The 72,089-nt window shown below is 33.7% G+C and overlaps 1 pseudogene; it reads right to left on the bottom strand.

Annotated features, from left to right (window-relative positions):
* Window positions 1-14,948: 14,948 nt before the first annotated feature.
* LOC110217966 (large ribosomal subunit protein eL6 pseudogene) lies at window positions 14,949-30,939 on the bottom strand (annotated as a pseudogene).
* Window positions 30,940-72,089: the final 41,150 nt, after the last annotated feature.

The raw sequence follows: 72,089 nt of genomic DNA, 5'->3' as shown, positions 1-72,089 counted from the left end.
TTTTAATATCTATCTACAAAAAAAAAAGCCTAAGTTCTGGCATTCTTTGCTATAAATCAATTGATCAGTTAGTTAACATTTATCCAGTGCTTAATATCTGCCAGACACTAGCATGCTTCAAGTGTGTTTCCAGTTACAAATTCCATCTGTGGACCAACTTAATTAAAAGATGGTGAGTTGTTTCAACAGAATGAATGATGCTAAGTGCTGAACTGTTCGGCAATGGCAAAATAATGAAAAAAAAGTAAAATAAAATAACCTTCATTTTTGTGTGTATCCAAATTCCTTTTGACATGAATGAGTTGAATGTCAGAAATGGGGATAAAATGTGGTGTGAAATATATGTGTACATACACATATATAGGCCTGTGAATATACATATGCATATGTGTATATATACAATGCATGTGTGTATATATGTATAAATACATATGTGTGTATATATGTGTGTATATCTGCATTAATCTATACATAAGCATTACCTTAACTACTAGTACTTTAAATATATGATCCCAATAAATAAAATAAATTAAAAAATCAACTCTTTGATATACTATTGGAAGAAAAGATCTACATCAGTATTGATTTCATAATAATAATAACAAAACAAAACAAATCAGAAGACCACAGAATTTAAGCTTGCATAGAAGAACAGCTGCCAGACTGTTCTTATAGAAGCAAAAAAAGAAAAAAGAAAAAAAGAAAGATTGATTTTATATCCTAGTTCACCAAATAAATCCCTGAAATACACTCCCCCATAGTCATACCAAGTCAGGAATCATATATCTTCCCCTCTCCTATCTTTAATGACTTTTTCTCCTAACTTTAGGAATAGCCATCTGTCAACCAATCAATCAATTGATACTTATTAAGCATGTTTCAAGCATTCAATTAAGTCCTGGGCATACAGAAAAAGCCAAGTCATACTCCCTGCCCTGAAGGAGTTTACAATATAAGGAGGAGATAACATGCAAACAAATATATGCAAAGCAAGCTATGTGCAGGATAAATAGAAAATAATTAACAAAGGGAAGTTGGTACTTAAAGGATGCCAGGGAATTCAGTAAACAGATTTGAGGAGGAAGGGTATTCCAGAGATGGAGCAAAACCAGAGAAAATTCCTGAAGCCAGGAGTTACTGGATCAAAGGGTACATAATGGGGGAGATGTAAAAGGACAAAAAGACAGGAGGTGGCAAGGTTTTGAAGGTCTTTGTACGTGACAGAAAACATTTGCTATTTGATCCTGGAGGCAATAGGTGACATTGGAATTTATTGAGTGGGGTTACTGGTGGTGAAGACATGATTGGACTAGTGCTTTAGGGAATTCATTTTGGTGGCTAAAAGGAGAAGGAATCGGAGTAGACAATATGCCAGGCAGGAGCTAATAAGGGTTCCATTAGAATTATGACACTGTTAGGAAGAAAAGGAAAATATACAAGAGACATTTTGAAGGTGAAATCAACAAGCCTTGAAAACAGATTGTACATGGGGTTGGGGGGACTAAGAGATACTGAAGAGTCAAGGATTACTTCTATGTTGTGAGCCTGAGAAACTGGGAGCATGGTATTTCTCTCTGCAGTAAAAGGAAAGGGGGAGAGCTTAATAGGAAAAAAAATGAGTTCCGTTTTGGGTGTGTTTAATTTATCTACTTGATATCTAGAGCAATCTATTTGTGTATGTATATGCACACACACACACAGGCAATCTGTATAATAAATTGACAGCTGTCATTTAGATTATCATTGTTCTTCCATATAACCACAGTTCACCTTGACTTGACAGTTTCTGAAAAACTAAATAATCAACTTCATTGGAATTATATGTTAAACAAGAATCAGAAAGGTTCTAAGACTTAAAGAGTAAAATGTATGATCAATAGGTTTTAATGCAAAATTTTGGTAACTATGATTTTGAGTACAATGAGGCATTTGAATCTCTTGGTTACCTCCTGTTTCAGATTTAATTTTATTTACTTCCAGAGTCAAAACATATACATGCGTACCTACATGAATGTGTGTGTATGAATGCACATGCAAGCTTGGATATACATACACTTGAATATGAGTCAAATTGTACTTTGACCATTTAAAGTATTAAATTGCATCCCTCAGAATATAAACTTTATATGTCAAAAAATAATTTTACTTATTTCTTCACTTATATAATAATTTCTCTAGCACAGCATTGAAATTAATTTCCACTGCATATAGGGCAACAATTTTTGTTTACTATATTACACAGGTTGGCTGTCCACATTGCTCAAAACAACAGGACAAATATACACCTCTCATAGTATCATCCTTCCTTATACAAACACACAGACACACATGTATCCCAATACACACACACACACACACACACACACACATAAATTAATCTTTTTTCTGTGAGTGAACTAAAAATGTCCCTTCCTGCATCAGCAACTACAGGACCAGATGAAACTGACCAGCATTTTTCCTGTTTTTGATTACTAATGACAAGATACCTGGGACCAGACACTGTCTTGAATAGTGGGACTGTTCTTATCTTGGTATTCTATGGATATATGTTGCGTAGGGGAAACAGATATCCTGGGACTGTAATTCCAATTGACACTTTGTTACTTATCTTGTCTTATTGTATTTGAAACCTATTGAACTAAGAAACTTCCTTTGTCATGTTATGTGTTAAAAACACATGGAGGCTATACATACATACATACATACATACATACATACATACATACATACATACATACACACACATAAATATCCATATATGCTTATGTAAATATATGTGTGTATATGTGTGTATTTGTGTATGTATGTGTATGTATGTGTGTGTGTGTGTGTATATGTGTGTGTGTGTGTGTGTGTGTGTGTGTGTGTGTGTGTGTACACACACACACACATAACATAGACATCGTGAGTGAGAGTTTAAATGTCTTCCTGAAATTGCTCGAGTCAGTTAGAGTTGAAGCTCTGGCTCCATGTACATGTTGCTGACTTAAGGGAATAAATAATATGAATTTACTTATCACCTAGTTTGTTGCTTCTTTAACCAACTTTCAGGTCAATAATACATATATATATATATATATATATATATATATATATATAATATGTTTGCCAATTGCATTCAATAATATAAAAAGTTTTGTTTGGAGGTTTTAAGAAAGATAGAAAAGTAATTATCTTTCCTCAAGGAATCTGACATTTTATGGGGCAGATCTAGCAAAGAAAAATGAATCTTTTAAAAAAAAGTACATTCTGAGGCTGAAGCCAAGATGGCAGAATGAAGGAAGTACTATAGCCAAGGTCTACCTATGTTCTACCTTAAACTACTTTAAAATAATACCTCAGTTTGAATTTTGGAGGGCCAGAGGCAACAAAGTGAGACTTTTTTTTGTTTGTTTTTAGTCCAAGACAAATTAAGAAGTTAAAAGAGAGGTCTGTGACACTGCAGTGGTCACTATCTAAGAATTCATATAACAACTATACCAGAAGCCTTAGAGGTGGCAATATGAACAGCATTTTGGGAGCTCTCAAGTCAGAGATGGCATGAGGATTGGGCAACTGATTAGAAAAAGATTGCAGGAGCTGCCTGTGCTTATACTAGGCACAGGATCAGGCACTATTTGGCAACTTTATTGCCTATACCCACTTTTAGGTCACAATTCCTAGCTGAAAAGGAGTGCTTGCCATCTCAAAAGATTAGAAGCCCTGAGGAGCAACAGCACTTGCAGGTGCAATAGATCTGAGCTCTTTCTTGGAGAAGGACCAGACACAGACAAGGTGAGTAGTGACCAAACCTCTCCCCAGATTATGTGAACCTAGGACCTCTGAAAACTCCAAATCCCAGAACTAATTCTGAAAACAGGACTATGAAAAAGCCTGATGTTTGGGAAAGTGCCTCACCTCACACTTGAAAACAAAGCTGAACTTTAACATACAATTCAAAGTTAAGAAATTGTCTGGATAAATGAGTAAACAACAACAAAAAAAAAAAAGAAACTGACTATAAAAAGTTACTATGGTGTTATGGAAGACCAAGGCACAAAATCAGAAGAAGATAGTATCTTAAAAATTATCTAGAAAGAAAACCTAGGTGGTGCAGTGGATAGAGCACCAGCCCTGAAGTCAGGAGGACTTGAGTTCAAATACAGCCTAAGACCAAAATACTTGACACTAACTAACTGTGTGACCCTGGGCAAATCACTTAACCCCAATTGCCTTAAAAAATATAAAAATGTAAAATTTTTTTAAAAAAGTAAAAAAAAGAAAACCTCAAATGAAAAAAAATGTGAATTGGACACAAGCCTCACAAGAATTCTTGAAAGACTTCCTAATGTGTCAATACATTCCTAATGGTGCAAGCAGGTACTGTAGGCAGAAGAGTAAGTCCAGAACACTGATATGGGGGCCCCCAGGGAGAAAGGGTAGGAGAGAGATAAGCAGAGTAGTGGCAGGATGGTGAAAGTCAGCCTCATGTCAGATGATCACCATGCTGCCTTGCTCCTCTGCACACTTAGCTTGTTCCCAGAGGAAGCCTTCTTCTCTGTGGCCCCCCTCGTGCTAGACGGCAAGGAGAACACAGGGCAGAAGAATATTCTGGTACCTACCTCCCTCTAAATACAGTAAGCCTGACCATCTTTGTCAGAGGCTCTCTTTAATAGTTCTCAGGCTGGACTGATGGAAGGATGGGGCAGCCCAAGGGAGGCCATGGACTCCCCTGAGCTAAACTATCCCAGCCCCAAACTGTCTACTTGGAATTTATCCATGGATATCACTGACCCCCTCCCACCCCCTGCACTCATTTTTTTACCTTAGGGGCCACAAGGACTTAAGAGGAGTGACCCCTACCCCAGCTCTTAGGAGAAGGAAAGAAGGGGAGAATGGGGTATCCTATTTAAAATTAATATACAAACTACTTCCTGAAGAGCTAGTAAAAGGAAATTTGCTGGGGATTATTTTGTCTAGTTTGTAACTGTGGGTGTTTACAAGAAGTTGGCCCCAACAATGCTTTTTCCCCCCTCCCTTTCCCAAGCTCTTGCTTTATGGAGATATACTAAAAGTAAGAGCTAATGAAATAGAAAATACTTTTTTTTCTGCATTCACTTACAGTCCCCAGGAGCCATTACACTCTGGTGTCTAAATAAACATCTTAAAACTCTTCCTTAAAACAAAGCTTAACCTTATTTACCAGAACAACAAAACTGGCAAATTAAAGGTAGATAAAATGAATCACTTTTTCTTCCTTATTATATATTTTTTGCATTTCCTGTACTTACTGGGTTATTTTTACAAAATAAAATGCTGAAAATAGTATTTAGGAATAGAAATTGACAAATAAATTAGTTAAATATTACTTAATAGATGGAAATTTTCATGTTATAATAAAACCAGAAAACAAAATTGTGTCCTATCTTTATTGTACTGTCCTACCACTATAGCTATGTGGTTACTTTTATAATCTTTAAAATGGCATTTGTTTGTTTTGTTTTCCTTGACTGGAATCAACATATGTAAATAATGTTAACTAATTGGGACTTCACTTGAGTGTTTGAATAAGTATATAATCTATAAACAGGTGAATACCATAACACAGGGTTGGAAAAGTAGGGCAATAGTAGGGGTGTTTTTTTAAGACCTTGAAGGCCAAGAAACTCGATTTTGCAGAAATGAAAGCTTCCTGAAGATAGATAATCAAGAAACCAAAAATACAAATTTCAGATTTGAATCATTAAGATCCATTGAACTTGATATCTGTTATTGCCTGATATTAAGGTACGAACCAATGTATTTTTGATGCATTATTGTTGTCCTTTACTAAATGATGAAAGATGTTTTTACTTTTCTGACACTAGAAAGAACTAAATACTGGCCAGAAATACTTTAGTACAATTCTTGTACCATTCTATCTGGTTGATGTAAAGTATTTCTCACGTATAATGATAATTTTCCAATTTGTTGGACCAGCAACTCTTCACTAAATCTTCTATATTCACAGCATCATTAATCTGGAGGAAAAATGGAACTTAATCACCACCTAGTCAAAACCCTCAGTTTACAGAGGTGAAATTCACTAAGATCCAGAAAAGGACAAGAAATAGTAACTAGATTCAAACTCATTATCTGCTTCCAAAATCAGGGTCCCTTTGACTCTCTCATGTTGGTGTCTTAGTTAATACTTATAACATTCAGTCAATAGTTGTTGGGCTTTTTGTTTGTTTGTTTTAAACACATATTTCATCAGTATTTTTAGGTCTGCAATGAAACATCTTATCAGTATCAGCTTGGCCTCAATGATAGAATGTTCAAATATTCCAGAGAGTTTTTTTCCAAATCATCTTATAATTTAAAGCTACTGACACTTTAGTTAAAGCACTATCTTATCAGACACTTTAAATGACAAAATATATAGCTTCTTGGACATTTTATGGTTGTAAGAAACTAAGTATATAATTTTAAATAATTAAAGAATTTTAAGCTCTTTAAAACAAATGACAAATGCCTTATAGTTAGTACCATTTATGTCCCCAAAGTTGGTATAGCTGTGTTATTTTTTTCTCTCTTGAATAAGGATTGTAGTATCATGTTTTTCTCAGAGACTCACAAATAGCTTAACTTCACCTTTCAACTTGGGCTAGTTTTCATCACTATCACAATCTATCCAGGCCTCTTACTGATAAAGGCAACAAAGAGTTATCTTCAGTAGCACTGCTATTCAACAATTTCTATATATGTCAGAATTTCTCATAGCATCTAGTGGAATGGATTAATAGTACTGTAAGCTAAGCTGCCATACAGGACAATATAGGATAAGAAACCATAAGCTGAAAGGGACCTTAGAGATATTATAGTTACATAAGATATCACCTAACCACAAATCCAGACTTGGAAGGGAAGTCAGGGGCCATTTAATTCAACCTCCTCTTTTTGCAGATGAAGAAACCGAGGCCCAAAGTGTTTTGGTAACTTACCAAGGGCCACATAGTAAATCAAAGAATACAGATTCAAACCTGAGTCCTCTGACCTCATTTCATGTGATCTTTGCCTTGGCTCCCTACATCAGGATCCTTTTTCTTCCCATTAAACTCTCATGTAGAAAAGTTTCCAAGACTAGAATTGTGAAAATGGGGCAACTTGATGATATAGTGGATAGAGACCTAGTTTGGGAGTTTGGAAAACCAGAGTGCAAATCTAGCCTTAGGTAGTCACTCACTGTGTGAATCTGGGCCTCTATTTGTATCAGTTCCCTCACTTGTAAAAATGGAGACAATAATCGCACCTATATTCCAGATTTTTTTGTGATGATCAAATGAGATAATAATTGTAAAGTACTTAGTACAATGCCTGACATATAGCAGGCACAATATAAATTTTAGCTATTATTAATTTTTATTATGATATCTGAATTTTCTTGTAACATTTTTCTTCCCTCATAATGTGTTCTTTAAACTTGCCCTGGAAGAAAACCAAACTGAAAAATAAAAAATGATTAAATTTAACTAGAAAAAATTATTAGTATAAGAATTCATTTCTGTGGTATTTCTGTTTTTGTGATTTGGGCTAGTATATGAACAAAGCTTTAAAATGTGAATTACAATATGGCAATATAATGTTTTGCCACCTAAATAGTGTATTTGGTAAACTTAGGAAATATAGCATACTAGTTTCACTATAAACACACATGTGTGTGTATGTATAAACTATATATATGTATGTGTGTATACACCATATATGTGTGTGTCTATATGTATATATGTATGTACATGTGTATACACACATGCTATTGTTTTTCAATCATTTCAGTCATGTTAGAAACTTCATGAATCCATTTGGGGTTTTCTTGGCAAAGGTTCTGAAATGATTTGCTATTTCCCTCTCCAGCTCACTTCGCAGATGAGAAAACTAAGGCAGAAAGGGTTACATAACTTGCCCAGGGTCACACAGGTAGTAAATGTCAGAAACCAGGTCTTCCTTACTCTAAGCCCAGCATTTTATGCCCTGAACCACCTATAGTTGTCCCCATATACATAATACACACACACACACACACACACACACACACATATATATATGTGTGTGTGTGTGTGTGTGTGTGTGTGTGTTATATATATATATGCAAATATATGAACATATACATACATACATACACATAATACTCAAGATGGAAGGATACTTTTTTCCTTCCAAGATAATGAAGATTTTCAATTTTCAAAGTAAAACACTCAGAAGAGCACTAAAAAATTAAATTAAACAGGAGTGGTATAGGAAAAATTTGCAAAAGAAATGAGAGCAAGGTAAAGAAATTATGAAAATACAATTAACAGCTTGGAAAAGGTGACATAAAAATACTGAAGAAAATAACACCTTTAAAAACAGAATTTGCCTAATGGAAAAAGTACAAAAGCTCACTGAAGAAAATAATTTCTTTTAAGTTAGAATTGGATGAGTGGAAGTTAATGACCCCAATGGGACATAAACATATGATAATAAAACAAAGTCAGAAAAATGAAAAATAGAATAAAATGTAAAATATCTCATTGGAAAAAAACTGAAATTGAAATGACTTTGAGAGATTATTTAAAATTATTGGATTACATGAAATTCATCATCAAATTAACAACTTAGGCATCATATTTTAAGAAATTATAAAAGAAAACTTTCCCAATATTATATACCAGAAGGTAAAATAGAAACTGAAAATATCTGACTTCCAGGGTGAGGGCTAAGATGGCAGAATAGAAAAAAACACTGAAATGAGCTCTCCCAACATTTCCCCCAGAACAATTTTAAAATAATATCTTACATCAAAATCTGGAGTGGCAGAGCCAACACAAACTCAAAATGAGAGATTCTTCCAGTATAAGACAACTTAGGAAAAAGAGATCTGTGACGTCTTTGTGAAGACTAACCAAAAGCTCATGTGGATGAAACACCAGTGGTGGGACCAGATAGTGCTAGGCTAAAGGAAGCAGCAGATTGACCTTTCAAGCAAGAGATAGTAAGTGGATCTGGCAATGGCCAAAAAGAGATTACAGGGAACTACTTTGCTATAACTTGATGCAGGACCAAATGTTGTTTGGCAATTCTATCATTTATGCTCATTTCTGGGTCATACTTCAAGTGCAGAAACGAGTACTTTTGGTTGAGAGGGAGTGGGAGCTTTGAGGGAAAAATGATTGGATACTGCCTATGCCAACATTTGAGTCATAGTTCAAGGGTGCAGAGGAATACATTCAGTTAAGAGGAGTTCCAGAACCCTGCCGGGCAATATTACTTTTGAACATAAGGGATCAGGGACATGCAGAAAAGTATCACTTCTGTCCCAAAGGTGCAAGAGCCCTTTATTTCCATTTCTGTTCTAAGAAATCAGGGGCTTTTTCTAGATAAGGACCAGAGTTCAGACAGGAGAGCTGTGACCAAACCTCTCCTTAGATCCCACGATCTTGGAAGCAATAAAAACGTTCAAACCTCCATAACTACCTCTGGGAACATCAGTGAAAAAAGGCTGAAAGCTTGTGAGAATAACCATTACTCCCCCCTCCTACACACACACACACACACACACACACACACACACACACACACACACACACATACACCCCACAAACAGAGCCCAAATTATCAAGGAAAACTGCCCCTGTATCCTAGAACAAAAGGGTAAAAAATAAATTAAAAGAATCTACCAATCATCAACTCAATGAGGTCCCAAAATGAAAATTCCAGGAATATTATGGCCAAATCCCAGAGCTCCTAAATCAAAGTGAAAATATGTCAAGGAGAAAGAAACTATTCAAATACCATGGAGTCACAGTTAAAATCCCTCAAGATTCAGCACCTACTACCTTAAAGAAGTGGAAGGCTTGGAATATGAGACTCTAGAAGGCAAAACAGCTGGGATTGCAACCAGAACTAAACTACCCAGAAAAAGTGAATATTATCTTTCAAGGGAAAAAAGATATTTAATGAAATACAAGACTTTCAAGCAATATGGATGAAAAGGCCATGGACATAGAAATTATTGGTTGAAGAAGAATCTATTATACCTCAGCTGAAGTAAAAAAGGAAGAGGTAGCAATCATCATCTCAGATGAAACAAAAGCAAAAATAGACTTAATTAAAAGAGATAAGCAGGGATACTACATATTGCTAAAAGGAATTATAGATAATATTGGAATATTAATACTAAACATATATGCAGCAAAAGGCATAACATCCAGTTTCTCAAAGTTAAAGTCACATGAGTTACAGGAGGAAATAGACAGTAAAACTATATAAGTGGGGACCTTAACTTTCCCCTCTCAACTAGATAAATATAACCAGAAGTTAAATAAATTAAAAGTTAAAAAGGCGGGTAGAACTTTGGAAAAGTTAGATATAATAGACTATTGCAAACAAGTGAATGAGAATAGCAAGGATTGTATCTTTTGCTTATCCATAGATGGCACCTTCAAAAAGAATGACAAAATTAAGGCATAAAAACTTCACAACTAAATGCTGAAAAGTATAATTATTAAATGCACCCTTTTCATAGCATAATATAAAATATTACATTCTGTAAAGGATCATGGAAGCATAGATCAAAAAATGATTGGAAAATAATTAATTATAAAAATGAGCAGGTAAAAAATCATATTAACAATAAATAATTTCATTAAAGAGAATAATGAGATGACATTTAAAAAGCTGTTAGATGTAGCCAAAGAATTACTTAAGGTAAAATGTAGGTCTCTAAAACTTACATGAGTGAAAGAAAGAGAAGATAAATTAATTGAGCATCCAACTAAAAAGTGTAGAAAAAGAATGAATTAAAAATCCTTAATTAAATACCAAAATGTGAATCCTGAAAATCAAAGGAGAAATTAATAAAATTGAAAAAAAAATTGAGTTAATATATTAAACTAGGTGCTTGTTTTTTTTTTTGGGGGGGAAATACTATACTACAGATAAACTAATGGTTAATTTGATTATGAAGAGAAAGAAGACCAAATTACTAACACAAAAATAGAAATGATGAATACACCACTAATGAAAATGAAATCAATGCAATTATTAGGCCCAAATATATGCCCTCCAAAGTGACAATCTATGTGAAATTGATGAATACTTATAAAAATTTGGATTGACCACATTAAAAGAAGACATGGAATATTTGAATAACCTTAAAATAGAACAAATAAATTGAAGAAGCTACAAATGAGTTCTCTAGCTAAAAAAAAAATCCTTTGGAACAGATGGATTTAAGAGTGAATTTTGCCAAACACTTAAGGAAAAAATTCATTTCAATATTATACAAAATATATTTTTTAATATGGAAATAAAAAGTCCTAGCAAATTGCTTTTATGACACAAATATGTTTTTGAAACCTAAACCAGGTAGAACAAAAATACAGAAAGAAAATTATGGGCCAATTTTCCTAATGTATATATATATATATATATATATATATATTCAGAAATATGTATTTCCTTACTGTTTTTAATGTGGCTAATATGGAAATACATTTTACATGACTTCACATATATAATTCATTTCAATGTCTGTGCCTTTCTAATGCATTGGGGAGGAGCAGGAGGGAGAAAGAGATTTTACAACTCAAAATTTAAAGAAAAAAGAATGTTAAAATGAATGAATTAAAAATTATGGGAAAAAAGAAGCAGACATGGTGTGATACAATTATAAAATGCCCAATATAAAATACACATGTCAAGATAATTATTAAAATGATTAGAGTGATTGAGGCAGCAGTACTATGTAGCAATATACTTCCATACATCTAGCATGAGATTCACTGCAGGCTCTACCCTTTATAAGTTATGTTGCCTTGGTAATGTCAATCACATTTCTGCTCTTATTGTCCTTAAAATGAATGATTCATCTAACAGCAAAAGATTTCTAACCTTGTTTTATTTTTAGTCAATCACAAGCTATTCAATGCTTCCTATGTCCCAGGTACTGTCCTAGGCCTGGTGATCAAAAGAAAAAGCAAAGACAGCCCTTGCTCTCAAGGAATTTACATTTTTTTTAATTAAAAGAAATAATAATATTTTATTTTTCCCACTTACATGTAAAAATAATTTTCAGTGTTAATTTTTGTAAGATTTTGAGTTCCAAAATTTTCTCTGTCCTCTTCCCTGACCCTCCTTAAGACAATAAGCAATCAAAATTTGTAATCAAATTTGTAATTTGCAATTTCTTTGTAATTTGTAATCAAAATTATCCATTTTGCCTTTCATAATGTTCTCTGTCTCTTGTTTGATGGTAAATTCTTTGTCTCCACAGATTTCACAGGTAAGCTATTCCTTGCTTTCTTAATTTCCTTATGGTATCACTCTTTATGCATAAATCATGTACCCATTTTAATCTTATCTTGATGTGCAGTGTGAGATGTTGGTCTATGCCTAATTCCTGCCATGCTATTTTTCGTATTTCCTAGCAGTTTTTGTCAAATAGTGAGTTCTTATCCCAGAATGTGGAGTCTTTAGGTTTATTGAATAGTAGATTACTATAATCCTTTAGTACTGGGTCTCCTGTGCATAATCTATTCCATTGATCCACCACTCTGTTTCTTAATCAGTACAGAGTTTTGATGATTGCCACCTCACAATGTAGTTTTAGATTTGGTATGGCTAGGCCACCTTCCTTTACAATTTTTTTTTCATCAATTCCCTTGACATTCTGGGACTTTTGTTCTTCTGGATGAATTTTTTTAACTTTTTTTCTAGCTCTATAAAATAATTTTTGGTACTTTGATTAGTATGGCACTGAATATGTGAATTTAAGTAGAATTGTCATTTTTATTATTTTAGCTTGGCCTACTAATGAACAACTGATATTTTTCCAATAGTTTAGATCTCACTTTAATTGTGTGAAAAGGGTTTAGTAATTGTGTTCATATAGTTCATGGGTTTGTCTTGGCAGGTAGATTACCACATATTTTATACTGTCTAGAGTTATTTTAAATGGAAATTCTCTATCTCTTGCTCCTGTGCATTGTTGGTAAGCTATAGAATGTTGTTGATTTATGTGGTTTATTTTATATCATGCAGCTTTGCTAAAGTTGTTATTTTTTTTTGAGTTTTTTAGTTGATTCCCTAAGATTCTCTAAGTATACCATCATAACTTTTGCAAGGAGTGATAGCTTTGTTCCACCACTGCCTATTCTAGTTTCTTCAATTTCTTTTTCTTCTCTTATTGCTACAGCTAACATTTCTAATACAATATTGAATAATTGTGGTGATAATAGACAACATTGTTTCACTCCTGACCTTATTAGTAGTGTTTCTATCTTATCCTCATTACGTATTATGCTTGCTGATAGTTTTAAATAGATGCTGTTTATCATTTTGAGGGAGACTGCATTTATTCCTATACTCTCTAGTGTTTTTAAAAGGAATGAGTGCTGTGTTTTGTCAAAAGCTTTTTTTCTTCATCTATTGAGATAATCATATGATTTCTGTTGATTTTGTTATTTACACTGTCAATTATGCTAATAATCTCCCTAATATCAAAACAGCCCTGCATTCCTGCTATAAATCTCACGTTGTCATAATGTATTATTCTCATGATAAATTGTTGTAATCTCCTTGATAATATTTTATTTAAAACTTTTGCATCAATATTCACTAGTTAAATTGGCCTACAATTTTCTTTCTCTGTTTTGGCTCTTCCTAGTTTAGGTATCAACATCCTTTTTTTGTGCCATAAAAGGAATTTATGCCATAGGACTCCTTCTTCAACCATTTTTCAATACAGTCTAACCTTCTTTTTTGTTTCTTATTCTATATTAATCTTTCATGGAGGATATGCTGCTTAATGAAGTTTTGTTGTTTCTTTTTTTTCTTTTTTTCAAAGTTGAGGTCCCTGGGCAAAGAAATGAAAAAAAAAAAAAGTAGGAGATAGTATAAACACAAACTTCAAACAGGAAGAACATTTTCAAGTCAAGAGCAAGAATCAGACAAATGGAAGAGAGGGTATTTCAGTGTAGGAGAACTAATTGAAGAGTCCTGAAATTTAGATATTTTATTTGGATATTGATGGAATGGAAAAAAGCACATACACCTGAAGTCTAGTTATTAGTTGTTTATTGATGAAAAATAAAATACCTCAAAATACTGTATCATTTGGCAAAGAAAAATGTTTTGTACCTTTTGTAACTATTTAATATCTCTCTTTGAAATTCTGAAAACTAATAAAAAAATATACGTTGGCGCTTGTACAAAGTTGCCAAATTTATTCCTTGATCATGTCATCTAACAAAGGTTGAGTGTTTGCCACATACAAGGTTTTGTACAGAAAATATGATGTATGTAAAGATAGACAAATTAGACAAATCCTAATTCCTATTTTTCTTGAGTGAATAGTATAGTGGATAAAACCATATATGCTACTACAGGTTTAATTGGAAAAAATAAATGTGTTTCCCCAGATTAATATGACCACTAAAAAGAAAAAAGAAAGCATTGTCAAAAGAATATAAACAAAGATACTGAATCAATCCATCATGTAATGGAGTGAAGACAAACATTCCAGCACATTACAGGACATATGCACAGTAAATCAAAGCTTTGTTTTTGCTACCTGTATTTGTTAAAATATAAGGCTGCTAACTTTTTAAACAATGCCTATATATTTAGAAATATGACTTCACTGCCAAGTTCCTATTGCTTAAAGAAATAAACTTCTGCATTTCATGTTTGAAAATATACTTCTTATTACTTTAGCTTTATAGAAATAACCCAATATATTGATGGCTTTTATTTCCCATTGGTACAGTATAAATAGCTTTCATATATATCTTGCTTATATTCATAGCAATATATTAGAAATATATGCAATGCATTTGCATAATTTTCTTGAGTTTCAAATGTTAGGAATTTGTTACTGTAGTGGTAAATATAACTTACTGAAAATATTTAACTACAAAACATTGTAAGAAATAATATCTGTTAAAGCAAAATTAAAAACCATCAGTTTTTATCCTAAAAAGAAAAATAATACAGCAAAAACATTAATACAGCTAATGCATTACTTCTAAAATTCTTATTATGTATATATAATATATTTGTATCTAAAAGTCATTTGTTCAAAATAATGTAATAAAATAATATTTCCACAATACTGTACTCTTCTAGTACACATACTAAGGTACAGAATAAATTCCAATATATGGCTTGCACTGAAATTAAATCAGTCCTTTGGAGTAGAATTTAAGGTGCAATTGGACCACAGGAAACGCATATATAGCATGGAAGGGCCCCACAAAGAGATGGAACAAATAAGTAGCTAAAAATTAAGATGAGAAAGAAAGAATAAACCAAGAATTTTCAGGCAAAAATCATCAAAGTGCAACTCATTTCTCATTACTAATAAATGGGGGAAAAAAAATCTGTGTTTGGAGGTAGAAATCTAACTTATCAGTTTCTCTTCCAATAATCCCTCTTGAGGACTTATTAGCTCCCATGGTTTCAGTTACTATCTATATGTAGATAATTTCTAAACCAGAGCCCTCTTCTCATTTCTAAACTCCAGTTTTGCGTAAACAACCATCTGTTGGACATCTCTGCTTGAATATGTCAAACTCAATACATCTCAAACTGACATCATTATGTACCCTTAGCAAATAATTCCTCTTTTTAATAATCATAACAGTTTCTCTATTTCTATTAAGGGCATCATCATCACTCTAGTCTAGGAAAAGAAACAAGCTAATTTTTGTCATTTTCCCTCACAATGTTATTTCAAGTTATCATCCTAGAAGGATTTCATATTATTCCAGACAATCTCACCTGTTGATTCTCACAATTATACATCATTTCACTCCCTCACTATCTGCCTTTGACTTTTTCCTTACCTGGAATCTGTCCCTTTAGTACCTCTGTCTCTTTGAAACATCAGTTACCTTCAAATCTAAGGTCAAGTATCATCTTTTGTACTAGATCTCAGCTAATCTCATTTATTGTTAATCTTGTAGCTCAATTAATTTTTATTTACTTTTAATATAGAAACAAATGAGAATAGCCTCCTTGGAATGACAGCACTCAGCATTAAAAAATGAAGAATAAGGGGCAGCTAGGTGCACAGTGGACAGAGCACCAGCCCAGAAGTCAGGAGGACCTGAGTTCAAATCTGGCATCAGACCAAACACTAGACACTTGATAGCTGTGTGACCCTGGGCAAGTCACTTAATCCCAATTGCCTAAAAATTAAAAAAATGAAGAACAGAGGAAACTAACACTAGTAACTAGCATAGATGAAAGGGTTCACCACCAGGCATCTAGGTGGGTCCAGTCCTGTTGTTCCAGAAATAACTTGGAGCAAAGAGTGAAACTGTGCAAAGTGAATTCTCCAACATGGCAAGTATTTGGGAAAGCTTTGAGTCCTAGTTCCCAGGAAAACTCTACTAAAGGGATACTCCCCAAAAAAGAAAAACTTGGAAAGACTTACATGGGCTGATGCAAAATAAAACGTACTGTGCAAAAAATAACACCAGTACTGTAAGATGATCAGCTGTGAATGACTTAGCTATTCTCAGCAATACAAAGATTCAAAACAACTCTGAAGGGCTTATAATGAAAAATGCTATCTATACCCAGAGAAGAAACTGATGGTGTTTGAATACAGATTGAAGCATATTTTTAAAACTTTCTTTATTTTTCTTCATTTTTTGTCTATATTTTCTTTTACAACATGATTATTACAGATACGCCTTTGACAACTATCCATGTATAACCTATATCAAATTGCTTACCATCTCAATGAGGAGTGTTGGGGAGGGAGAAAGGGAGATAATTTGGAACTCAAAGTTTTAAAAAGGAATGTTAAAATTTATTTTTACATGTAAGTGGGAAAAAAATAAAATACTAAATAAAAGCTAAATAAAAAGGAAAAAAAAAACTCCATCAAAGGAGGAATTAGAAAGTGAGTGATAAGGAAATATGGGGGCAACCCACTAAAGTCATCACGTGTCTTAGAGGGAAATAATCTCAGTTTTTAAAAAATGGAACATGAGGAGATAGGTGAAAAAAGGAAAATATGAAAGCAGAAATGAAGACGGTTAACAAGACATCTAAATGAATGTAAAGTCTTTCAATTAATATTGCGAGACAACAGAAATTGAATCAATACCTGACAAAACAGACTAACCTGTAGAGGGCCAGCTTTGGGAAGTTGGAGGTCTTACCTGTAGCTTGTACTAAGCCTGACAGCTGTGAAACTCAGGATGTTGGCTCACCACTCCCCTGTTCCATCCCTTGAGAACAGGATGCAGGAAGGGAGGAAACGGATGGGGTACAGGACAGGATGCAGGAAGAATGTAACAGACAAGGTACAAGGAAGTAAGGAAATCACCTAATTAGATTTGTACTTTTCATGAATAACAATGTTACTATTGCTTGATCCAGTACTATATAAGCCTGAGCCCTCAGATCAATAAACAGAGTCTGTTCTTCACTGCTCTCACCTGACCTGTGATTCTTTCTCTCTTCACACTCTGCTGGCAACAGACCACAGCCGGGGACGCAGGCGCTCCTGGCAGTAACCTATGGTTTCCCAAGAGATACTGAAACCAATGAAAAGCTTCCCTAAATGTCGAAATGAAAAAGTAAAAAAAAAAAGTAGAAATTAAAAGAGGAACAGTGCAGTTTATGGCCTGCCTCAGAAAATGATTAGCAGAAGAGAAAAACAAAACAATGGCAAGTTCTTCTAAACCAGCAAAGAAAGAACAAAACTGATTGGGAACACAAATATAAAAATTATAATTGCATCTAAATATCTAACAATACCTAGCATTTATGTAGTACATTAAGGTTTGCAAAGGACCTTACAGCAGTATTTATTTTTATCCTGATAACAACACTGGGAGTTATGTGCTAGTGTTTTCTGATTTTCCAGATGGTAAACTGAGACGGACAGAGGTTGGTTGCTTCTGACTCCAGATTCAAGATTCTATACACTGACCCATCCAAAACCCATACACATAAATCTTGTGGACAGGATACGTATAAACAACTTAAGGATCATAGAACTCCCAGAAGAGGAGTATAAGTTAAAGAAACTGCTAATACAAGAAAAAAAAAAGAATCGATAGAAAGGGGAAAAAATCATAATTGCCTTCAAAAAGAGAAAAAAAAATTGTATATAATTTTAATAATCAATTATTTCTCTGAATACATATAACAACTTCCTTCACAGGTACTTTGTAGTTACTTTTTGTATTTATAATAGTCAAAAAGTCACTCAAGGTTGTTTTTAAAATACTATTGCTTTTCCTGCATACAATGTTGTCTTTGTTCTGCTTGTTTTACTCTTCATTATTTTGTACAACTTTATCAATATTTTTCTAAAATCATGTGCTCATCATATTTTTTTATAAATAATAGTATCCCATCACAATCATATGCCACAAGTTGTTCAGCCATTTCCCAATTGATTTTCATCCCTGTAATTTTCAGTTCTTTGACATAGCAAAGAGAGCTCTATAAATATTTTATAATGTAAAGTCTTTCATTTTTCCCCAATCATCTTTAGAAATAGACCTATTAGTAGTATTTCTGTGTGAAAGGGTATAGGTAGTTTAATAACAATTTGGGAAAAAATACTGATTGTTCTCCAAAATGGTTAGATCAGTTTACAATTCTGTCAATAGTGAATTAGTGTCCCAATTCTTCCACACTCCCTCCAACATTTGTCACTTGCCCCTTTATTCATTTTAGCCAATCTGCTAAGTGTAAAATGATACCTCAAGTTTGCTTTGATTTACATTTCTCTAATCAACAATGATTTAGATAATTTTTTAATATGCTTATAAATTAGTTTGATTTCTTTATCTAGAAACTGCTGTTCTTATGCTTTGAAAAATTTTGAATTGAGTAGTGACTTGTATTATTACAGATTTGACAAAGTTCTATATATATTTGAGATGTGAGACCTTTGTCTGATAAACTGTCTATAAATAATTTCTCCAATTTTTTGCTTTCCTTCTGATCTTGGCTACTTTTTTACTTCTACAAAACCTTTTCAATTTAAGGTAATCAAAAGTATCTATTTTATGCCTCACTCTACTCTCTATCTTTTGTTTATTCATAAGTGATAAGAAATATGTTCCATGTTCTTCAAATTTTCTCATAATATCTCTCTTTATATCTAATTCATGTATTCATTTTTATATTATCTTGGTAAATGGTGTAAGATATCAGTCTATGTTCAATTTCTGCTATACTGCTGTCTACTTTTCTCAATAATTTTTGCCAATAATAAATTCTTATTTCAAAAAAACTTAAATCTTTGCACTTGTCAATTACAAAGTTACTATATTCATTTGCTGTCATAAATTATATGTCTACTCTATTCCACTAATCTACCTTTCTATTCCTTAGGTAGCATCAGATGGTTTTGATAATTACTGCCTTATAATATAGTTGAAGATTTGGTATTGTTAAGCCTCCTTCCTTTACACTTTTTTCTTTGGTTTCTTTGATATTTTTGACTTTCTGTTCTTCCAAATTAATTTATTATCATTTTTTTCTAATTCAACCCTGCCTACTCATGAACACTAAATAATCCTCCAATTATTTAAATCCAATTTTAATTGTAAAATTTTAATATAATGTTATTTCTATAGTACCTGTTTTTTTTTTTTTGGCAGGCCAAGTATTTTATACTGTCTAGAGATGTTTTCAATGAGGTATAGCTTATTATCTCTTTTTGCAGGGTTTTGTAGGAATCCTGATTATTTAATATGGACTTACTTTATATCCTACTACTTTGCTGAAATTCTTGATTATTTCAAATAACTTTTTAATTGAGTCTTTGAGATTTTCCAAATATATTATCGTGCTTTATGTTTTGTTACCTCATTTCCTATTGTGATTCCTTCTATTTTTCCTCTCTTATTGCTATTTCTAAGATGCCAATACAATACTGAATAATATAAGTGCCAGTTGGGATCCTTGTTTCACACCTCATCTTACTGGGAAAGCTTCTAGGATATCCCCACTAAAAGGAATGGTTGCTTTTGGTTTTAGATAAATGTTTTTTATCAGTTGAAGGAAAAATCCTTTTATACCTATACTTTTAAGCATTTTAATAGAAATGAGTGTTGTACTTTTTCAAAAGCTTTTCTGCATTTTTATAATCATTTTTTACTTTAATTATTTATTTAATCAACTATTAATGGTCTTACTTATGTTAAATCACCCCCTGAACTCCTAGCATAAATAGTTTCCTAAGGCTGAAGTATCAGAACCAGATGGATTTTATAAATGAATTCTATCAAGCATTTAAAGATCAATCAATTCCAATGTAAATAAATAATTTGTAGTAATAGGCAAAGAAAAGGTCCTACAAAACTCTTTTTGTAAGACAAATATGATAGTGATACTAAATTTGGCAGGGTGAAAACAGAGAAAGAAAATTAAAAATCAATTACGTTAATGAATATGGATGCAAAAATAATAAGTAAAATGCTAGCTAAAAGATTACAACAACATAGTACAAATAGCACACTTTATGACAAAGCAAGAAATGGCTTTATATATAAGTGAAAGAAAATACAAATATCATGAAGCTAATCTATACCTATTATAAAGCAGAGAAGGGAAAGGAATACTGTATTTGGAAAAGTAAAGGAGGTCAAGGTACAACCAAACATTATATACTTTGCAAGTCTTATTTGAAACCTTTATGAAAAAGATAAATACCAAACTTGAAACTTTCCTTAAAAAAGATATATATCTGACTTCTAAGCATCTTAAAGTACACAAAGAATAAAGGTAAGTAAACATAACTATCAAAATCACAAAGAAGCATAAGGAATAACACAATTTCTCTGTCTATAGAGTTTATTAAAAGTAACAAAATCTTAGGGGGAAAAAACTGCATCTGTGGGGAAAAGGAAATAACAATGACCCATTATTTTTTCCTAAGCTACACAAGGAACAAAATACTGTAGTAGATGTTAAAGAAACAACAAATGTAACAATAGAGGAAAAGCCTAAAACAATATAGACTACACTACACACACACACACACACACACACACACACACACACACACAACACACAACACACACACGTGCACGCATGCATGCACACATTGACACATACCAGATAATCAATCTATTTTTGGGGACTCAACTTCAGAATTGTTAGGTCTACATAATGAATAAGGAGAGGATAGAGACAGACAGCAATTTTTCTTGCCCTAATTGAATGAATGACAAAAAATGGAGAAGGAAAAAAAAAAACTCCTGTAGTCTATCATCAAGAAGAGGGGCTACAGAAAATAAGTGAAGTGACAAAAGTAAATGTTGAAATGGGGGAAAGAAGATCTTGACTTAATGTTGGGTGGAACTCTCAATGAAGAACACTCACATTAGTTGGGGGAGACATTTTGTAATAGGAGAAGAGGAAATTTTAATGGGCAAAATCTTTAAGGATTTTGTCCACTGTCTTTATTTTGTCCACTGCTCTTCTTCCATGGGGGCGTATACTGTCTCAGGAAAAAGGGAATTGAGCTCCTTGATGCAACTGGCAACCAGAACAAATCTAGGGGATGCAAAACAAATTGTTAGAACTTACTATACATAATTATATGCTAATAAACCTAAGAATAAGAAAAAGACTATTGCCTTTAAAATATACACATACATGCATGTATATACATGGATACATACATATACACATCCACACACACATATACATATACAACACACACACATGCCCACATACATACATGCACACAAAAATATATAACAATGTATTTACACACACACACACACACAGAAGACTAGAGATCTTAAGTAACCCAATATCAGAAAAAAAAAAAAGAAATAGTATGATGTGTAAAACTAGCAAAGGAGGGAGGAATCCTGGTCCTTATGGATTTACACAAGAATTATATGAAGCAGAACAGATACTGCCAATATTACACAAAAACATTCCCCCCAAAAAAGAAACAAATCACTCTAATAGAATCATTTCACCTAACAAACATATTCCTAATTCCTAAATCAGGAAAGGATAAATCAAAGAATGTAAAACTATAGGCCAATATTATTAATTCACATTCATTCAAGTTTTTAAAAATAAAATCACACAATATAGACTTATCCATTCATCAAAGGCAAAATTTATGACCAAGTTGGATTTATACCATAGATGTAATGATAGTTCAATATTAGGAAGACAACCACTGTAATTAAGCATATTAAAAAAGCAAAAAAATCCATATCACATGATTAACTTAATAGAGGCAGGAAAAAAACTGACAGCATACTGTATTCATTTATGATTTTTTAAAAAATCCCACAAAGAATAGACATATGGAGTTTAATGTAATAAAAAAATCTATTTAAAAAAAATTTAAGCATCACATGAAATGAGAATGCAATTGTAGTTGTCATAATTAATTCAGCAATAAACAAGGGTTCTCTTCATAATATAATGTGAATGTTCTAGAAGTGATAGCAATAAGAATAACAGAAGAAAATTATGTTATAAAGATCATCACAGAGGGAAAAAATCAAATAAATAAACTTTTCCTTTTTGTTGATGATAATCACTAAAAAGCAATTACAAGGAAATGCTCAAAGATACTAATCAAGGAAATCAATAGTTTTAGAAAAGTTGCAGCGTACAAAATACACTCAAATAAATTAACATCAATTTGTAAGATTTTCCTTAAAAAATATAATTGAATAAGCCATAATAGAAGTGGAATTCATAATAAAACAACTACAAATTCATAAAAAGAAATTGAGAGGCAACCTACAAAAACACAATATATCTGTATAGATTTCAATATAAAATAATATAAATTTTCAATTATAAAATATTTAAAGGTTAATGAACAATTTAAAGAAGTGGATGAATAATTATTGCTCATGACTGAGTCATGCCAAAGTAATAAAAATTGACAATGCTCTCAAAATTAATTTATATGTTAAAGTTATACAAATCAAACTTTCAAAGTGATTCTTTATTGAAGTTGATAAATTAACAAAATCCATCTGAAGAAATATAGGATCTAGACTATGAATTGACCTCAATAAAATAGTTAGAATTTAAAAAATAAATAATACTTTCAAAACTCAAAATATCTTATAAACTATATTATAAACATCATCAAAATCATTGGTTAAAAAAACAGAGTAGAACAATGGAATGAGTAAGACAAGGGAGAATAAGAAATAATAGATTTAAATAATTCAGTGTTCAATAAACTCCAATACATAAACAATTAAAAATCCAGACCTGTTCATGTCAAATCCTTACTCAACAAACTCCTGTGTTTTCTTTTTACCTTCAGGATCAAATATAAAATGCATTGTTTGGCATTTAAAGCCCCTGTATAACTTCGTCCCTTTATATATAACCAGTATTCTTTTGCTTTCCACTCATCCACAAATTGTTTGATCCGCTGACTGGCCTTTTAGTTGTCTAGAAAACTAAAAAATCTGGAAAGTGGTTTGGAAGAAATCAGAGCAACATCTTACAAAATATTTTATAAACATTGAAAATGCATCCATGATGGTAATATTAAAGCTCATGACAGAAAACAAAAGACAGAAAGATCACATATTTTTCACAATTTTATATAGGACAAAAATAGATCCTGTTCCTCTCACAACTATGGGTAGGAGATGCGTTTTAACCAAACAATGAGTAGAGACAATTTTTAATACAAAACAGATAATTTTGAATATATGAAATTGAAGTTTATGTATAAATGAATATCTATAGAGTAAAAAGGTGAAAGGCAAATGAGGAGGACAAAAAAAAACCCCTTTATATCAAATTTCTAAGAAAATTTCCTGTGCATGATATATTGTCAACTAACAGATATAAAGAGCAAAGATTTCCCCAGTAGATAAATGGCCTAAGGATATAAACAATCCTCAAAAGAAAAATTACAAACCATTAACAACCATATGAAAGAATACTCCAAGTCAAAACCAATAAGAGAAATGCAAATCAAAACAAACCTGAGGTTTCACATCATGCCTAGAACACTGTAAGTATAACCGAAGATGGGGATAATCAATTTTGGAAAGGTGGTGTAAAGATTAGGTATTATTGTTATTCAGTAGTGTTAGACTCCTGATGACTCAGTGTAAGATTGTATGTGTGTGTGTGTGTGTGTGTGTATGTTTTATGCAAAGATCCTGGAGTGGTTTGGCATTTTTTTCTCTAATTGGTTAAGGCAAATAGAGGTTAATTGACTTTCCTGGGATCACACAACTAGCAAGTGTCTGAGGCTAGATTTGAACTCAGGTCTTCCTGACTCCAGGCCCAGCCCTCTAGACATTGAGTCATCTGCTACCTCTAAAAACTGGGCATCCTGATGAATAATTGGCAGAACCATTTATTACTATAACCATTTTGCAAAGGAATTTGGAATTATGCAAACAAAGTAGCTAAAGTATCCATATCCTTCAAACTATAGGGTTCACTATTCAGTGGTACCACAATATCCCCCAAGGAAGTTATTGATGAAAACAAAGTCCCAAAAAAGAGACACACACACGTGAGTGTATATATGTGTGTATTATATATGTAAAATATATATACATATTCATTTTCATTATATGTGCATATGTATACATGTATGTGAACTCTTTTCATCATAGCAAAGAACTAGAAACAAAGTAGATATCTAATGTTTGGGTAATGGCTAAAAAAGTTGTGGTACATGAATATAACACAATATTGCTGTGTTGGGGGGAAATGGCAAATGTGATATATACAGAAAATCATAGAAAGACTTACATGAATTGATTTAGAGTGAAGTAAGCATGGCCAAGATGGATAGCTAGATAGATAGGCAGACAGACACACACACACATACATGTATGTATACATATTTACACACACTCAATGCCTGCAACATATAAACAGAAAAAGATCCAAACATAAAATATTCCACAGTAAATATTTCAAATTGACAATGAACAAATATGGACCCAAAGAAATTACATGAGAAGACACTCCTCCCCCCACACACACTCCTTTAAAGAGGTGAAGGTATTACAAATGGTGTCAACAATGGAATAGATGAAGGTTAGTGGTGGGGGGGGGATATGAGGAATATCATCTAAAGTGACCGTCAAAATATTAAGAGATACCCTGTTTTCCAGAACTAAGGCCCAGCAAGCAAGCTGTGCCCTGAGATTGGAATACCAGCAGTCCTTTGCACTCACCCTCCAGATGATCTCAACCACAGCAAAACCCCAGAATTGGGATTTATTATTTTAACTATTTAGCCCTATTTCACAGGGGATCCTGACCTGAGAGATGAAACTGCAGCCAACATACTGAAGCAAAAAATAATCAATCATATCTCCTGACATTCTGAACAATTTCTGTGCCTGTAACTACTAAGTGAACTAAACCAGATGCTGCAACCCTTCCATGCTAACTCTAGTTCTGTATCCCACTGAATGATCACAAGGCTCAATGACCCTGAAGACTTGAGGCAATCATAAGGTTCAATGATTCTAATAACTTAAAGACTGTTTCCACAGGGCACAAAAAATTCCAATAGTGGGAACTCTTTACTCAAGACCTGAGAAGAACTATATTGGGTGCTTCCTTTTTTGGTTTTCATTATTAAAAACCCTACACCTGCTGTAACAGCCATAAGCTATCCTTCTCAGGAGGACTTCTGCTTACAAGTATTTTTCTCACTTTGAAATTAAACTTCAATTCTAACCCAGAAGTTAGAGACTGGTTTTGGTCCAGTTGACAGTGACTGAAAAGAAAAAAAGTCATTGAATGAGACAGGAGAAACAGTATTCAACCCCCACTTCTTGAAAACTCTAATTCCTTTTAAAATTCAGCTCAAATATCACCATGCTCAAAACGTGCTTTCTTTATCCTGGCACATAATACATGCTAATAATGTTGCAATTATCTTGTGTATTTCTTACATTTTCTGACAGCACATTCATGAACATGTTATATCTCTCCACTCCACAAAGAACATAAGTCTTTTTATAGAAGAGACTGACTGAAATTTGTATTTGTATCCTCAGCACCTAGCATTGATACAGTTGGTGCTTAATAAATGTTCATTGACTCATTAATAAGACATGAGAGAAGAAAGAATGGAGTAAGAATGGAAAGTCAATTGTGCCAAATACTACAATAGGTTCATGTTAACCAGAAAAAAGGATTAAAAAAGAGGTCACTGGGTCTCAGTGATAGTCTTCAAGAGGTCACCATTGCCCCTAGAAAAGTATTCTTTGGGAAATCTCATCATCTAGTAAGAGCCATTCAGCTTTGGTACACATCAGTACCCTCCGTACCTCTGATAGGAGGGTAGAGCCATGAATTTCTGTTTAAGGAGCAGGGGAAGAGACACATCTCCTTGGACTTCTCATTTCTCAACCAGAAGCATTCATTTTGCAATCTTTGGAAATCTCTACCATGCCCCCAAGTTGCTTCAGCTCTCGTTAAGTTTATTTGTTTGTTTTTTCTTTTTTTGGTGCATTATCTTCCTCCATTAGATTGTCGTCTTCTTAGGGTAGAAACTGTCTTTCTTTTTCATATTTGTATCCCTAGCATTTAGCATAGTTTCTGGAACATAGTAGGTACTTAGTAAATGTTTATTAACTTACTGCCTGGGAGTGCAGTTTTTGTAAAGTGGTAGAGAGAGACAAAACATTAAAAGGATTGAGGGGTGAGTGTGTGTTGAGGAATATGAACACATTTGCAGACTGCTTTTTCAAGAAGTTTGTTAATGAAAAGGATAGAAATGGGGTTGTATATTTCAATAGGACAGAAGGGCTGAGCATTTTGTTTTAGTTTGGTGGAAGTGAATCTGTTGTTAGAAAGGGAATGGAAAAAAGACAGAGTTATATCATCCTTGAGAGAGAGAGAGGTAGTCGTTTATGGAGCAATGTCTTGGAAAAAAAGAAAAGAGATTAGTTTAGAAAAGAGAAAGGTCACTACTTTCTTTGAGAGTAATGAAATAATGAGAATGGCTAAAATACATGAGTTATTACTGAGGTCTGTTGGTAGAAAGTAGAGGAGATTCAGCACAATGGTCTCAGTCTTTTCAAAGAAGTGTGAAAGGAGGTCATCCACTGTGTGCAGACGGTGAGGAAGGATTTGAGGATATGAGGAAAGAGGTAAAGACTCAGAATAGGCTGTGTGGAAAAATGAGCTATGTAATCAATAAGAATGGAATAAAGGAACTGATTTCTAAGTAGGTATAAAGGTCTTGCTCAGAGTATAAAGAAAAATTTATAGTGAATGAAATCAGCTGGCTTTCAAGACTTTCTTTAGCCTGAGGTGTTTGCTCAGTTCAGTAATTCTTTCAATATTTTAACTTTTTTGAATCTCTTAGTGGAGGAGAACATTTCTCAGACTTTCTTTCTGTAACCACTTCAACTATCCAGTTATGAATCCCAGTTCTCTCTCTGCACATGATGTCTTGGTAATCTCACAACTCTAAGTTCAAATGATTATCTATGTGTATATGACTCCTAGATCTACATATCAAGATCAAGTCTTTATCCTGAGTTGGTCTCTCTGCTTTCAGTATCTCTTCTCTCTAATTCATCATGCACAAAACTGTGAAATTGATATTGATCTAAACTTTAGGTTTGACCACATCACTGTCCTGCTTAATGGTTCTTTATTGTTTTTCGATAAAATAGCACTATGTGGTATTTGAAGGTTGTAGTCCATTTTGAAGCCATATATCTACCCTGTTTTATATTACTCCTCTATATACTCTGCATTCCAACTCAAAAGGTCTATTTGTTACTCCCAGTATATGATTTTCCAGTTCCTATCTCTTTACCTTTGTATAAGCTATCTCCCATATTGAAAATGTCATCCTTCTTACTTATAGAATCATGAACTTCTTTCTTTTTTGGTGAGACAACTGGGGTTAAGTGACTTCCCCAGGGTCACACAGCAAGCATCAAATGTTTGAGGCAGTATTTGAACTCAGGTTCTCCTGATCAAGGCTGGAGCTCTGTCCACTATGCCAACTAATTGCTTCACCAACTTCTTTCAAATAACATTATAGAGGCTACATCCTAAGAGGCTTTGCCCAATTTTTCAAGTCTTCTTGTCTTACCCTCTTAAATTATTTTGTATTTTGATTTCTTTATTTTGGCTATATACTTATGAGTTTAATTCAATTCAACCAATAATTGTGAAATGCTTTGTCCAAGAAATTACTTACGACATAAACATAAAACTTAAGTCCTGTCTTTAAGAACCTTGATTGCATTTGATAGAAGGAAGAAAGCAATCTGTTAAACAAAAGAGGAAATTCTAAATATTTCACAAATTAATTACAACAACAACAATAATAATCATATCCTAGCAGCAAGAGGAAACTACTTCAATTGATTGGGTAGTTGAATCAAGCGGTCATATCTGTACTTAAAGAACATTCACAGTCAAATGGAGTAGAGAGAGATGAGACAAAGAAAGCAATTAAGAAATTACTGTAGTAATTAGGTAAAGTGGTGAGGGCTTGAAATAAGGTTTTAGATTTATGAGTGAAGAAAAGATTTTCAAGGTAAAAAATATTAACTAGGTAGAAGTGGCAATATTTGACAACTATTGGATATGTGGGGCAAAGGAGAGTAATAGAGGATAATGGAAATGTTATAAACTTGGATGTCTGGAAAACGGTGTCTTTGAGAAAAAAAGAATTGAAATTAGCAGTTGGGGGGACTTAAGTGGGAAAGATACATCTATATCTATAGTTTGAACTATATCTCTAATTTGATAAGAAGACATGGTCTAATGAAATTTTTTTTTAAAGGGGGAGATGGTCATTTTTGTATGTATCAGAGAGGGAACCACTAGATAAGGAGTGACTGAAGATTTGAGAGAGAAGACAGAAGATGGAATGCTGTGTACAAAGAACATCAAGTAAGAAAATTTGGCTTGAACATCGAGTGAATCAGGGGAATAATAAATGAAAGACCTTGAAGGAGAGTTTCGAGCAAGATTGTGAAGGGTTTTAAATGCTTAATGGTAATAGAGGGAATAGAAAGTATTTTTACAAAAGAGTAATGCAGTCATACTTATACTTTTAGGTCATTATCAAGCTGCAGGTTTGCAGAAGATAAATAAGAGAGGGGAGAAACTGGAGTCAGGGAGACCAATTAGGAGGCTATTGCAGTATTTCAGGAAAGAGATGATGAGGGCCTGAACTCAGGAATTCACTATGTGATTATTAAGAAGGTGATGGATACAAGATAAATTGTAAAGGTAGAAGAGACAAAATCTGGAAACATTTTATTTGCATTTTAGCAGTAACCATTAGTACACTGACTGAAAGCTATAATGTGAGGATTTCAGACACTGTGAGAGGAAGAGATTTGTATTACAAGAAACCATTGGGTACACCTTATGCCATGCCATATAAGAAAATTCATACTCTTCCTATCCATAAAGCCAACAATGGAAATAGATATCACATAGAAATTGAGTATGAGTTTATTTAGGATGTTTTCATGAAATGGACTCTAATTCAAATAAGATAAAATAAGCAACTCTTAAATTTTTCTTAGTCATAAGATGCTTCAATGTCTTATTTGAATAGTTACTTGCTGAAATCAAGTGACCCATACTTCACGCTACCTTTCCACACATACACATATTTACTCTCCAATGGAGCTCACTTCGGTTAATATATTTTGGAGGGAAGGATGGGACTTTGCTTACTTGAAATAGGTAATTCTAGCTGAGAAAAAGTGATGTATCAATGCAGGCTGGCACCATATTCAGTTTTACTCCCTAAAAGTAAGTTGTTTAAATATACTCATATATCTGTTCCATTTTCTATGAATTGTCCTCCAATGAGTTTCAAATATGAATGCTCTTGTAATGAGGTATCTAAGTTGTATCTTATAGCAAGTTTTGTATGTAAAGTTGCATTTTGCCTCCACTGCTTTCACTGTTTTATGAGGAAATCATGTTCATAATCTTCTGACAAGTTCCTCTTAGCATTTCACAAGTGAGTACACATTCTGAGTAGTCTACAAAAGCAAGTACAACAGCTCCTACCTTTACTTTTTGTTGTTGTTGTTGTTATTCCAAATATTGTAATGAGGTCTGTGCAAGGCATTGAAAACACCAGTTTGTGAGGATAAACTCCGTTGGGGAGAGAGAATATGGAACCAGGTAGCCATGAGGCTGAGAAATTTTCTTAATTTGGAGCAGGATCTGACAGTCCATTGTTTCTTGATCACCTTTGCTGCTCCGCAATCTCTTATTTCCCTTTTCCTGTGTCAAAAAATCTCTCCTTGGTGTTTTGGTTTACAGAGCCTCTTCTTCTTGAGGTAAGCATCAGTAAAATGATTTCAAACTTTTACGCAGGAAAGGTTAACCCTGGTAGAGGTGGCAATGACAAATTTCTGATGGGTCTTTCTCGGAGGAACATGGTTGATGGTCAGAGGTCCAGTCACCAGTAGCAAGCCACCAGCCAGCTGCTTCAGGATAACCACTCGCTTGCCCCTGTGGCATCCAGTAAGCATAATCAGAACCGTGCCCGGGGTAATGCCAGATCGAAGTCTCCTCACATGCTGGCTGAAGGGCTTTTTGTCATGACTTATCAGCTTTCTAGGCACATCCTCAGTAGGGTAATACCTCGGAATCTTACCACAAGGGTTCCTCCACTCTTATCACCACCAACTGGATTTGAGACAGTAGCAGGAACCTTCTGTTTCATTTCCCTTTTAATCGGGTTTTCAGCGCAGCGTATTTCCGCTTGTACATGGCTCTCTGGGAATACATTGCAGACCTAGAGTATCTACTGATTCCTCGGGCCAGGACTGGGTTGCAACTGAAGTGCTTTCCAGGCTTTTTCATCACCTTTTGAGCCACATCTTCCTTTTTTGCTTTTCTCCTTTTTTTTTTCTTTTGTACTTTCTTTTCCTTTGGTTCCTTTGTTTTTGTGGTTTTTTTGTCTGCCATCTTGAGAGAAGGAAAAGAGTCTACCTTTACTTCCGAAAGAAGAATATGATAGTTATTCTTTGTCTTAAATGCAAATTCAAATACTCTACTTATATTTATTGAAAAATATCTACATTAATGTGGTTTAGTTCTTCCACTATTTGTCATTTCAATCATTATAGTACAAAGATCTGAACTTTAGCAGTTCAATAATTACTTGGATATTTATAGATAGTTTAAGGACTTGGTGATTTTTAGAACCTTCTGCTTCCTCACTTACCACTTTATTACCATTTTTGAAAAATCAAAAATAATCCATAACACTAAAGGTTATTAATTTTTATTTGTTTTATAAGTTTACATAATTAAAGAATTGATCAACTAGAAGCCAACCTGATGATAAGGAGATCTTTTTACTTAGCCAAGGTAATCTTTAAAGTCTTTCACCCCGGTGATTCTCAAAGCCATTCCACTAGAATATACGATTCACTTGCATACCCTTCAAAAACACAGTGATTACTTTTCTATCATCATGAGGAATTACAGCAGAGCCCTGAAGGAGGAATTCAGAATCCTGAAGACTTTATTATTTCCTCATAATTTTATATGATGATATGCCCCTCTGGGCCATCACTAATTTCTAAGAAATTTTGTTTGGGCATGCTCTGATCTTCACTAATTCAAATAAACACACATATATTATTCTGCAACAATAGACTGCCCACCAATAAAGACAGTAATTGCTTTCTTCATTTATTTTGACAGAATTATTTGCTGGTTCAGTTTATTGGTATTTAGATAAAGATTATTAAGATGACCAATAGAAATGAGGTAGTCTACATATCTACATATCCTATTCAGAAAGCAGAATTTTAAAAGAAAGATGGAAGTTATTTAACAGCAGAGTGAGCATTGAATTCAAATTGCTTATAATTAGTTAACAAAATCATTTTGACTCCACTATGTATTTTGAAAGTAAAACAGACTAATATTTGGTGGAATAAAAAGCACTTAAGCTGACTATGAATATATACATATATACATGTATGTTTATTCACTGTTTATTTGAAATTTAAGGATTACCTGAATTCTAAGTTCCAATTCACACTCAAGCAAACTAGAATAGACTTCCTTCTTTAAACAAACAACTGGAATTTTCAACCTAAATTATAGGATTATAGAGCTAGAACTGAAAGGTACCTCAGAGGCCAACTAATCAAATCTCATCATTTTAGAGATGAGGAAATTGAGGTCCAAGGAGATTGTGACTTGCTGAAGTTCACACAGATAATGAGCACCAAATATAGGATTTGAATTAGTTTTCTGAATCTAGAACCAGTATTATTTCCATTGTATTGCATGTATATTATCTTCCAAGTAAGAAGGATAATTTGTAATTAATGAAACAAACAAAAAGACACATTAATCATGGCAAAACATGGTAAAAATTAAATATTAAAATTCATTAGGAGATAGTCAATCAACTTCATGAAACATCTTCAACCATTTATAGAACCATGGACCCTATGAGATATGGAACCTCATAGAACTATAGTGTCTGTTATGTTACAAAAATTAAGTAGTGCTGCAAGAATGTCCTAGCCACTGGCTGTAAAAAAATCTTTTCCCTTTCTCATTGCTATGGATTTCACTGAGTTTCACTCTTTTCTAAGTCTTCCTGAAATTACTGATGATGTGAGGATTTGTGAATACCCTTAATTCATGGAGAAATCAAAATATTTAACTAAGTCTACCCAAAAAAAGGGCCTTGTTTTTGTTCCCTTTAGGTCAAATATTACACACTCATAACACCATCCCCACCATCATCACCCCTCCTACAACAAAACAACAATAGCAGTAGCAACAACAGCAACAGTAAAAGCAATAACTGTACTTTTCTCCTTCAGCTGTCCAAATTTTCCTATTGTTGTTTCATAATTAAAAATGTAATTTTAAAAGTTCTTTAATCAAGTTCTTTGTCCAGCAAGAGGTTTACATGGGCCAAATATCTCTCAAAGCAAATTGCCTATATATCAATAAAGATATCTCTTACAACAAAATATTTAAATGCTAAGTAAAGATATTTTATTCCACAGAAGAAAATAATGGCTTAGGGCCCTGCTCTCTCATTGGTGGGAGTCCTCTCTTATTAGCCTGATCCTCACACTCTGTACTACTGATCTCTTGAAAAGCTTCATGCAATTTCTGTGACTTCCTAATTCCCACCCGGGAACCCTTTGCTCTGACAGTTGAGTTTGCTATGATTGTCCCCAGTGAAGAAACATAACATTTACGTTTCACTGGAAACCTTCATAGCTATGTTTCCACCAGATGATATATTGTTGATATCTCACCTCACCTGTATTTCCACGTCTAGCATTGGAGGCAGAGATCAAATCAACACATCTATTCCCGGAAAGGACAAATCAATCAAATGCCATATGACACCATTTATCATCCCTGTGATTTCCAATCCATACCTTTCCTCTCCAGTCACCACTAATTTACCTTTGTTTTCTCTACTTTTCAGAGTGCAAGTTCTTCAAAGACAGGTAGTATTATTACTTTTCTATATGTATCCCCAGCACATATTATAGTATCTGGCACATAAGCAGTGTTTAACAAATTTTTTAAATGCTATTTTTTTGTTTTCTAAATCCACACACTTTCCCCCCTCCTCAAAAGTCATCCCACATAAAAATAGCATTTTAAGTAAAAAGAAAAGAAAAGAAAAAGAATAATCATCACAACAAATTTATATAGAAAAATGTGTGTAATGAGCAAAAATTGTGGACCACTGACTTCTATGAAGGACTTAATTGGGCTTGTTCTCTCATATCTTTTCTTTCAAGTAATGTTTGTTGTTTATAAGCTTGCTATGTTCATGTTTTATTTATTTTTTCAGTTCTGTGGTTGCTCTTTCCATTTACAATGTTGTATACAGAGAGTCATGTATTCTTTTTTTCTTAGAACTACTTCATTCTGCATCAGTTCATGTAGAACTTTCCATTTTCTTTGTCTCTATGAACTGTGCAATTTCTTATGGGACACTAATATTTCATGTGCTTTCATGTAATTTTATGTATCACAATTTGAATTTCAGTTCCCCAATCAATGAGCCTCCATTTGTTTCCAATTCTTTGTAATTAAAAAGTGCTATTGTAAATATTATGAGATATATATGTATATGAACTTTCTTTTATTGATGAATTTCTTGGAATATAAGTCTCAATGTTATCTATAAGTAATAGGCCATGGATAGTTTGGTCATTTTACAAAATTCATAATTATTTTATAAAATAGACGTATCAATTCACAGCTTTACCAAAAATATTTCAGTGTGCCTATCATCCCACAACCCACCCATGAATGTTGTGTAATGCAATTTTTTGATATCTTTGACTATTTACAGAGTGTGAGGTGAAACCTCAGAGTTGTTTTAATTTTTATTTCTCTTATTATTAGTGATTATGAGCATTCATTCATGTGGTTGTTTATATTTTCCTATTCTTTTGAATACTGTTAAAAATTTGGTAATTTATCTATTGGGGAATGGACATTAGAGGAATATTCAGTTATATAGCTCTTGTGCCAGGCACTGTGTTAAGTGTTTTATGACTATTGTCTCATTTGACCTTCCCAATAACCATGAAAGGTAGATGCTGTTATCATGTCCATTTTACAGTTGAGGAAACTGAAGCAAAGAGAGGTTAAGTAACTTGTGCAGGGTAACAGATTCAGCAAGCATTAGAGACTATATTTCAACTCAGATCATCCTGATACCATGCTCAGTGTAATACACCATGTCAATTAGATGCATCTATTTGTCATCTGTACATTTTTATCTCATATATGTTTATAAAAATATATTAGTCACAGTTATTTGTAGAATCTATTAGTTATATATGTCATACATGCCATATGTATATATGACTAAGATTTTATAAATATCAATATATTGTGAAAATGTTAAGATAGAAAGATAGATAGATGATTAATAGATATATCTTGTTACAAATATGGAAATGACATCAGGAAGATCTGATTTTAAATACAGATTTAGACACTAGCTGTGTGACTCTACACAAGTCACTTAAGTTTTCTTTCCCTTTCTTTTCTCAACTATAAAATGAACCTAATAACAGCATTTAACACTGATGGCTATTGGGAGGATGAAATGAGATATCAGTAAACAAGTTAAGGATAGATAGATGAGATAAATAGATATAGATAGATGACTACTACATGCAACTAATTGGCACAGATATGTCTATACACACCTTTTTATTGTGTATATATCTAGGATGTTAAGCCTTTATCAGGGAAACATTCCCATTTGAACACTTGCCTTCTACTGGGTAAATTAAATTTGTGTGGTGCAGACATTTTAGTTTCATGTAATCAAAGTTATTTCATCTTCTTAAATGACCTCTATCTCTTCTACAATTAAGCATAAATCTTCTCTCCATATCTATAGGGAAGTATGATCTGTTTCTCCTTTTTTATTTAAGATTTTCAAAATTCATTTTGTACATGTATTTAGAATGTATTATGAAATGAGGTATAAGGTATTGGTTTAAGAAATTTTGCCAGAATTCTTTCCAATTTTCCCAGCATGCTTTTTTTCATGATATAGAGCATTCTTTCCTAAGTAATTTATGTTTTCCATTTGATCAGTGAGCAATCGAATTTCATTGTTTCTGATTCCTCCTTGTATAGTCTGTTTGATTGATCTGTCTCTCAATGTTTTAACCAATACCAGACAGTTTTGGCAGCTACTATTTTAAAATATAGTATGAAATCTGGAAATGTTATTCCTCTTTTCTCTCTATCTCATTTTACTTGATATTGAAGGGATTTTCTCCCAATAAACTTTGTTATAATTACATCATTTTCAATTAAATATTTCCTTGGTAATTTGATTGATGTAGCATTGAAAGTGTAAATTAACATTAGCAGTATTGTCATTGTATTATAATGATTCAGCCTAGGCATGAGCACTGAATATTCCTCCAACTATATAATTTGTTCTTCATTTCTTTTAGGAGTAATTAAATATATGCAAGTGTTTGCTATGCTTTGGTAGATTGATTCCCATGTATGTTATGAATTTTATAGTTATGTAGAATGAGATTTTCTACTATTGCTTTTTGGATTTTGAGTAACTACATATAAAAATGCAGCTGAGTTTTGAAGATTTATTTTATAACCCATAACTTTGTTGAGTCTATTGTCTTATTATATTATCACTCTATGATCAAGTAGGGATAGTTTTATCTGTGTTTTACCTGTCTTTAGGTCTCAATTTTTTTTTCTTGTCTTACTGCTTTTTTCCACTTAATAGTATTTTATTTTTTATAATTACATGCAAAGATAAGTTTCAACATTCATCTTTATAAGATATTGAGTTCCAAATTTTTATCTTTCACACTCTCCTTTGCTCCCTCCCCAAGACAGTGAGCAATCTCATATAGGTTATGCATATACAGTCCTATTAATCATATTTCCACATTTATGATGGAAGAATCAGAACAAAAGGGAAAATCCATGAGAAAAAAAATAGTATGATTTGAATCTGCATTCAGACTCCATATTTCTTTCTCTGGATATGGACAGCATTTTTCATCATTAGTCTTTTGGAATTGTCTTAGATCATTGCATTGCTGAGAAAATCTAAGTCTATCAAAGTTTGTCATCACATAATGTTGCTGTAACTATGTACATTGTTCTCTTGGTTCTGCTCACTTGATGCAGCGTCAGTTCATGTAAGTCTTTCCAGGTTTTTCTGAAATCGACCTGCTCATCATTTCCTATTCCATTATATTAATATACCACATCTTGTTCAGCCATTCCCCAACTAATGGGCATCCCCTCAGTTTACAATTATTTGCCACCACAAAAAGAGCTGCTGTAAATATTTTTTTATGTATGGGTCCTTTTCCCATTTGTATGATCTCTTTGGATAAAGATCTAGAAGCAACATTTCTGGCTCAAAGGGTATTCACATTTTTAAAGCCTTTTGTATGTAGTTTAAATTGCTCTTCAGAATGGTTGGATCAGTTTGCAACTCCACCAACAATGCATTTGTGTTCCAATTTCCCCAGTATTTGTCATTTTCCTCTTTTGTCATGTTAGCCAATCTGATAGTAGTGATATGGTACCTTGGAGTTGTTTTGATTTGTTGTAAACAAAATCTTTGTATATTCTTAAGTAAATATGAAATATCACTACTCTTACTGCTACCATTCCTACTGCTATACATTTTGATGTATTCTTTAGTTCATCAATTACTCTACACCAACCCATTGAAGCAGACAACAATCCATCCATGACATCTCACTCTTTTGCAGTTCATTTCCACCCTTTTCCATAAAGATTTCAGAGAACTACTGAGATAAAAGTTCTTTTCTATATCTTAGCAGCTTTAAAGTAACATTGAGGCCATCTATCTGTCATCACATCCTCGCTATGTGATTAGCTTACCTGTTTTTCTAGTTTTATGAGCCCTGTATAAATGTCTTTTATGCCACTCTTTTTGTTGAAAGTTGGCTTTGGTAACCACTGGCCTCCTTTGGTTATCTCCATATAGTTTCCATTCCTCTTTCGATTATTCAGAATTTTATAACTTCCAAGACTGGAGTTCTGTGATGTGTAGCCCTATTGAATAACTGAAACAATATTGATGAAAAACAGATGGACTTTTGTGGCATTGGATAGTTGGGGGTCATTGAAAATGACCTGTGCAAGATGGGCTAATTATATGGACTGGATGTTACAATCTGAGGAAAACACATTTTCCAAATACTTTTCTCTTTTACTGTGACTGGTTAAAACAATCTCTTGCCATGGTTATAAATTTCACTGTGAGAATTTTACAGCATTCTAAGACTTACTGAGGGTCATGTTACCTGTCAATAGGGACATTTGGTGGATCTTGTCACCAAGACAGAATCATTTGGACTGTGCGCAAGACATCTTCTATTGCACTAGTATACAACTGATATCAACTTCTATAACCGTCAGTGTTAGAATTCTGGTTTATTGTCAATACACAGCAGATGGTGGAATAAATTTATCTCTGCAGTCTCATTTTTTTTAAATATGGTTTTCAGTGATTTTAATGTGTATATAGGAGATAGAGGATGACCTGCAAACCTGCATTTTTTTCTGAAAATCTATAATAATAAATACAATACCTCTCACTTTAGTCACTGAAAACAATGTAATGTACTGTAAAAAATGAGTTGTAAATCTTGGCCTGCTCCCTCCTATGTTTTCATTGAGGACATTCTTCATGCAAAGATATCCATAGAGTATGTCTATGCCCCTCAGAAGAGAAACATTATGGCAATACTCACCACTGAGTGATATAAGAAATTCATTCTTAGTTCTGTGCAGTCCTATTTCTCAACATATATCTTTATCTATTGATATAGATATACAGATACATAGATATAGATATGTCTCATAAAATCTTTATAGAGTTGAGAAAAAAGATATATAAATCAATATTTGCTGAAATATTCTAAATTTTCTTTTATTGATTAAAAACTATCTATGAACCTATGCAATTCCCCTGGAAGTATCCTCCCTTAAGTGATATCTACAGAAGTTTTTTGAAGCATACATTTTTTGATATTAATTTGACAGACCTACTGGACCTTCTCAATTTCATTATTCCCACAAAGTACATTTGCTATAAAAAGGGAAAGGTTGGAATATGGTAGTTATGCTGTTGTGTTAATATGTTACAATAAAAATAGTCAAATGTACCTGCTACATTCCATACATTCCATGTATGTATATAATTTTCCCTCTATTTTCATCTAAAACTTCTCTCTAGATGATCTGGCTTAATTTATATTATCTTCCATTGACTTTTCTTGCTGTAAAAAATGATAATCTAATTTCTCTTAATCCTCATTTGCAATATTTTGCAAGTGAACTTCTACTCTAAACTTGGGTTTCTTTTCAAAAAAATATCGGTTGTTTGCTGCAGAAGGTGATTCATACCATTTGTCTCCCTATTATGGTATCTCTTTTATTGTTATCTCTCTGATACTTCTTCTGTTCATTAATCCTTTCCAGAGAAACCCTCATGAGTTGTGTGGATATACACCAATTGCAGAGTAGTGGTGCAGAATGGTAGTGTACACTTCAACTCCTCTTACTCCAAAGCTCTAAATAACTAAAAGGTCAAGGTATTTCTGTTTTATTGAGGGGAAAAGACTATATTTTGTTCTAAATTGTTCTCTCCCTTATACAACCAATTATCTCTGTGTAAGCATAAGTACCAAGGATTTCTTTGTCCCTGTGTTTTTTTGGGGGGTGAAGCATGTCTAGTCCTGAAGGCTTTTTTTTTTTAACATGTTTATTCTTTCACTTCAGCTTTCCAGTCAACTTAACCCTCTGGACACTGTAACAAATTCGCTCATAGCTGATCGCAAAAAATTTGATATAGACAGAACACTCATTTCAGATCAGTTATCTGTGTATAGTGTGAAAAATTATTTCTGTAGATAATCTATGTCTTAAAGACTCAGATCCCCCACCCTCACCCCATAACCTTCTGTCCAAAGTTCTTCAGAAGGACACTGAGAAAATGAGATTGCATTAAATCTTCTTATCTTGGTCAAACTCCAAACCTAGGCCTGAATTGATTTTATCCTACTCAGGTTTGGTTGGAGACAGATTCCAAAGACTGGAGGTGGTGTTACTATTTCCAAGATGGCAGGTGAAAACAGCTCTGTTGACTAAGATTGAGTGACCTGGGTCACATATTCAAAGACCCTTATAATATATCCCACCTCCCAGTATGTGAACCACAGTTGATTGGCATCTCTTGGGAACACCTACTCTTTGAAGAGTATACAACTCTGGAACCCAAAATCCCAAATTGAGCCATTTCTGAAAGGGCCCCCTTCGGGGGGGCAGTTTTGAACTGACCTCCCATACAATGCATGTTAAGCCAACTGGAGAGAAATTAAACTGTGGACACATGCATCCTAATCTCATTTGCCTCTTTCTTAGAATATACTCTATAATAAATCAATTGGGACTCACAACAGTAAGATCATTAGCTGGTTACAACAAAAGCCAAAACTAATGCAAAATTAGAAAGAAAACTAAAAAGGGGAATAATGCCATTTATGCTAATGGTAGCTCTGGTCTCATCATTCAAATATTATAAATTCTAAAGTATAGGAAATTAACAAAAGTAAAGACACTTTACTATATCTTAATGATAGTTAGTATATTAGAATCTCAATAGGGACTTTGGAAGGGACTTTGTGAAACACACACCTGATGGGGAATCCCTTTGTCCTCTTGGAAATCTATAGGAAAGAGAAATTCTCTGCCACCTGATGAAAAAAAATAGTTTTTTGATAGTTTTCATTATTTATTTTTTCCTCTTAAATGACCTAGTATTTGCCTTTTTGCACCTTCCACACATTGCTCTTTCTTTTTAATTCTGCAGTTAAGCCAGAATAAGTTTGATCCATCTTATTTAAGACAAAATTTTGAATACTTCAAGATAACTATCATACATCCATTATCAATTAATGTAATTAAATATATAATGAAACATATGCATATATTACAATTATTATTATAACAATATAATATCAATAATTCTTCTCATCTCTGGCTTAAATTTTAAGTTTCTTTGACCAATGGTTGCATGGCATTGTTTATTATTATTATTATTATTATAAAAGTGAGAATATTTTTATTATGCTATTATCATTACTATTATTCCACATGAGAGAGGTTCAAATATTTGAAGATAGATATTATTATGCCCCCTACAATTAAGCAAAATTTCACAATTTATTTTGATCATTAATAATATCATATTGTTTCACAACACTTTTGTGTTGTTTTCTGGATATTCTTCATTTTGTAAATGTTCCACTTAACATTGGTAACACAGAATTTAACATAATGAAACAAATTTTTATGGGCCAGAGTCAATACAATTGGAACCATCATTTTCCTACTTTAATTATTAACTCAGTTTCTGATTGTATTACTTTTATTTGTCATCATCATTCTCTATCATGTATTGAGTTTCTAGTCAACTTAAATCTGAGTTTATAACACATGAGTGAAATGTAGTCTCTTCCTTGGTGGCAGCTTCACCCTTTTCATTCTTGATACCAGTAATTTGGTTTTCTTCTTTCTTTATTTTAAATTAAATTAACCAAAACTTTATCTATTCTATTGTTTTTTTTCCCATAAAACCAGCTCTTAGTTTTATTTATTAGTTCAATAGTTTTCTTAATTTTAATTTAATTAATTTTTCCTTTGTTTTTCAATATTTCTAATTTGGTGTTTAATTGAGGATTTTTAATTTGTTCTTTTCTATTTTTTTTAGTTGTATGCCCAATTCATTGATCTCTTCTTTTTCTATTTTATTTATGTAAGCATTTAGAGATATAAAACTTTCCCTAAGAACTGCTTTCGCTGGATCCCATAAGTTTTAGTGTGTTGTCTCATTACTGTCATTCTCTTGAATGAAATTATTAATTGTTTCTATGATTTGTTTTTTGACCCAATCATCTTTTAGGATTAGATTATTTAGTTTCCAATTATTTTTTAGTCTATCTTTCCATGGCCCTTTATTACATATCATTTTTATTTCATCATGATCTGAAGAGGATGCTTTTAATATTTCTGCCTTTCTGCATTGGACTGTGAGGCTTTTATGCCCTAGTACATGGTCAATTTTTGTGTATGTGCCATGTATTGCCAAGAAAAAAGCATATTCTTTTCCATCCCCCTTCAGTTTTCTCCAGAGGTCTATCATACCTAACTTTTCTAATGTTCTATTCACTTCCTTAACTTCTTTCTTGTTTATTTTGTGTTTAGATTTATCTAGTACAGAAATGGGGAGGTCAAGTCCCCCATAGTATAGTTTTGCTGTCTATTTCTTCCTGTAATTCCCTGAACATTTCTAAAAATTTGGATGCCATACCATTTGGTGCATATATGTTTAGTAATGATATTACTTCATTGTCTATGGTGCCTTTTAGCAGGATGTAGTTTACTTCTGTATCTCTTTTGATTAGATCTAGTTTTGCTCTTGCTTTGTCTGAGATCAGGATTGCTACCCTGCTTTTTTTACTTCAGCGGAAGCATCATATATTCTGCTCCAGCCTTTTACCTTTATTGTGTATGTGTCACTCTTTTCAGATGTGTTTCCTGTAAACAACATATTGTAGAATTATGGTTTTTAATCCATTCTGCTCTCCACTTCCATTTTATGGGAGAGTTTATCCCATTCACATTCAGTTATGATTACTATCTGTGTCTTTTTCTCCATCCTTTGCCCCACCCCATGATTTTCTTTCTCCTTTCTCCTTCCCCCCCACTAGTGTTTTGCTTATGACCACCGCCTCCTTCAGTCCCTCCTCCCTTCTATTATCACTTCCCCTTTTCTTCCCCTTTACTCTTACAACTTGTTCCCTCCCTTCTATCCCCCCTCCCTTTTCTTTCCCCTTTTCCCTCCTACTGCCTATAGGGCAAGTTTGATTTCTATACCTGACTGATTATATTATTCCCTTCTTGAGCCAAATCTGATGAGAGTAAGGTTCAAAAGATGCTCACCCAACCCCTTCTTTCCCTCTGCTGTAATAGGATTTTGTGTCTTTTCCTGTAATGTATTTTACCCTTGTCTGCCTCCTCCTTTCTCAGTACATTTTCTAAGATCAGACTAATCCACTTACTTAGATTCATTTAACTCACTTGATTAGATTTTTTTTACCATTATATCAAAGTCAACTAATATCCACTCCTTTTATGTATACTCTTTTAACATGGTGTAATAACAATACAGTTTTCAAGAGTTGTAAGTGTCTTCTTCCCTTGTAGGGATGTCAACAGTCTGCCCTTATTAACAACATTTGGTATCTTTCTGCCCCATTTACCTTTTTATGTCTTTCTTGATCTTGTACTTGAAGATCAAATTTTTTGTTGAACTCTGCTCTTTTTATCAGGAAGGTTTGAAAGTCTCCTATTTCACTCAATATCCATCTCCTCCCTTGAAAAATCATGCTCATTTTTGCTGGGTAGTAGATCCTTGGCTGCAGTCCAAGCTCCTTTGCCTTATGGAATATCATCTTCCACACCCTGTGGTTTTTTAATGTCGAAGGTGCAAGGTCCTGTTTAGTCCTTACTGTGGTTCCATGATATTTAAATTGTTTCTTTCTGGCTGCTTGCAGCACCTTCTCTTTCATCTGGTAATCTTTGAATTCTGCTGTTGTATTCCTTGGCATATTCAATTTGGGATCTCTTTCAGGTGGTGAGTGGTGTATTCTTTCTATGGTTATTTCATGTTCCAGTTTTAGGATTTCAGGTCAGTTTTCCTTTATGATTTCCTGAAAGATACTGTCCAGGCTCTTTTTTTCATCATGGTTTTCAGGTAGTCCAATAATTTTTTAATTGTCTCTCCTAAATGGATTTTCCAGGTCAGTTGTTTTACCAATGAGGTATTTTACATTTTCATCTATTTTTTCATTTTTTGTTTCTGTCTAATTGACTCTTGCTCTCTCACAGAGTCATTAGTTTCCCTTTGTCCAGTTCTAGTTTTTAATAGACTGTTTTCTTCTGTTAGTTTTTGTACTTCCTTCTTCAATTGGCCAATTGTGCTTTTTAGGGACTTTTTTCTTCAGTGTACTTTTTTCCCAATTGGCCAATTGTATTTTTTAAGGACTCTTCTACCTCTCTCATTAGACTTTTAAAATACTTCTTGAGCTCTTCTAAGAAGTCTTTTTGGGCTTCATACCAGTTCATATTTCCTTTTGACATTGTAGATGTGGGTTTGTTGACAATGTTGTCCTCTTCAGAATTTCTGTCTTGATCTTCACTCTTCTCATAATATGAATCTATGCTATGTTTCTTTTTACTCATGGTGTTTCTTTATTCCCTACTTTAAAGAGATTGAGCTCTCCTGCTGGGGACAGAGGGCACTGACCCAAGGTTCTTGTATTGGGGCCTAGGTCTTGGTCACTGGCTTTGTGTGCTGGGCCCTCTTAAGTTGGCAATTGGAGGCTGTAGTTTTCTGGCAGCTTACCTCGTGTTTGGCTGGAGTTAGCAAGGCTGGAACTTTCAGGCAATTCTAAGTTGCCTGCTTTTTCTTTCCTTTAGCTTTCTTCAGGTCCTTTTAGATGAATGCTGAAGGGTGCTTATCTGCCTGGGGCCCTTTGTAGTTCTGCCTCCTTTATTTTTCTTGAGGCATTGGGAGACCCACTTGCTGGGCTTCTGGCCCCATTTTTCTTTTAGTTCAGCTGTTCCAGGTTTTTTTTTTTCCCTGAGGTGATATTTTCTGGGTTTTCAGAGGTTGATAGGAAAGAGTGAGAGCTACTACCTTTTTACTCCACCATCTTGGCTCCTGGAAGTGGAAGTCCCTGAAATCTAGTCTCATTTCTCCCATTCTGTACTTATTCATCTAATTGTGCTCTTCCTTCTAAAAATCTAACTGAAGATCACTGCATTTCTCTACTAAATTTCATTTGTCTTAATTAGGCCAAATTTTTTTAAAGAATATCGAGATATTTGTGGATCCTTATTCTTCTATCCTATGTATTAGCAAATAAATTTGATAAATATGTGATCAATGCCTTGTCTCAGTCAGGGGTTTCACTGTCACTTATTGCTGAGCTAATGACACAGCCCTGTAGGATTACTCAATATAATTTTCCCCAGGTAGACATTCATTCACTATTGAAACATTTTGTGTATAATCACCTTTAGCAATTTGATTGATGGCCAGTTAGGTCATTACTTTTTTGGAATTTATCCAAATGAAGAGATTAATCAATTTTTATTCCAGAACAAATTCATCAAAATTATTAAATAATTTTGTGCATGAGAGTAATCACATATACTAAATTTTTTTGAAAATCTTATTTAAAAAAAAAAACAACTTGTATTTGTACCACTTCCCACCTATCAGATTGGTTAATATGACAAAAAAGGAAAATGATAGATATTAGAGGAGATGCAGAAAAGCTCCAACACTAAAGCAGTGTTGGTAAAGTCGTGAATTGATCCATTCATTCTGGACAATAATTTGGAATTATACCCAAAGGGTTAGAAAAACCATGCATATTCTCTGATTCCAGCAATACTATTGCTACGTCTATATCCCAAATACATAAAAAGAAGGAAAGGACTATTTGTACAAAAATATTTATAACAGCTCTTTTTGTGGTGGCCAAGAATTGGAAATTGAAAGGATGCCCAATAATTGGTAATGGCTAAACAAGCTGCGGTATATGATTGTGATGGAATGTTATTATGCTATAAGAAATGACAATCAGATAATATCAGAAGAACCTGGAAAGATTTACATGAACTGATGGCAAGTGAAGTGTGCACAACCAGGAGAACTTTGTTCACAGTTACAGCAATATTGTTATGTAGAACTGTGAATTATTTAGCTATTCTCAGCAATACAAGGATCCAAGACAATCCCAAAGGACTAACAATGAAGTATACTGTCTGACTCCAGAGAAAGAACTGATTTTGATTGAAAAAGGCTGAGGCATGCTATTTTTCACTTTATTTCTTTCTTTAACTTTTATTAGAGTCTTCTTGTACAAATTACTAGCATATAAATGTTTTACATGATTGCACACATATAACTTATATTTCATTACTTACTGTCTGGGGAAGGGAGAAGGAGGAAGGGAGGGATATAATTTGGAATCAAGACTTTAAAAAATGGTAAAAATTGTTTTAACATTTAATTGGGGAAAATGAAATATATAAAAATATTTAAAAAAAACTTTTGCATGCCTGTAAAATTTATAGCTATCAAAATTTTGCCAAGCAGAAATTTAAAGATTTGTTTTATTAAAGATAAAGTAGCATGACATTAGTGTTTCCCTTTTTGCATATAAATATTTCTACTGGGATTTTGAGAGTACTCAGTGCTACTTTAAAATAGTTTGTTCTTTTGGGGGGGAAAAAGGCAACATTCTACTTATATAATTGGTGATCAACACTTTTTCTTAAAATGCCCAGACATATCCAAAATTACTAAAAGAAATAAGGTTTTAGAACATGGGGTTGAAAAAATTCACTCTATCCTTGGAATTTTTATTTAAGAAGTACTTTTTCAAATTTCTCCTAGCTGATTCACTTCATATGGATAAAATTACATCCAGATAATTCAATATTTAATATTTAAATTGCTATTATGATGAATAATTTATTTTAAAAATGTAGCAGCCCCTGGATATGATAAATACCAAATAACATAGCAGAGATTAAATTAATTTTATTTTAGAAGAGACTCATTTACATGGATTTCATCTCAAATCATAGATTTTTATATATAGTCATATCAGAACTGTCTTAGAACACAGATGAGAAAAATTATAAAAGTATGAGTAATAATGACATCATATATCACATTCAATTGGAATTATTCAAAGCTGATCAAGTTTTAACATTACTTATAATGAAATACAGGCAGTGATACCAGGGATAATACTGATAGGAATTACAATAATTTTAAACAGAGCAATACCCTTTGAGAATTAGTTAACCTAACAAAACCCAAATAATCATAAACCCACCTTAGCCAAGAAGATTTATTTGATAAACAGAAAGACATTGTGGCCAAAAGCAACACCAATGTATAATACAAAACTGATTTTAAGAGGAGATAAAGAAAAAAATGCAAAATTATAACTACTATTGTCTCATAAAACCAAGAGAAGTAGTGCAGAATAAAAGCAATTTAAAGAAAGGTGAGCAGCAAACCTCACTGAATACTTCTGGGTATTTAAAATGAAAAAGGGAGGACAATAGTAGAAGAAAATTGGAAAAAAACTTCCAAGATTTTTTTCTAACAAGGTGTTTTATTATCAAAGAAAGTAGAACTACGATACTTGGGTTCCCACATCATTTGACTAGATATTCAAATGGAAGAGGTAGAAATGGAGCTAAAGGAAACAAAGATGGGGAAAGCAGCCACATTATAACAAAAGTATGAAGAGGAAATGACTGCTAAAAAGTTAGGCAATTGTTAGAGTGATGGTAAAATGATTCAGAGACAGAGAGAGAGAGGAGAGAGAGAGAGAGAGAGAGAGAGAGGGAGAGAGAGAGAGAGAGGGAGAGAGAGGAAGAGAGAGGGTGATGCCAAATACATAGAAAATGTTGGTCCTTATTAATACTTAAAAAGGTAAGCCAGAGGACATCATGAACTACACACTTGTATGGTTTCTTTTCCATATATCTATCACTTTTTTTGTTGTTTTAATTATTGGCATATACCATAGGACTTCCTCCATGAGAATATTAGTAAAAAAGAAGTTGGCTTCAAAAATTCATATCACACCCCAGATCACCTCATTACTATCATATATTTTTTTTAAGAGGTGAAGATAACACAAGGCTCCTATATGTTTACTGCTTATAAAAATGTCATTTAATAGAGCAAAGCACTACCTTAAACTATTTCTTCCAACAAGATGTCTCTCATTTAGATATCAGAATCATGTAATAAGCTTTGAAAGATCTAACATTGGAGATTACTTTCTTCAATCATCTTCTGGTTATAAATTTCAAAATAGGCCTAAAACAAGAAGATCTGTTAACATATTCACCACTCTGACAGAAAAGATGCAGTGAAGAATCCAAGTTAATAATGATTACTTGTCTTTGGTGAGATCCTCCATATGCTACTATTTGAAAATATTTTCATGCTAATTGCATCAAGCCTGCAACAATAGTACCCTGGAGGAAATACATAATTTTTCTAAAGGGTTTGACTTGGTCATCCAGTGAGGAAAAATCAAGTTTATAGACCATACTATAACCTCCACTTAAATGAACAATTTATAGAGCTTTTCAATCAGCATGTTTATCTGGGACAGAAAATACAAATAGCAAGGAGTTGGGGTCAGAAGTAGTCCATAATAGTAAAGAAACATTTATTAAGCTCCGAATAGGTTTTTGTCACTATGCTAAGCACTGCAGGTACAAAAAAAAAAAAAATGGAGAACATGGAGAAGGACATGGAGGAGGAGAAAGGAGGAGGAAGAGAATGCTTACCCTCAAGGAGTTTATAATCTAGTGTTGGAAGACAAAACACAAATGAAAGCTAACAATTGGTAGCATTAAGATAGACAGAAGGTATTCATACTTAATGCTGTGGCATGGTAGAGAAGTCAGTCAGAGAAGCCCCAAGGTAGTGCAACCAGGTGAAAAATGAGGGGACATTTGAGCAGATCTCTTTCCTTAAATGGAGTTCATCACCCCACCCTTCAGTCTGGGGCAGTAAGCAATGATGAGATGACATACAAAACCTGATGACATCTCACAGGATGATGTCAACCCAATAATGATCTTCCTGGGGCATGATGGAGAAATCAATCAGAAAAGTTTCAAAATAGGGTAGATAGGTAAAAAATGAATAGTAAAAAAAAGAAAAAGAAAAAAATAATAATAAAAAGAGGTTGCAATATATAACAAATTAGTAAATGTATTCATCTGGCATAAAGGATATCATCAAGTTAATATACAAACATGGATAGGGACATTGATGAATGGATTATGATGTGTATCAAAGTAGAAAATATGTGTATCTAGAATATTGGATGATAAATTGGAAAACACTGGAATTTTATTTTTGTTTACTAATACTTTATGGGATTTTTTAATATTTTACTTTGGCTTTAAAGAAATTTTGGAAGTAAAATGTTGAAATAGGTTTTCTAATTATTTGTTCCCTTTCCACTTCCACTTCTTTTTCCTTCTTTGTATTGCTGTCAGCCAAATAACAATGTGTCATTGTGTTTCTTGGGTCCAGAGACAACTGTTGTAATGCTTAACTTAAAAGTCTCTTCTTGGGGCAGCTAGGTGGCACAGTGGGTAGAGCACTGACCCTGAAGTCAGGAGGACCTAAGTTCAAATCTGGCCTCAGACACATAACACTTACTAGCTGTGTGACTCTGGGCAAGTCACTTAACCCCAATTGCCTCACAAAAAAAAATGGTCCCTTATACAAAGTTATTTTTCCATACTTCTATTATTCTTTATAGTAAAACTACCCACAATGTCAATTATTTTCTCTAATGTTGATAAATCACCAACTAATCTGATAAACTAATGAATTTCAATGTGGTAATGAATGATAATGCATATCCTCCTCTGTAATAGTTTTGTTTTAACAAGATTGTCACTTCCAGTTTTAAAAAAAGGCAGCATAACTGTAGTTGTCAGTGGTACATTTGGAATGAGAAAGACTGTTACTTCAAACCTGATTCTGACAATTTAGTCACTTCTTTTTGTTCCAAGCAACTCTCTATGATTTACAACATTATGATGTTATAAACTTATCTTTTCCCCAACCCCAATCCTCTTCTAAATTTTCCTATTTATTTGGAGACCACTATCATCCTCCAAGTTATTCAGGTTAATAACCTTGGCGTGATCTTCAACTATTCTTTCTCAATTTTCACACATGTCTAATCAGCTGGCAATCAGTACAAATGGCTTTTTTGGTCATTTATACCTCTAAAATATCTTTTGTTTCTGTTCCCTTTTTCTCCACTAACACAACTACTGTGGTTGTTTTGGCCTCTATCATTTTTTTTCCCAGGATTATTGCAATAATCTCCTAATTACTTGCCCTGCTTTATCTCTCACCACTCTAAACAATTATATCCATAGCTGCAAAAAATATCTTCTCTGGATTGACAACATCCATCCTCTAACCAATAAATTTCAAAGATTCCCTCTTTTATGTAGGTACAATATTAACTCCTCATTTTTGTATGTAAAGCTCTTCACAATCTGATCCTTTCTTATCATTCCAGGGTTATTATTATACATACTCACTGTCATGAGTGACTCACTCTAGAATCCAGGCAAATTAGCTTCTTACTGATCTTTATAAAGGATCTTCCGTTTTCCACCCCAGTGTCTTTGAACAGGATGGGCTCTGTGCCTAGAATGCACCTCCTACTTAAATTCTCTTTTAAAAATATTTTTTTTTAGTCTTCCTTCAAGGACCAACTCAAGTGCTACCAACTACAGTACAATCCGTAACATATTTCCTAATCTCCTAAACTGCTAGTATCTTCCCTTAATAAAAAAAAGAAAAAATAAAATAAACAAATACACAAATAAATAAATGTATGTATGAAAAAACAAATAATTAGATTAAACAAACATAAATGAGTTAATAAATAAATACATAAGTAGGTAAATTAGCTTGAAAAATCAACTAATTAATGAATTAATGAATAAACAACTGAAGGGATAAATGAATGAACAAAATAAATCACCAAAAAAACAAAACTACCTTAGATTAATTTATATACATACATACATATATATATATATATATATATATATATATATATATATATATACATATATGAACATCCTAACAACTCCTACCTCTAGCCCTCAGCCCCTTTACATAGAATGGAAGCTCATTGAAAGAAGGAATTGTTTCATTTTTGTCTTTGTATCCCCAGTACATAGTATATAGTTCTTGGCATAAAATAGGTACTTAACAAACACTTGCTGGTTGATTATCTTCTAAGTCATTTATAGTTTGATAGCAAAAATTAAATAATTTTCCTCATCTAGGAGTTCCCTAGGCTGAGGAAAACTAAGGTATGACAGATTTTTGGTGTCATAACCTCCCCCCTCCCAAATCAAGGAGAACAAACAACAACCTCTGTGAGTAGTAGTAGGAATTGACCCACTGGGGTCCAAGCTGGAACTGGCCAGTTGGGCAATACAGCTCCTTCACCCCTTCCTTCCTTCCTTCCTTTACTACTGACTTCAAACACATATTAGAGACACATATGTCCATATATTCATTTAAAAGAGACCAGAAATAATATGACAACTCTTAAGAGTGTGAGATGAAAATGACTCATTAGATCACTGATTTGGAACTGGAAAAGGCTTTGGAAGCCATTGGTGAAAGATGTAAAATGCAATCAGGGGAGTACATTTTCATGAAGTATAAGAAAGGAGAAAGTAAGAAAAAAGGAAGGAAGGGTCAGAAGTATACAATACAATATGGGTTTTTAAAAAAAGGAAGATTCAACTTGGGGAAAGAGCCTTAGGTTTGACAGCAATTAGATCATGAGTGAGCTTTGGGAGAAAAGTTTTAGCAAAGGCTTGGAACTAGAATTCAGATAACTATGAAGTAATATGTAAGAAGATAGTAAGGAATTGGGAAATGCAAGTCTATATTATTATTTCTATATATTTTTTAGTGAAGGAGATGAAGTGGGTTTGGCTATAGTTCAATAAGTTAGCTACATCAAAGAAATTTCATTTTGTTTTGTTTGTAGGATAGGGTAAAATTGTTGAGGTTTAGAGTTGGGGGAGCTGGTTCAGGTGTCAAACAATTCACTTAGACCTTCTCTGTAATTGTTCAAAGCTTTATTACTTGAAAGCTTCAAGGGCCTCAGGTTAACAAGGAGCTAAACAAAGACCCCCATATATAAAAAACCCAGACTTATATAGCCAGAAAGTTATACAGCTATAGAATGATGATGTAATTTTAGGGTTTCTTATGGGGGTTGAAGATTAGGGCTTACTAGATTAGGAAAAATTGTCATGACACTGGATGGGGAAGAGGAATGACAGGGTAAGGAACACATGATAAGGGAGACAGAGGCAATTATTTTGGTAGAAGTTGTATGGCATTTCAAGATAAGGGGAAAATGACTTGAGAAGCGCTCAACTTTCAGGATCTCAAAGTACAGGATGAGCTACAGAATGAGCATCAAACCCTCTCAGAGGGCCTGGGAAAATTAACCCTTAATATCATTTTAATACTAGGGCACCCTTTGTACTCACATCAAAACTTTGGAAGGCATTCATTACAAGATCACTGATGTTAGGCTGGACAAGCTGACATATTTAGCAAACTTGGATTATTTTGTAACACTTTGAGAAACAAAGCCAATCTAGATCAATTTCAAAATTTGTCCTTTATGTTCTGAATAACTAACCCTACCCCACTCTGAGCCCAAGGGCTATTAGGAATTTACTACCCTCTTTACCCTTTTACATTCCCATATATTCATTTCTATATTCCTCTTTGTTTTCCATATCTAATCCAATCCATAGCAGAAATGTACCAAGTCTTTAATGACGATGAGAAAAGGTAAAGCTATAAGCACATGCCATTGACACAAGAAAGCTAGAGAATATAAAGTTACAGAAATCAGTAATATATAGAGCTCAAATCCCCATCCAGGACCTCTAATGAGTAGAAAAATTCAGGACATAATTATAGCACTTGTAATTCTTTCATTCATAATAGCAATTTCTTATTGATTTTCTTGAAAACTCTTTGATGTTGGGAATCCTACCTCATACTTTAGCCATATCTTTACAGCAATTAATCATAAAATCATAGGATCACAATAGAGTGGGACATAAGATAATATGATAATAGGTTTTGATTTAAAAGGAATCTCTAGAAGTCATCCAGTCTAATGTCCTCATTGTACAAATGAAGAAATACATGCAGAGAGACAAAAGAAGGAAAGAAATGAAACAAGCATTTATAAAACACTTACTATGTGCCAAGCACTGTGCTATCCACTTTACAACTATTATTTTATTTGAACCTCATAAGAACTTTGCAAGGTAGATGCTGTCATTTTCCTAATTTTACAGTTGAGGAATCTAAGGCAGTCAGAGATTAAGGGAATTGCCCAGCATCTATGTCTGCAGTTGGATTTTAAATCAGGTCTTCCTGTCTCCAGACCCAATACTTTTTTTCCTCTTCAATATTTACACTCCTCTGGGTAAGGATTACGCAACCTGCAGCCCATGGGAGCCCAAAATTCTTTGGCATGCTACAGTTTGTGCAAGCCTGCTCTAGGTTTATATACATAATTAAGTATTTAAAAATATGAAATACTGATTACTTCATTGAAATATATCTCTTCCTCCATTCAATGGAAATTCATAAAGTTTAGAAAAATAAGCTAAATTTGCAGACTTAAGCTACTCTACTCCTGAACAAGTTGATGCATAATTATTTTCTTGCCTAGGATAGACAGATAAATTGCCTAAACTCCAATATTTTCTTGAAAAGTTGCCCTGAACAGGCCCTGGATCTATCTTCCTTCTGATAACTTTTGACTCTTTCCTTTTTTAGGATTTAAACAGCTTTTAAATGATGTTACTGCACAATAATCCATGCTATCACTACCTCCATAAAATGAGATCATGGAAACATGTCTATAGTATGTCTATAGGTTATTAGCAGACATGACCTAGGAACACACTGTTTCACCCTAGTTGAATACAATTATAAATGACTGATAGATCAAACCATCAACTGTGACCAACAAAAAGAAGGCAAAGTTGATTGACTTAGTAATATTTCAAGCAAAATGTGCCTTGTTGAGGAATTTGGAAATTGTACTCTACAAATGGCCATTTCCATTTATCATTTTGTCTTGAACAAATGCTTTGATTCTTTACCTGCTTATTATCTTTTCTGCAATGACAACAACAGTAGAGTCTTACTAGTCACAAGATCATAAGGGAGTAGATCCAGATCTAGAAGTCATTTTTAAGTTCTCTAATCCAACTCTTTCATTTTGTAGAACAGGAGACTGAGACCCATAGAGAGGAGCATGATTGTGTTAAGGTTATTTATGCCTTTACATATGGCAGAGTAGATATGAAAAGCTTGGGGTCCAAATACTATTCACTTGACCATGCTTCATTATTGTTCAGTGGAGACACAGGATACCAATTCAAACTAGTTTTATACCTCTTCTGCTTCAAAACATTGGCTTCAGACAACTAAAGGAAATTTATCTTACAAAATCCTTTATTGTTTTATCCATAAATCCCTCCCACTCAGCTTCAGAGATCCAAGCATCTTGTTTTCCTGACAGAGAGAGATATTTGTACCAGTTTTCTCTTTAAGATCCTTTTTTGAAGCGTGTGGTGGTCAGTGAACAAGGGCAAGAAAAGAAATTTTGGGGACAAATGCATACTTCCTAGGGAAGGCAAAGGATTTTTACATAGGGCCATGTATATTATAGCACAGTAACTGAGACTATTTTAAACTTAACATGAAACCGTGTGTGATTTGGAAAGGCAAATGTGACATTGAATTTCTGGAACACTTTTGGAATTTTTGATTCTGCCCTTTGTAGATTATTGATATAATAGAAGCCAGTTTAGAAAAGAAATGAAATGAAACAAATTCAACAGAGTGGGTATTTCAGAAGTGTTCATCTCTAATGGGTGTCAACTGTGGCAAATATAAATGATGAGCATAGATGATGGACAATGTTTGCTGGCTAATAGATTGAGAGAGTCATAGTTTTCTATAAATCAATAAAGAAAGATTTTTTTTACATCAACACAGATTTTCAATTAGAGTATCAATTGCCTTGTAGACATGATTTAGAAAAGGTAGATTAAATACTGTATTAATCTCAATATTGTATTAATCTCAAAGGATGTATCTAATAGAATTAAATAGATACTGCTACTTACAATAGATGTATGTAAAACCTAAAATGTTTTAGGGTTAATTGAGTTAAAATAAGATAATCAAAATACACTATGGACGGGTTCCTATGTTTTGTGTTAATAAATGCAATCTTTCAAGTACAGACAACTAAAATAAGATACTGCAATAAACTAGACTCACAGGCAATGGGCTTCAAGGTGTTGATCTTACTGGGAAAGATGTATCAATCAGTAATCAAAACCCAGAATTTGAAAGGTAATCAGTAATACATGTCTCCCTCTCATGTATATGTATGTATGTGTATATATATATACACACACACACACACACACACACATATATATGTAGTTATATAATTTCAAAGGAGAAAGTGAACTAAATTATTATTTCTTTAGAGCATATTGTAAAATGTGAGTGTAAACTTTTAAAGTTGGAATAGATCTTAGAGATAATTTCATTCAACTTCATCATTTTATAAAAAAATCCAAGAAGTCTTGAAGATTTTAATAATTTGCCCAAGATTAATGTTAGAATTAGGATTAAGATTGAAGCAACTTTTATAAGTATAATTAACAGCTAGATTGTCATAAAGTATAGACTTCATGTCAGAAAGACCTGGGTTCACGTCTAGCCTGAGTCATTAGCTGTGTTCAATTAGCAAATCACTTGATGTTTTAAAAGTCATGTCTTCATTTGTAAAAAAAAAAGGAAATAATTTGAAAAATTAAAATAAATAGCCACCCCCCAAAAAGCTACACATGAATTCTGAATGAATTTCCTGGGGACCTAACCTACAGACTTGTGAATACTAAGTTGGAAAATAGCATAGAGAAGATCTGCCATATTATGTTATGGCTAGCTATAGCAGGTAGTGAGAACACTGCAGGTGTAGTTAGAGGGCATAGGTTTAAATTCCAAGTTTATCACTTACTCTTTGTGTGCCCTTGGATAAAGTATTTAGCTAATATGGTCATCAATTTTCCTGCTACCCTGAATTCCTCTAAGAAAGAGTATACTTTGTATATTTGTTTTGCATTGTGTTTAATCTAAATTTTTTTTGGTTTAAATTCATGCATCTTTTCATTAGTAGGGTCAGATGCCCTGATTACATCTCATGACCTTTTATTTTGATCTGAGGCTGAATGTATCTTGAACTTGGGGTAGATTTTTGAGAGAGGTAACAGATGATTATGTCCTTGGGGCTACTACTAAAATTATATTAATCTATTGGTACTTGGTATTCACTGTCCTTTACATTTAGAATAACCCCTGAAAGTCCTGTTAATTATAAATGACAATTACTTAAATATTTAACATATTTTTACAATTTTATATTTAATTATTTCCTAAATGGCATGTAAATGTGTGGAATCAAATAGTCCATGAAGAAGTAAAATGAAAGGTACAAAATTTGAAGTGTGTGTGTGTGTGTGTGTGTGTGTGTGTGTGTGTGTGTGGAGAGAGAGAGAGAGAGAGAGAGAGAGAGAGAGAGAGAGAGAGAGAGAGAGAGAGAGAGAGAAGGGGGGGCAATTTAGAACAGGAAGTGAACTTCTAAATAAGGTAGCCCACCCTTCCACCTTTTCATAGAAAATCAAATTAATGAATAGCAAGTAATTTGTCTGACATCACATAGTAAGGAAACATGGCTAGAACCCAGGTTCAAATCCAAGGTTTTTGATCCAAATTTGTATATTATTTCAAATTTATTTTTGTTCAGTCATTTAGTTATATATGAATCTTCATGACCCCTGAACCATACCATGGCAGGTTGTTCTCTCCTTCACTATCTTTCAAATTCTATCAAACTTAAAGACATAATTTGTCTGATTGGCATCATTTATATATTTTCATTGCAATATCCTGTAAAATACTAATAGGTCAAATAGAGATAGCATAGCAATACATTTCTGTGTTGTTGTGTTGTACTGAGAAATCAGCGAGCGAGACCCAGACATAATTTAAAATGTGAATTTATTAGTGCGCAGCTGCAAGGGGTATGCACATCCAAATCAAGCAGCCCCAATCAGGGGTCAAGCTAGGGTTTATATGGGAAACAGCATGGGAAAGAAATGCCAGGAACATTGATGAGGTAATCCAAAGGTGCAGGTGTCTTTGGGGGCTATGGATGGGAAAGTACAGGGAGTATACCAGACAGGGAGGGGGATGGATCTTTGGAGTCTGGCAGGAGGAAGAGTCCTTGGGCTGGCCAAGGACACCCCTCTCCCTCTGTCTTGTTGAAAGAATACTCTGCAACAAAGGAAATCTTTCTCACAACACAGGAACTTACTAAGGAATTGGGAGGCTTCCAGAGACATGATGTGAGGCCTGGGGCCTGAGCAGCCCAGCTCTGTGTAGCTTTATCAGGGAGAGAGATAAGGGTCATGCTGAGGCCCATGCATAAATAACTGTTAAGCACAGTGTCCTTGGGCTGGGGAGTGGTTGTCAGAGACAGTGTTGCTGAGACTAGGGAGAAATTGGGGCACAAGTACAAGCACAAACACCCAAGCACCCCATCATTACAGGTCAGAGAGCACACAAACTATACCAGGTGTCCTGGTCTCTCGTATAAACATAATTATCTAAAGCAATTATATTGCAAGCTTTCTTATCCACTTGCTTTGGAGTTAAGGGCTGTGCTGAGCTATGCAAGAGTACATTTCACTATTGTTTAGATTTAGGAGGAAAGAGATCTGGGGCAAGATTAAGCACCAACTTTTGCTTTCCATGGCTTAAAGGGCCGTAGTACCTAAATGGCAAAATAATATTCTGCATTACAGTTGTTGTTGTTGTTTTTAATTTCTTTGAATGGCAGCAAAAGAAATAGTAGAAAAAACTCTGAGCTGAGGCATATGCACTAATGTAGTACATCAAAACCCTTTTTTCTGCTCAAAGTTATACATAATTCTTTTTATTTTTGTAGAAATTGGCATTACTAAACATATTTTCTTCATGCTAAAAAATGTAACTTTTTTGAGAAGGAATAATAATCCACTTCATTTTATATGAAATGGACCAAAAAATATCAATTGTTTCTACATTTGCTATTAGGTAATAGAGACATGGAAGACAAGGAACTCCTGCAGAGAGATAATTTTCACAGTGCTTAAAAAAGCATAGGTAGGTAATGTGTCACTTGTCAAGAACAACATTTTAGACAGCAGAAAACTTAAAGGTAAAGCAATGGAGAGCATATCAACAGGAAGAAAAAGGAATATCTGTCAGTGACAAGATCATCCAAAAATTGTTCACAGCAGGAAAAGTTCATGGAAATATATCTGATATATTAGGGAATAAAAAATACAGTTCATTTTATAAAGATAGAAAAATAATAACAAAATTCATCTGAAGAACAAAACATCCAGAATACCAAGGGAAATAGTGAAAAGAAATGCAAGAGACGGTGGCCTAGCAGCACCAAATCTAAAAGTGCATTATAAAGCAGCAATCATCAAAATGACTTGTTACTGGCTTAAAAAAAATAAAAGAGTGATAGATCAGTAGAATAGGTTAGGTACACAAGACCTAGTAGTCCATGACTATAGTAACCTACTGTTTGATAAAGCCAAAGACTCCAGCTTCTGCAATATTTAACAAAAACTCTTTGGAAAACTGGAAAATAGTATGGCAGAAACTAGGCATAGACCAACATCTTACACCATTCACCAAAATAAGGTCAAAATGGGTACATAATTAGATATGAAAGGTGAGACTATAAGCAAATTAGGAGACCAAAGAATAGTTTACCTGTCAGAGCTATGGAGAATGGAAGAATTTTAATCACAAAAGAGATAGAGAATATTATGAAATGCAAAATGGATAATTTCAATTACATTAAATTACAAAGTTTTTCCACAAACAAAGCCAATGCAACCAAGATTAGAAGGAAAGCAAAAAGCTGGGAAACAATTTTTACAACCAGTTTCTCTGATAAAAGCCTCATTTCAAAACTATATACAGAATTGAGTCAAATATATAAGAATACTAGTCATTACCCAATTGATAAATGATAGAAGGATACCAATAGGCAGCTTTCAGATGAAGAAATTAAAGCTATCTATAGTCATGTGGAAAAAAAAGTTCTAAATCACTATTGACTAGAGAAATGCAAATCAAAACAACTCTGAGGTACCACTCACACCTATTGGCTAACATGACAAAACAGGAAAATTAGAAATGTTGGGAAAGATGTTGGAAAATTAGAACACTAATGCATTGTTGGTGGAATTGTGAACTGATCCAACCATTCTGGAGAGCAATGTGAAACTATACCCAAAGGGATATAAAATATGTGCATACCCTTTGATCCAGCAATGTCACTTCTAGGGTTATATCCCAAAGATATCATACAAATGGGAAAGGGACTACATGTGCAAAAATATTTATAGCAACTCTTTCTGTGGTGGCAAAGAATTGGAAATTGAGAGGATGCCCATCAGTTGGGGCATGGCTGAACAAGTTGAAGTATATGAATGCAATAGAATAATATTTTTCCATAAGAAATGATGAGCAGGTGAGCTTCAGAAAAACCTAGAAATACTTACATGAATTGGTGCTGAATGAAGTGAGTAGAACCAGGAGAACATTGTACACAGTAACAGCAACATTGTCTGATTACCAACTTTGATAAACTTAGCTCTTCTTAGCAATGCAAGGATCTAAGGCAATTCCAAAAGACTGATGATAAAAAATGCTATCCACATCAAGAGAAAGAATTATGGAGTCTCAATGCATATTGAAGCATACAATTCTCTCTCTCTCTCTCTCTCTCTCTCTCTCTCTCTCTCTCTCTCTCGCTCTCTCTCTCGTTTCTTCTTTCTGGTGATTTTTCCCTTTGGTTCTGATTCTTTTTTACAACATGCCTAATATGGAAATATGTTTAGTATGATTGTATAGATGTAGCCTATATTAGATTGCAAGCTGTTTTGGGGAGGGAGGAATTGAGGGAGGGTGAGAAAATTTAGAACTAAAAATCTTATAGATGTCAATGTTGAAAACTAAAAAGAAACAAATAAATAAATAAAAATTAAAAATACAGTTCATGCTCTAGTTGGCCTACAAAATCTATTGAATTTGTGTGAATAGCTTTTCTAAGGCTTTGGCACAGAAAAACTATATCTATCTATACATACATACATACATATATACACATATATACATACATATTTATCTATATACATGACATGTATAGTGTGTGTAGACATGTATGTCAAATTTCAGAAGGGTTAGAAAATATATAAATTACCTGAATTCATAGATTTCATGATTTACCATACCTTCTATGAGAGACTTACCAGTTTTCAAAGAAGAAAACATAATAAAGTAGAAGGTAGCTAAAATGTTATTGGCATAATTTATTCTTTCATTCTGAAAAAAGCCTGCTTGCAGTGCCTATAGAGAAAGGCAAAACTTATGAATAAAGATCTCTGATTTCCTTAAACCTAAGACAAGGCCTTATTCAATACCTTGCCTAAGTGAATATACATAAATCACCTGGACTGACATGATATTCCCAAATGAGCATTTATCACTCTTACCTGGTGGCTAAATAAGGATCATTATGATTAACATTAGTTATCATTGAATAGAATTGAAGTTGTAGAAGGTATCAAAAATTCCTAATGATGTTTTGGCAAATATTAGAAGTTATCTTTTGGAGTATATTCCTTTTATCTGCTTGAATACTTTTAGTTTGCTCCTTTCTCTGTACACGAGAGAGCAAAATAGGGCCAAAATCCTTGAATCAATGTTCCCAATACTATGTTAGATTAGTATTAAATGAAGTTGGAATCAATACATAACTCAATATTTTGTTCCTTCCATGGTGAAATAATTTATATTTAAATATTATTTGTGACTTGCAAAGTGCTTTCCTTACTACATCCCTAAAAGGTAGATAGTATAGGTATTTTTACTCCCTCTTCAAAGATGAAGAAACTGAGGTCCAGAGAGGTTGGATTATTTGTCCAGTGTCAAACTGTGAATAAGTGACAGGGAAGGGATATAAACTAATTTTTAAAAAGTATTTAATGATCATTATTCCATATCATACTGCCCCTAAAATATATATTTGGAAGCCTCTCTCCTTATTTCAAACTATTTTAAAGTTTGGAAATGGGGGGAAAGGGAGGATAGCAGCAGCTTTTCTCTCTCCTATACCTCTTGTCCTAGATCTAAATCATGAGCATACATGTATGTCATTCTTTCAAACACAGAATAGGCTATCTCTATGTATATTCATGTACACATACAGATAGTCTGTGCTATGCATACATATGTATCTCTATGTATACTCTTCCTCTACTCTCCATCCATTATCAGATATGAAGTAATTTTCTTTTAGCCTCAAATCTAGTTTCAGGAATAAAGTGTCATGTAGCCAGGGATACCCAATGATTTTTTTTTTAATATATATAATTCAGAGGCATATCACAAGGTATAGACTGGATGTTTAAGACTCAGTTTTGTCTCTTATAATATAACCACACCGCTACCAGACAAATGCAAGACATTAAGCATTTACAAGCTTAATTGCAAGATACAGGTTATAATACAAAAGATTTTTAGGGGTGAGAGATCATTGAGGCTTGCAGCAATTAGGGAAGATTTTATGGATGCATTGAGACTTAAGCTCAATCAAAGAAGATAGCCTGCATTTAGATATGACAGGAATAGAACGAAAAAGAGTACAGGCCATGGATATGATACAGGTATGACTATGGCCGTGTTAAAATATATATTCCTCCCAAAATGCCCCAGGAATTCTTAGGTAACTTAGACAAAAGAGAAGAAAATTATTTCAAAATTAAACAGATTAATTCATCAGTCAACTTAAAATAGCCTAGATAGTAGTTGAGAATGAACCACTGATTCTAATCACAGGCATCCTACAGTAGGACCTACGTATTTCATGCTAACTGCCTGCATCATGCCCCATTGCATCAAACTCTATCTCCCTTTCTTGCCTTCTGTGCCACAGTAGGTGCTGAAGCTTATTTGTGCATATGACTTATCCTATGTAGTATTCATAGCAATTAGTAGTATTCATGGCAAAATTATGGAGGAAATTAGAGAAGTCCAAAGGCACAATTGAAGAGGCATTAGGAAGCTCTTCATTGGGATAAGTTCTTTATCCTTTTAAGTTACCATCAGCCTTGGCACTCCACCTCTGCAACTCTTGATTAAAGTGTTGGCCGTGAACTCCAAATATCCATTTAAGGAGAAATTCCAGCTCAGACATCTCATTATATCTTACCTGACTTCACTACTTTGGGACTTCTCTGATATCACCATATCCTCTCATAAGGTATCTTCTCCCACTGCCTCCTCAATTTTTCAGCTTCCTTTTGTATTTTGGCTTTTCTTATGAAGTTGTAACCTATGTGTGGGCAGGTTCTTTCTTTCTTTCTTTCTTTCTTTCTTTCTTTCTTTCTTTCTTTCTTTCTTTCTTTCTTTCTTTCTTTCTTTCTTTCTTTCTTTCTTTCTTTCTCTTCTTCCTTCATTTTTGTATTCCCAGGGCTTAGGACAGTACCTGGCATATAGTAGGTATTTCATAATATTGAATATCTATTGACTATTTGACTGACTGCTTGCCCTCACCTCACAAAACACACAAATTCTATTCCATTTTCAACCTTGTATCCTTGCCACTGGAGGCTATCCTTCTGGTGGGGTAGGGTGGGTAGCAGAGAGGCTAGCTAACTTGTGTTAGTTTCTCCTTGGATCATATTCATCTTAGAAACTGAATCTATGTAGTTAATATACTTATTTAAAAAAAATAATCCTTCAAAATTTGAATAGAAATGTGTAAGGAACAATAAAATGGTTGAATAGAATAGAGGTTTGCTATTGGGAGGTAGAACCCAAATGTTTCTTTTACACCATGATTAACTGAAGACAGTCTAAAGTGTAATTGAGTAGTAAAGCATAATGTTCTGCTGGTACTGCAGGAGGAAGTTACAGAGGAATTTCTAAGCAAGGGAGAAAGGAATTTAGATTTGATGTGTCAGGCTATAAGAATTATTATAATTATAATAACAGATCCTTATAGAAGAATTAATATCTTACAAAGCAATTGACATATGTCACTCTTTCTTACTGTGGTCTGTGATGAAAAACTTTATGGATAGATATTATTATAACAATTTCACAGATGAAGAAACTAAAGTACACAGAGATTAATTGACTTGTTCAAATTCATACTCTAGTTAAGTAGTATTGGAAGTCAAATCCAGGTCTTTTACCTACAAATCTATTGACTTATCTACTAAAACACAGCTCCGTGAGTCCTAGAGCTGTTTTGGAGCAATAGGATATGAGAAGACTAGCAAAAGTTTAGGATTCAGGTCCGATTTTACCACAAAACCTAAGGTGAGATCAGTAAGTCCAATGTATCCATTTCTATTGTGTGGGCCCTCTGGGCATGACTACCCTATTAAGATTTTGGGGCTTGTAGCCTAATCTTAGATGAAAATGTCAACTTAATGAAGTTTGTAATATCTCAAACCCCAGGGATTTGCCAACCTAGGAACAAAACATTTTGAATAATAAATTTTCTGTGAAAGCAGCCCAACAACATACATTTTTGGAGAAGCAGAGGTGATATTGTCTCCTGTCCTGTCCATGTAATTTTTTCTTTTAACAGCTCCAAACCATTAGTGCCTTTCACCACTCTTGAATTTACCTAGGAACTCCTATGTATTATAGCTCCCAAATGACAGTCTACACACATATATGTATATATGTTTGTATTTCCTGATTGTTTCTTCCCATCATAACTGGATTTGGTTTCGATTCTCCCAATACCTTTTAGGTTATTGGCTACCTAATCTGGTACACTAAAGTGAGCTAAGGTATATAAATGATAATGAATTACTATGTTATTCTTTTTAGATAGCATCTTCATTCTAATGTGAACCTTGAATACATTCCTCAAGCAGCTGGTAGTACAGTTCAATAGAATACCAGTCCTAGAGTCAGGAATATTAGAGTTCAAATCTGGCTTTATGCATTTACTAGATGCATAACCCTGAGGTATATTACTTAACTTTTGTTTGGCTCAGTTTTCTCAACTGTAAATTGGGGGGGGGGAATCACATCTAACTTGAAGGTAATATTTGTAAAAATCACTTAGCTCAGTTCCTGGCACATAGTGGGTACTACAAAAATGTTTATGCCATTTCATTTTAGCCCTTCCCACTACTCTGCCTTCTACTTGCAGAGCTAATTACAATTAGTAATTTTAGGACCACTGACATGTTCAGGGTAAAAACTATTTTGTGGTATGGGCCTTTTGCTACTTATGAAATTAATTTAATGTAAGTACCCTCTTCCTCCGTCCACATTTAAGATCACTCCAATTTTGCTGCTGTTATTTAGTCATTTTCAGTTGTGTTTAATTATTTGGGGTTTTCTTGGCAAAAATACTGGAGTAGTTTGTCATTTCCTTCTCCAGCTCCTGTTATGGATGAGGAAACTGAGGCCAGAAAGGTAGTTTGCCACTATAGTTTACTGATCAAAGCTCTTTGGACCTCTATTTCCTAATATAAAAAAGAGTTGCTGATAGTGGTAGAATATGAAATATCTACAGTACTGTCCGTCTAAGTGTCTATTCAATTTGATTGACTTAGAGTGTTAAAAGCAAAATCCTAAGAACTGCATCAATGCGCTAAAGCCCCTCCACAACGTGATGCCTATGCAGGGGTAGCTGAATACATTTGAAATAAAATGTTATAATTTTCAGATATACCACTTTTTCAACCTACTTAATTCAACAAACATTTCTTAGGTGACTACTCTGAGAGATATTATGCTAGACTGCTAGAAATTCTAAAATAAAAGAGAATGCAGTTATGCTCAGGAAACTCAAAAGTGAATTGATAGGGCAGGTCAAATAACATGAAATCTGGACAGCATGTCCTGCTCTCCACCAGAGCTTGCAAGGATTCTGTGTAGTACAGCATAAACTGAAAGTTTAACTAATTTCAATTTTTCCCACTGTCATATACACTAAAATGGAGAGATATATTCATATGGAGTATTAGTTATTTGACCTTAGACAAATCTTTATATTTCTCTGGCTCTCAGATTTCTTATGTATAAAACATAGGTTTAGTACTAAATGATCTCCTCAAATTTAACATTGTATTAGAGGTATCAGTTGAAATAATTTAAAATATAATAAGCATGTTTGGGGACATGAGTTTAAACAAAACTGATTTTATATAAGCAATAGAATCTATATATTAGCAGGTTCCTAAAAGTTATCTCTGGGCCACTGACTTTCATAGCAAATCAAAGTTTTGAATAAAAGTATGACATCGGAAGAAATAAGCCTTGACTCCAGGACCTGCTGTCTTTTCAGTGATGGGTTCCTCTTCTAACTAATTGCTGATGGTAGTGTCCAGGCCATGACTATGGGAAGACTGGGAAATATCTTTCCTCCTCTACCTTCTGTACCTTGCAAACATTTATCGATGGCAATTGCACTTCTCCCAATGGCTCAAGTTTCAGCTCTGTGAAAACTCTAAATCACTTTTAGATAAAATGAAATAAACAAAAAGGGTGGCTTGATGAGGGTAGGAAGGCATTATAAGTTATAAAAATGTAAAATCACAAGACAGCCAAAGATAGAAAAAAGTAAATATAGTTTTAGAGTTGGTTTCTCTTCTCCATGGCAGCTGTAGAGAATACATTATGAAATTAGTGAATGGCCCAGGATAGAAATAATTATGAATTTCCTTTATCAAGCAAGATGTAAGTACTGGTAAGAATAAAATTCATTATTTTCCAATAATATTCATGTGGTTTTAAACATTGTAAATTTATTCATCACTATGGAAATGGCCTTCTGTTCTCCTGACTTTATGGCCACAATGTCATCAGGTAATCCATAGACAATTATGCCTATTATTATTGCTTTTGATACAAACTGACAAGAGCTGATTCTCAGGATGGTAGCAGGGTAGCTTTGGAGCAGAAAAAAAAATGTTGCTGTTGTATGAAAATACATTTAATGACATTATAAGCATGATTTGTTGAACAAATGCTTATTTAAATGTGTTGCTAAATTTTGACCTTATTTAATATAGTTGAACTTTACCACTAAGACAATCTCAGTACTATTCTTCATTTTCAAATATTTATAAAAGAACTGAAAAGTAATCATCAGTCCTAGTCAGACCATATCCAAATAAGTAGGTCCATTTGTGGAAGCTCCATTTTAGGAAGGACACTGACAAATAAGAAAGTATTCAGAAGAGGTTAAGTACAAAAAAAAAGAGTCCGAACACTGCACCAATACATGAAATGGTTGAAAGGTCCAGTTGTATACAACTTGAGAAATCCCTGGTTAGATGGGAATGGTGCTAATATCAAGTATTTGTAAGAGTCTCATACATAAAAGTGATCAGAATGATAGATTATCAGTCTTCAAAGAGGAGGAACTATAAGGTCATTTACTCCAATTCTATTATTTTATATATGAGGAAACAGAGGTCTAGTTTCTCTGTCCAAGGAACACATAGGAAAGATATATAAGTACTCTGTTTCCAAAGTTAGGGGCAGTTTTTATTGTACACATTGATTCACTATTTTACATGGCTCTAAGGGTCAAAATAAGTATACATTTCCAAACAGGAGATTTCAGCTTGATGTTAAGAGGGGAAATTCTTAACAATGTGAGCTACTTACAAGTGGAATGTCCTGCTTTTGGGAGCAAGAGGCCACCCTTCCCTGGAGTTTAAAAAAAAAAAAGCTGGACAATCATTTGTTGGAGATAGGTCACACACACACGCACACACACACACACGCACACACACACATGCAAACACACATACTTATTTATTAGGCATGTCTGAAAAGGGATGATTCACTCTGTTACTCTCACTGCTCATGGTCACTGGTTTCTGTGATAAGCTGCTCCATAAAATGCTTCCTTTTTGAATGCTAGTTAACTATAATTTCTACTGCCCTTGGTTTCTGACAGAGCTGCAGTCCTCTGTGTCTTCCTGTTCCAAATAGATAATTGCCCTGGAACCATGTGAACTGTCTTCTTTCTCTGTAAAGAGAAAGATACACCAGGCAATCATATGTCTCTAAAAGAGGCATAAGGAAAAAAGGAGAACAACTCTTCAAGAACTAAGAGCTGTTGCAGTCTGACTTCCTAAAGAGGGTATCCAGCTTGCTTTTTATAGGCCAAAATATTCTTGATTTATCCTTAATCAACCAGACTCTATAAGTTCCTTGACTCCCACCAGTGACCTTTTTCCAATGGCCAATGCCTTCTAATCCCATCAGTTTGATTTAAGAACCTAATGAAGTTGATCAGTTACTAAAGCTCCATATCCTATTATCAGATTATATAGGAAAATTTCACAATTTGATCAGGGACTCCCTTGACCTCTAGCCTTTTTGTTCATTACCCCTCTCCCCCAACCACACACACACAAACACTTAAATATCTGTTGCCAGAGAAAACAAAATGGAACTTGTGGGTAATATTTCATATTCCCAATTCAATAAATTTCATGTGGCTTAAATCTTAGACATTTTGAAAATTAGAAATCATTTATGAAGTTGTAGACCGACTATTTACTCATCCACAAATATGTAGCTTTACAAATTCAAAAACTAATAATTTAAAAAACATTTAGGCAATTCTAACAATATGTAAAAAGGCCTTTGCATTTCAAGTTCTGTGGTACCCTCTAGTTATGGAGGTAGTTACAACTGAGACAGGCCTTCAAGTAGGTACAGTAATTTTTCAGGTGAAAATTTGGGTGAAGAATATTGTGGCTTTAGGAAATCACATGAACCAAGGCATGGGGTCAGAAAAATCATCTTTTTATTTCTTTTTTTTAAATTAAAATTACTTTATGTAGACTTACCTTCCTGATATTCATAAAATAACTATTCACTGAGTTTCAAAGAATTATGCAAATCTAATTTCTACAAAAATATTTGGTAGAATACAAATGGTGTTAAATAAAAAATGTCAATGCAACCAAAGCCATATGCTACAATGGTAAAATCACTTCTATGCCAAAGTTACACTAACTAGTTTTTCTGGATATACCATACTCAGAGGCAGCTAGAATAGAGTTCTGGATTTGGAGTCAGGAAAATCTGAGTTCAAAACCTTCCTTAGATTTTAATTAGCTATGACATTTACTATCTGTAAGACCCTGGACAAGTCACTTAAACTCTATTTGCATCAGTTTCTTCAACTGCAAAATGGAGATGAGAATATCACCTGCCTCCCGGGATTGTTGTGAGGATCAGATGAGAAAATATTTGTAAAGTAACTAATACAGTGCCTGGCAAATAGCAAGCACTATATAAATGTTAGATATTAAGGAGGGGTGAGTTCCCTATTCTCTGAAATCAGTAGAAGGGAATGTGGGTAGCTTGAGGTCTGCCTGCTACTCACCCCCTACCACCTTGACCTTACCCATTCCTTCCCAGCTCACCCTTTCCTTCCTTTACCTTCCACCCCACCCCATTCTTCCTCTATTTTACCCACTTCCCCTCACCTGACCAATCCCTAAGATTCCTGTGTAAGCATGCATGATGATGTTTGAGAAAGGTAATAAAAAGTCAGCCCATCAGACAGGTGAATTAATGCAAACAATGTGTAACACTTGTAAACCTCTCACCTTCAGGAAGGGGGAAGGAAAAAAAAGTCATCACAACTATGTAAAACTAAAAGGGCAAGCTATTTGTGGTTGGAGACACCCTGAGCATACTGCAGTTACTATAAGCTTACTCTTTATGGAAAGAGATCTAGTATCAGAACACTCAGAAGACAAGATACTGTGGCAGGAGACATACTCTCTAAGAACATTTTGATTACTGCGGACTTTCTGTGTAAACACATGTAGTCTCAGAACACAGAGAAGACTAGATACTTGTAGCATAATCCATAGCATTTGTTACTATTTCAGTTGCTGAAAGCTTGGTCTCTATAAAAACTAATCTTGTTTGAGAAAACTCAGACCTTTCATCTTTGACATGTTCAGTAAGAAATAAAGACAAAGTGAGGCATACAAAAATGCTAGTTATTATTATTATTATTACTATATATCTCTGGATAAGGTACTTAAACTTTGCTTCAGTTTTTTTTCAACATGTAAAATAATATTACAATATCACCCATCTCTCAGGGTTATAGTGATTATTAAATGAGATAACTGGTAATCCACTTTGTAACTTTAAAGCTCTATGTACTTATTATCTCAAAAAATGACAGAATGATATCATTTTAAATCTAAAGCAAACCATTCAACCTAATGCTAATTCAAGTTACTGCTTCAACCACTAATGCTAAGGAGGTCAAAATAGCTCAGTTCTATGAAGACCTATATCTTCTAGGAAACACCAAAAAAGACATCACATTAATTGCAGGGGATTGGATTGCTAAAGCAGGAATCAAAAGATAATTGGAATAAGAAGCAAGTATGGCTGTGGAGTACAAAATTAAATAGTTTTGAGACTAATAAAGTCTTGTCAAGATAACTTCTAAATCATATCAAAGACCTTTTTTCAACAACCCAAAAGAAAATTACTCTGTACGTGGACATCACCAGATATTTAATATTAAAATTAGATTGAATGTATACTTAGGAGCCAAAGGTGTTAAAGCTCTTTACATTCAGTTAAAACAAGATTTTGAGACAACTGTGGTTCAGACCATGTGTTCTCATTGCAAAATTGAGACTTAAATTTTAAAAAGTGGGAAAAAAATTGGACTATATGGGTATGGCTTAAATAACAACCCTTATGAATATGAAGTGAAAATGATGCATAGATTTAAGGATCATATCTGATAAACAAAGTGTCTGAAGAGGTAGAGAAAGAACTTGAAAATATTGTACAAGATTCAACAACAACAACAACAAAAAACATTCCAAAGGAAAAGAAGAGCAATAAAGCAAAATGGCTGTCTGATATGGCTTTACAAATAACTGAGGAAAGCAGGAACACAAAAAGGGAGGGAGAAAGGGAAAGATATGCCTAACTGAATGCCCAAGAGAACAGCAAGGAGAGATAGGAAGGGTTTCTTAAATGAGTAATGCAAAGAAATGCAAGAAAATAATAGAATAGGGAAGTCAAAAGATATCAAGGGAACATTTCATGCAAAAACTACGTGTTAAAAAAATGGTAGGGACTTAACAAAAGTAGAAAGATTAAGATAAGCTGGTAAGAACATACAGAAAAATTATATAAGAAAGATCTTAACATTATGGATAACCATAATGGTGTGCTTACTGATCTAGAGCCAGACATCCTGGAGAATGAAGTCAAGTGGGCCTTAGTAAACATTGCTAACAATAAAACTAGTGAAGGTGACAGAATTCCAACTGAGTGATTTAAAATCCTAAAACACGATACTGTTAAAGTGTTGTACTCATAGGCCAGTAAATTTGGAAAACTCAACAGAGGCAATAAGACAGGAAAAGATCAGTTGCCTCTCTATCCTACAGAAGGGCAATGCAAAAGAAAGTTCAAATTAGCAAACAATTGCTTTCATTTCCCATGCCAGAGGGGTTATGTGTAAGATTCTGTAAGCTTGGCTTCAGCAATATACGACCCCAAATCACAGAAGTGCAAGGTGGTTTTTGAGAGGCAGATGAACTAGAGACCAAATTACCAACATTCGTTCCATGATGCAGAAAGCAATGGAGTTCCAGGAAAAACAAAACAAAACAAAGCAAAATCTATTTCTGCTTTATTGACAATACTGAAGCCTTTGACTCTGTGGATCATAATAAAATGTTGCAAATCCTCAAAGAGATGATAACACCATATCATCTTACTCATCTCCTGAGGAACCTGAATCAAGAAGCAATAGTTACAAGTGAACATAGAACAAGATTAGTTTAGGATTAGGAAAGAAGTACCACAAGATGTACATTGTCATCTTTTTTATTTAACTTATACGCAGAGTACGTCATGCAAAATGCAAGGCTGGATGAATTAAAAGCTGTAATTTAGGTTGCTGAGAAAAATATCAACAATCTCAGATATGCAGACAATACCACTCTGATGTCAGAAAGGGAAAAATTAAGAAGTCTCTTGATGAAATTGTAAAAGTAGGCTTGAAGCTTAAAATTTTTAAAAATGAAAGAAAAAGATCTTGGTAACTGGTTCAATTACTGATCATTTCCTGGCAAAAAGAAGGAGAAGAAATGGAAGTAGTGTCGGATTTTGTACTCTTGGGCTCAAAGATCACTGCAGATGGCAACCACAGCATGGAACTAAAAGATACTTGCTTCTTGGAAGGAAAGTTCTGTCAAATATGGACAGCACAGTAAAAAGGAGAGACATAATCTTGTCAATACAAGTCCATATTTCAAAGCTATAGTTTTTCCAGTAGCAATATTTGATCATAAGAGTTGGAGTATAAGGAAAAATGAGTGCTGCAGAATCAATACTTTCAAGTTCTGGTGCTGGAGAAGACTTTTGAGAGTCCCTCAGACAATAGTGAAATCAAATCAGCCAATACTTAAAGAAATTATTTCAACTTATTCATTGAAAGGACAAATACTGAAACTGAAGCATATTTACTTTGGCCACATAATGAAAAGATGGAACTCATTAGAAAAGGCCATGATGTTGGGAAGGATTGAAGGAGGAAGGACAAGGGGATGGCAGGGGGTGGGGTAGATAGATATTGTCATGGACACAATGAATATGAGCTTGGACAGACTTTGGGAGATAGCAGAAGATAGAAGGGCCAAGTATGCTATGGTCCATAGGGTCATAAACAGTTTAGACACGACTTAAAGACTAACAACAAAATACTTACTAGCAATGACTATTATTACCACAGCAAAACCCTAATGGAACAACTTGGATATGTTGGGAAAATTGTGAAAATGATAGTTTCACAACCTGGTAATCCAGACATTATATTATGTACAATCATGACCTTAATGTTGGACTTCAGTGTCTGCCAAAATTTTAAAGAAACAGTCTTGTCAAACTTCAGATTCATACAAATTTAATTGCTTCACTTAATCTTTCATCTTAAATCAACCACTGGCACTAAAGGCCTTGGTTTATTTCATGTAATAAATATAAGCTAGATGTCACTCAGAATGATTGCTAAGCCTGTCATTTCCCCCATTCATATTAATAACTAAAATTGGCTTTTTATGTGTCAGTATATTAAGATATATTCATATCTTTTTCACATAATATCATCCTTAACCATCTATCTTTAATGTAGCAGACAGTTTCACTGTGCTAGTTTCCATTAACTAGTAGAACAATTACACATGGAGCTGAGTTAACTAGCATCAGCCTCTTCTGGTGATATAGGCAGATAGATAGATAGATAGATAGATAGATAGATAGATAGATAGATAGATAGATAGATAGCTTTGCGTACATATATATACAAACATACAACACACATATGTATATACACATATAGATTTGTACATATATGTACACATATAAACATAAACACAAATATACACACACATACATACATATACCTACACATGTATACACTTACACCTATATATATATATATATATGTATATATACACGTACATATATATACATGTATATATATATATATCTATACACTTAGATATCTATAATCATACTCATATATAAACATATACATTCTTATACATCTATGTAAGACAATACTATACTTACTTAGTCCTCT

The sequence above is a fragment of the Phascolarctos cinereus genome, unplaced genomic scaffold (genome assembly GCF_003287225.1).
Source record: "Phascolarctos cinereus isolate Bilbo 61053 unplaced genomic scaffold, phaCin_HiC Scaffold_4;HRSCAF=312, whole genome shotgun sequence".
In the NCBI taxonomy this organism is placed as follows: domain Eukaryota; kingdom Metazoa; phylum Chordata; class Mammalia; order Diprotodontia; family Phascolarctidae; genus Phascolarctos; species Phascolarctos cinereus.
This window is presented reverse-complemented; position numbering and strand designations above follow the sequence as displayed.